This window comes from Leptodactylus fuscus, chromosome 9, assembly GCF_031893055.1.
Source record: "Leptodactylus fuscus isolate aLepFus1 chromosome 9, aLepFus1.hap2, whole genome shotgun sequence".
In the NCBI taxonomy this organism is placed as follows: Eukaryota; Metazoa; Chordata; class Amphibia; order Anura; family Leptodactylidae; genus Leptodactylus; species Leptodactylus fuscus.
The window spans coordinates 63,069,916-63,124,491 of record NC_134273.1 but is presented as its reverse complement, the minus strand read 5'-3'; the positions used below and the strand labels follow the sequence as shown (position 1 = coordinate 63,124,491).

At 43.0% G+C, this 54,576-nt stretch overlaps 1 protein-coding gene across 2 annotated transcripts; it reads right to left on the bottom strand.

Moving 5' to 3' along the window:
• Positions 1-8,413: 8,413 nt before the first annotated feature.
• On the bottom strand, positions 8,414-43,788 carry WDR47 (WD repeat domain 47). Of its 2 annotated transcripts, XM_075286423.1 has the most exons (16): positions 43,602-43,682; positions 37,880-37,953; positions 34,505-34,671; positions 31,389-31,472; positions 30,391-30,475; positions 26,896-27,698; positions 23,782-23,914; positions 22,124-22,302; positions 21,101-21,355; positions 19,927-19,981; positions 17,961-18,124; positions 17,685-17,854; positions 15,431-15,601; positions 14,947-15,078; positions 13,800-14,018; positions 8,414-8,909 (listed from the first exon to the last, which is right to left on the bottom strand). In XM_075286423.1, the coding sequence occupies exons 2-16, from the start codon at positions 37,886-37,888 to the stop codon at positions 8,767-8,769; spliced, it is 2,769 nt and encodes a 922-aa protein (XP_075142524.1). In that variant the 5' UTR covers positions 37,889-37,953; positions 43,602-43,682; the 3' UTR covers positions 8,414-8,766. The 2 variants fall into 2 exon arrangements, with proteins under 2 accessions (XP_075142524.1, XP_075142523.1); XM_075286422.1 differs by lacking the exon at positions 37,880-37,953 and having other exon boundaries at positions 43,602-43,788.
• Between the last annotated feature and the right edge of the window lie 10,788 nt (positions 43,789-54,576).

Sequence of the window (54,576 nt, the reverse complement as noted above, 5' to 3'; positions counted from 1 at the left end):
CTCATAACTATGAGTAAGGAGCCAAACTATGAGTAAGGGGCCAAATATGTCCTCCCCGAAACACGTAAGCTAACTCAGGGTTTTTCTTTTTTTTATTTTGTATCATGGATCCCCCCACCCCTTCCCCAGCATAGGCAGAAGAGCACATTTCCCCACCACGCACACAGAACCTGGACACCCGCTAGTGTAGGTGACGCGACACAGAGGCTGCATACGTATGCTGCCAACATTTGCCCCAGCCCTCCCGACACAGTTTGAACCCCGAAATCCCTCATCATACTCACCGAAGCAGCACACCCAATGCTGTCCGCGTGGCCCAAGACAACGGCTGCATGTTTGCTCTGGCGCCAACTGTCCATTCGACGCCATTTTGTTTAGCTCGCACAGTGCCCAGTTTCAGCCAATATTGCTCCGCCCACACAATAGCGCCATCCAATCCGAGAACGGCTGAAGGACCTGTGATGACGTCACCTCGGGTCCCTTAGCCTAGCCGGAACATATGTTGGATGCTAGCAGTCGTGAAGTCCGGGCATTTAGCAGCATAATAAGTAGCCTATGTTTCAATCCAGGTGACAATCTATGTATGTCAGCCAATTCCGTTCAGCCATTTTGGCGTGATTGAGGACCAAACATCCAAACACACAAACTTTCACATTTATAATATTAAGTAGGATGGCATGCTGGAATTTTTAAAAATGATTTTGCTGTCTATTTGAGCTCCTTAACAGTCCGGAGGATCAGTCCGTGCAACCTTTCAATTGCGTGCTCATTTTCTCTTTATGTTATAACAATACTGGTTTGAGCGGTGATTTTTGTGAACTTTGCTGCAGATAGATAGGTTAGTATCACTTAAATCAAACTGTGCTTTCCTGCTGTGAATCCGTTGTCCAGATACCGCTGCTTTGCCAATATGCAAATCAGATCGTTGGTGCAATAAAGGCCTTGTCATTACCTCTTGGAGCAACAACACCCATATTGCATATTGGTAAACTGTGAGCAACGGAGGTGCAGATTCACACAGAAAAAAAAACACCATTAGTTTCTAAGTGACTCTTAACTCAGCGTTTCTCAACCTTTTCAAACTAAGTGTCCCCAAAAGTGAGTAAAAGTCCCAAGTTCCCCAATGTAGCAATCACTTAGAAATGCTAACAAAATATGTGTTTGTTTGGAGCCTCTATCAAAAGTTATGCAATGACCCGCTCAGTGCCCCCACATGTACTATAATGGTCTGCACACTCAGTAGTATGGACCCCTCATCGCCCCCACTCTCTGTAGAATGTCCACTCGGTGCCTAATATGGAGTAATGTCTAAGGAGCGATTGATGAGCCTCTCGCACACGACCGTGTTAGTTTTGCTGACCACAAATACTGATCTGAGAAAAACAACGTCAGTAAGTCATCTGCAATCACTAACTTGTATAGATCCACTACACTTGTCTGTGCAGCAAATGCAGATAAGATTATGGCCGTGTACATGGGGCCTTCCTCAGCACTCTTCTCCGCTCAGGATTAGTGACGTCAGCATGGAGAGGAAGTGACAGTAGCAGAGAGTCATGAATGCAGCTCATCACTCACTTCCCCATTGTGTATCACAGCTTGCTGCACAGCCACATACAGGGCATTGCTGACCTCTGTCTACCATCTGAGGTGAGTGCACAAATATCAGCACCATACCATGGAACAATATATGGCATAGGAAAAACCGCAAGCCATCAAAATCAGTGGGATACTCTGGATATATACTATGTAATTCTGTATATAATTCTGGGACGCCTTTTGGTTACTTTGAGACATGCCAACTACCTGAACCTTACCGTTGCCACTTCATGGTCTTCTCTAATGTCCGTGGTCTTTTTCAGCAGGATTCTCTGCCCTGCCACACTGCAAAAGATGTTCAGTAATACTTTGAGGGACATGCCAAAGGGATCAAGGTGTTGACTTGGCTCCAGATTTCCATCTAATCCTGCATCTGTGGAATGTGTTAGAAAACACAACAAATCTAAACAGATCCCACCTCAAATCTTCAAGGATCTTTTGCTAACATCTTGGTACCAGATACTAAAGGATACCCGAAGAGGTTTTTTTGGAGTTCATGCCTGTATGGGTCAGAGCTCTTTTGGTATCATGTGTGGGCTTAAATAATATTATTTAGGTGTTTTTAAGGAGAGTCTGTCTCGGGATTTGGAGCAACCAGTGGGTTGGGGGAAGAGTATGTAAAAGAGGAAAAATAAAAACACATACTTACCTGTCACTCCCAGCCTTCTTTCTGTTGCAGGTCTGGGCCACAGCGCTAAAAGTACCGAGTCTCATGTGACTCAGCGGTCATTGGAGAAGGGCCAGTAACATCACCCGTCGCTGCTATCTTAACAGCAACTTCTGAGGCCATGTTGTTTCAGTGACAACATGAGCATCAGGACTTCCTACACAGTGGACCACAGCACACAACAGAGAACAGGACCAACAATCCATAGCGCATTGTAGGAGAAATTATTCTGGGCACCAGCTTACCTTTAGGGTCTTGTTCACATGGCGGAAAACAGAGAAATTCCTCTTCATTTTCATCACGATCTAGCCACGACAGGATGCCCATGCAATTCATCAGCCTTCCATCGCAGCATCCCGCTCCGGATTAGCCCCGGGTGAATGGGCCTAATCAGCAGGGAGTCTCAAGTCACGGCCAACGCGGGTGAATCAGCCAGGGAATCCGCAGCAAGATTGAGCTGGATGCTTTTGGAAACAATGGGAGGCGGATTCCAGGAGGAATCTGCTCTGTATTCGGGGGCAAAATCTGTGTAAATTCCTCTGTGTGAATACATTCTCAGGTAGTCCAAAGACTATGATGAATCATTTCCTTGAAAAAAGCTACTTTTATAAATGTGCAAAATGAGGACAGGCCGGGGCCTCAGGATTACAAATCCGAATACAGAGGTCTTGGAGACAATGGCAGTAACTTCAGCCTAATTTACAAATTTCTAAAAGCATTTTTTTTCTTGCACTATGTAAAGGTATAATGGTGCTCAGAATAGTAATGTGCTCTACAATGGATTGTTATCAAGTTTCTTGTGACAAACTTCCTATGTACTATCTTCCACAGGATAGAATATAACTTGCAGAACAGTGAAGGGGGGGTCCAACTACTGAGACCCTCTCCAATCAGAACTGCCCAGTTTTGTCCCCCATTCTGAATGGTGCAATGGTTGGGCAGTGCATTCAGTGCTCCTGTAATTTCAGTGGGAGTGTACAAGATAGCGGTAGGCACCATATCTGGCAAACCCATTGAAATACTGGTGAACATGCTGCCTGATCTCTGCTTTATGCTGAATGGAGGAAGTAACTCCCTCATTCTCCTGATCAGTTGAGGTCTATGCAGTTGAAACCCCACAAATCTGCAAGTTATTCCCATTCTGCGGACAGGGGATAATTTGACCCCCTTTAACCCCTTCCCGACATTCGCCGTAATAGTACGGCGCTGCAGGGAAGGGCTTCCCGCAAACCGCCGTACTATTACTGCGGATGCATGGTACGCACACAGAAACTGTGTGCGCACCATGCACAGCGGGTGTCAGCCGTAATACACGGCTGATAATGCCCTGTAACACCCGCGGTTGGAACCGGGTCCGATCGCGGGTGTTAACCCCTGAGATGCCGGCGATCAACATGACCACCGGCACCTTCGGGGTTTCGTTACAAAATGTTGCCGATCCCGAAACCGGCGCGGGGGGTGCCGGTGTTCGTAGGGGGCAGCCCGGGGTCTGATCAGTGACCCCGGGTCTGCCCCTTCACTTACCCCATCCTCGCACCTGGCTGATCCTGCCGTAAATGAAGCTGTCAGCCTGTGCGTCTACACAGGCTGACAGCTTCCTATACAATGCAATACACGGGTAACACGTGTATTGCAGTGTATATGTAGTGAAGCGGTGATCAGCCGATCACTGCTTCAATCCCCCATGGGGACAGAAAAAAAAAGTTAGAAAAAAGTAAAAATAAAAAAGTTTAAATAAGTTTAAAATAAAATAGAAATAAATAAAGCCCCAAAAATCCCATTTTCCCCATATAAAATGTTTTATTATGTAAAATAAAGAAAAATAGAAAAAAACATTACATATTTGGTATCGCCGCGTCCGTAATAACCTGAACAATAAAATTAAAACATTATTTAACCCGAACGGCGAACGGTGTAAAAAAAACCCCGTAGAAAACCGCACAAAATAATGATTATTCACCACCTTTCCCTTACAAAATGTTCAATAAAAAGTAATCAAATGGTCAGATGAAAAACAAAATGGTACCAATAAAAAGAAGAGGTGTTCCCGCAAAAAATAAGCCCTCAACCAGCTCTGTCTAGCGAAAAATAAAAATGTTTTGCCTTTCAGAAGATGGCGATGCAAAAATAATGATTTTTTTCCCTAAATTGAATTTTATTCTGCACAAATAGCAAAGCATTAAAAAAGAATATAAATGAGATATCGCCGTAACCGTACCGACCCGCAGAATAAAGGTAACATGTTGCTTATGCTGTACGCTGCACGGGGAAAAAAAATAAATGCTAAAAAGCAATGCCAGAATTGATGTTTCCTTTTACATCCCACCCAGAAAGAGTTAATAAAATGTAGTCAATAAGTTACAGGCCCCAAAATGGTGGCATTGAAAAGTACACCTAATACCGCAAACACCAAGCCCTTATATGGCCACATTGCCAGAAAATAAAAATAAAAATCTAGCTTGTACAATGTGAAGACAAAAACCCCAAAAGTCGCCAAATCATTAGGACATAAGTGGCTGTGACTAGAAGGAAATGTGTAAGCGGTGCGAGTGTTTTCAGGGGACCCCCCATATTTAGAGCTTATGACAGATAATACAGCAGCGCTGATCCCCCAGAATGCCCCTCTTCACCGTCCGTGTCATAGGAGCTAGTGGGAAAATAAAATAGGATTTGGTGTGCCCAATTTACTCCGCACAGCTTACACATTCACTTTGGGGTTACTAATGCTCACTACATCACTTGATAAATTCTTTGAGGGGTGCGGTTTTCAAAATGGGGTCACTTTCTAGAGGTTTCCATTGTTTTGACACCTCAAGGGCTTTGTAAATGCGACATGGCTCCTGAAACTGATCAGAGCCAGATCTGCCCTCTAAAAGTTCCTTGGCGCGCCTTCCCTTCTGCGTCTCGCTGAGCGTCCATATATTAGTTTACACCCACAAGTGGGGTACTATGGTAGTCGGGAGAACTTGCCTAACAAATTGTGGGATGCGTTTTCTCCTTTAACCCCTTGTGAATGTGCAAATTCTAGGGCTAAACGAAAATATTAGTAAAATAAATTCAAATTTGAAAATTTCACCTCCATTTTGTATTAATTCCTGTTAAGCACTTATAGGGTTAAACTACTAGGTATATGTTGTTTTGGCTTATTTAAGGGGTGCAGTTTTGAAAATGGGGTGATTTATGGGGGGCTTTAATACAAGGGTCTTTCAAAACGCCTTCATAACTGGATTAGGCCCTTTAAAAAATGGGTTTTGGAAATTTCTTGAAAATTTTGAATATTGTTGTTTCACTTGTAAATCTTATAATGTCCGTAAAAATTAAAAGGGCGCCTAAAGTTTGATGCCGACATAAAGCAGAGATCTTGGACATGAGATTTATGATATAATTTTGGCGGTCTGACTATCTGTATGTAATGTACATCATTTCAAACTTTATAAAATGCATATTTTTCAAAATTTCCACCAAATTTCCATTTTTTTCATAATTAAACACAAAACATATCAACCAAAATTTACCACTAACATGAAGTACAATGTGTTACGAAAAAACAATCTTAAAATCACTTTGGTAAGTTAAAGCGTTCCAAAGTTATTGCCACATAAAGTGACATGTCAGTTTTGAAAAATTGAGCTTGGTCAGGAAGACAAAAGGTGCCATCGGCGGGAAGGGGTTAATGTTGTACCTGATTGGTATATATTCCATATACACATCCATACAGACAGCAGTTCGTTTTACTAAGGATTGAAGCTGGGTGATAAGTTGTATAATAGTCAATACTGAACGTTAACCGATTAACCAACGTGATCTTGCACACATTCAATATTACAATAGGTTTCGTAACAAATGCCTGCGACAGCAGTAGTTATTTACTGTTGTGGGACATGGGAGCCTACAGGATGCGAGAATTGGGCGTACCTTGCGAGCTTCATCTCCCAAATATTGGTTTGCCCTGGTAGTTTGTAGGGGTGCCCAGATTCACCCTCTTGCCCCGGTAACCACCACGACACAATATTTGCACAACTGAACCAGTATTATCAGCTGAAATGATGAATCTTGGATCTCTTTATTCATATTGCAGCACAGTTACACTTCCATAGTAAACATTGCCACATTAAACAATAGGTAAAAAATAGATACATACAGTGCACAGAAAGTTTAGTATGTTAAAAGAACAAAATAATAATATTTCCACTTCATATCAAATAAATAAAACCTTCCTAAATCTTATTTAGGCTTTTTAATTTAACAAAAATAAAAAATATACAGTATGAACAGAATAATCCAGAAATATTAGCATTTACATTAGTGAATACAACATTGAAGCTAGATTTCTACCAGTAGGATAGAAAAATAGATAACACGACACGCAAGTGCAAGACTCAATATCCAGGTTAGTTGTTGCTCTCATGCTAGTGTGCCATGCAGTCATGTACACAATACTCCCTTTCTGGCACCTAATAGGTTACACGTGAGATCACAAGCTTCACCATTGCCTGTGAGATGTCTTACTGGCCATTGAAGCAGAGGGTGTGCAGGGAAATCTGGTTTATGTTGCATATATTTAGCGTCTATGTAAAAAAAAAGGCTGTAAAACATCAAGATCAACACTGGATAATTCTAGCAGCATTTCACCCACGATAAAATTCAGCATACAGCATTGTATAGTAGTGTTGAGCGCACTGAATGAAGGTGGCGAGTTTACTGACATGCGGACACCTCAAGGACTGCAATACAAGTGACTTCTAAAGGCCCAGACTAGAAGGAAGGGGGCTAGTGAGCTGGAAGCAGCCCTATACAAGAATCCCATCCGTGTCCATATAATGTTGTTAATGTATGAACTTCTCAATGAACGTTATTACATGTAGGGTAAGTTCACATGGTGATTTTTGGTCCGGAACCTGAGGCGGTTCCGGACCAAAAGCTGGGTAGCCGCGACTGAAATCCGGTGCACTGCATCGAGTCGCGCACTCTGCTCTGGATTAGGCTCAATGAATAGGCCTAGTCCGGAGGAGGGAGCGTCTTCAGGCCAAATCGCGAGGCAACTCGGCCTGAAGGATCAACACGTCGCTTCTTTTTTCCAGGAGCCGGAAGAAACGTCTCCCGGAAAAAACTCCTGAGTGGCTCCCATTGATTTCAACGGGAGTCGTCTTTTTGGTCAGGATTTTGAAAAGATTTCCCACTTTTACTGTAGAGATAACTGTACATGGAAGGTACATATAGGTAGATGAAACCCAATCATTCTATAAGGCTAAGTTCACACTGCTGTCATTGAAGTCCACTGTTCTGATCCCAGGATCAGCGCAACAGGCCAACATCCTGACAGAAGGCTGCAGACAGAGCACCATTCATCTCATTCTCTATATACGGTTTACGCTCTGAGAAGAGGCTCCACGTCCGGAACCATGTGATAGGGACATTGTACTGCTGCACAACCTCTTTCGAGCCCCCGTCTATTAAATAATAGTGATAAGAACACTTTATTTTTGTTAGTTTTTAGACAATTTAGTGGCTCTTGACCTATAAGACTCCCTCTGCTCCTTCCTTACATGCCGTGGAGCTACAGGGAATATGTGCTGTTTAACATCACAGCAAACTTTCTGAAGTGTCAGTTCTGGAGAATGACAAATCTTATTGTTTGTTGCTTTCTTACAGAGATATTCCTTTAACAGCACATACCTCTAAGTTAAGAAAAATTGCCAAGTCTGTGGTGTAAATGTGTAAAAGTCTGCGGTGTAAATGTGTCTTTGGTAGCTATAGTGTATTACTCTGAATGAAGGAATTGTATATGATATTGGCACATTGCAGGTATTCCAATCGCTTGGCTCACAGGGGGTAGCCATGTAAATATTAAGGTGCAGTTGTCCACTGAAACCAAACAAAAAAAAAAAAATCTGTTCACAGACTCGTGTTAGATGTGTACATTAGAGATGAGCGAACAGTATTCGTCGAATACCTCGCTCCCATAGGAATGCGTGTAAGCGGCCGAACACCAAGGGGTTGAGTGCAGTGAATATATGATGCGCTTAACCCCTTGGTGTTCGGCCGCTTACACGCATTCCTATGGGAGCGAGGTATTCGATCAAATACTATTCGCTCAACACTAGTGTACATCCTATGAAAGTGCTACTGCTTGTACAACAACGACGCAATTTTGTTCTGATGCGGGCTCTTACGTGTAAAGACATCCTACTCATGTACTGATGATGCAGGAAAAGAAAAAAAAAAAGTTATATACATATATATATATTTTTTAAATGACCTTTACCTAGGACTATCCTGAGGCTAGTGACAGCCTTCTTTCTGTTCTCGTTGCCCCCTTTCATCTGCACTACTACAGCATGATGTATGTATGATTTTATTCTATATTTTTGGTTGCAGGCATTCAGTAACCGACCTCTCTGGCAGCTCAGAGGTTCAGCTGTAAAACCATGATAATGGAGGCCAGATAGGAAAGGCCAATTCAGCCTCCTAGTGAAAGTCAACCTAAATATCGTAGTCTCTTATTAAACGTTATAAGCCCACAATGATACAGTTCTGTCAGCAGAAGACGACAAGAAAGAGAGATCTTGTGTATGCCACCGGCACTGGATCACCTTGTCCTTGTGCTCACCAACTTCAATGATTGGAAGAGGTTTTGTAAGATCACCTGAAGAGAGAGAGATACAGAGTACATGAAATAACTTTCACCAAATGTTGTTCTTATAATCTATTCAATAATAAGCATGTGACCGCTACAGCCATTCACTGGCCTCAAATAGGTCACCGCTGAGACCAGTGAATGGCACAAAGACTGACAGCAGGGACTCCAATAAGTCATAGGTAAATCATTCCATTGCTTTTAGTTAATTCTGAACAAGTCCTTTAAAAGGGAGCCTGTCACCCGGAACTCAATAGCAAATCAGCCACAGAGCATTGTAAGGGGCATTATGTGAATGAGGGTCAAGTGCAAGGGCTCCATATTCAGATTTCAACACCTCAGACTCTGCCATGTTCCTCTGCCTTACAGCTTCATTTGCAGATTTCTAAAAACAGCTTAAGGATGTGGTTCAATTAGACTCCCTTTTTAGCTTTCAATGTGCAACTCTGCTCTTCGTACTGAAGGACTCAATGGATGCCAGCAATATTTTTGTGTGGAGTGCATTACAGTTCCTATTAACTGAACAGTTGATTTTGTAACCCAGCACAACAATCATTCTGTTACGATAAATAAAAAAAAATTGTAATATATATATATATATATATATATATATATATATATATATATATATACACACACACACACATATACACACACACACATACTAGCAGGAGGACCCGGCTTCGTACGGGTATATTACATTTTTTGTTTGTGTAGTGACCCCCATAAGAATTGTCCAATTTTGCACTGGTGTTTTTTTGTATATCGCTTCTGTGTGTGTGTCCATAAGCGTCACGTGATCATGTGTATCTCATTTTGGATATCAGTGAAATACCTGTGAACCTGCAGTAAAGCTGTGTGTATGTGACTTTGTGTAACAGTCTCATACACAGTGCCCTTCTTCTTTAAAGCTGACATACAGCAGTGAAGAAAAATGGCTGGGTTGCTATGGAAACCTGGAGTAAAACTCTAATGTGTGGTACTCTGTGCAGAGCCGTCTATCTAATCCTTCAGCGTATGGTACTGTGTGCAGAGGCACGTATCTAATCCTCCCTGTGTGGTATTGTGTGAACAGGCGCGAATCTAATCCTCCGGTGTGTAGAACTGTGTGCAGATGTGCGTATCTAATACTCTGGCGTGTGGAAATGTGTGCAGAGGCACATACCCAATCCTCTGGCATGTGGTACTCTGTGCAGACGCATTTATCCAATCCCCTGACGTGTGGTACTGTGTGCAGACTCGCGTATCTAATACGACGGCATGTGGTACTGTGTGCAGATGCGTGTATCTAATCCTCCCCCATGTGGTACTGTGTGTAGACTCGCGCATCTAATTCTACGGCGTGTGTAGACGTGCACATCTAAATCTCTGGCTTGTGGTACTGTGTGCAGATGCGCGTATCAAATCCTCCCCCGTGTGGTACTGTGTGCAGACGCACGTATGTAATCCTTCCCTGTGTGCTATTGTGTGAAGAGGCGCGTATCTAATCCTCTGGTGTGTGGTACTGTGTGCAGACGCACGTATCTAATCCTCCCGTGTGGTATTGTGTGAAGAGGCGCGTATCTAATCCTACGGCGTGTGCAGACACGCGTATCTAATCCTCTGGCGTGTGCAACTGTGTGCAGACGCGCCTATCTAATCCTCTGGTGTGTAGAACTGTGTGCAGATACGCGTCTCCAATCCTCTGCTATGTGGTACTGTGTGCAGACGCATGTATCCAATCCCCCGGCGTGTGGTACTGTGTGCAGACGCGTGTATCTAATCCTTCGACATGTGGAACTGGGTGCAGACACACGTATCTAATCCTTCAGTGTGTGGAACTGTGTGCAGATGTGCGTATCTAATCCTCTGGCGTGTGATACTGTGTTCTGAACTGTGTATCTAATCCTCTGATGCGTGTATCTCAGTTTGGATATCAGTGTTGGGTTGTGTATGTGGAGTGACTGTGTGTATTGCAGTTGGAATATGAGTGAAAGACTTGCAGGTTTGTATTGGCTGGGGGGGGGGGGGGACACATTTTGTTTGGAATGCTGTATCTCAGCAACGGTACTTCCGAGCAAGTTAGAGTCTCGTCTTAAACCTTCCTGGATACCTGAAGTATCTCTGTACCAAATTTGGTGAAGATCGGTCCAGTCGTTTGGTCGCGCATAAAGAACAGACAGACAGACAGACAAGAATTCATTTTTATAAGATAGAGAGAGAGAGAGAGAGAGAGAGAGAGAGAGAGAGAGAGAGATAGATAGATAGATAGATAGATAGATAGAGGTTACCAGTCCATGCTAGGTGGAAAGAAACCTCTAAATTACTATGAAATGGAAAAGTGCAGGAAATACTGAAAGTTAGTGGCACTATCCTTACCATATGCAAGGGGGCATTCACACTACATTGGTAATGTCCGATGCTGTCATCATAGGTTGACAGCAACAGACATTAAACTGTCACAGACTGATTCTTACACCATTCCCATTTACACTAATGTAAAACATCATGACAGAAGCTAGCTTCTATCATATTTGTTTACTTTTGTAATGGAAGATAAAGTTGTGCATCTGTTGCAGTCAACCTATGATGGGAGACAGCAATGGACATCATCAATGGTAGTGTGAACACCCCCTAACAGAGTGCTTTAACCACCAGCATGCTCAAACAAAACATGTACCACCACTGCCAACCTTCACCCGTCACCATGTGGTTAGCAATCTCTGTGACATCTACATTTTTGGGTAATTGAGAATTGACTAAACTGTATACATGTTAGGCAAATACAGAAAACACATTTGCCCCTGTTAGAGTCACCACTAATTAAAATTGTAGCATTGAAGTTTAGATGTTACTGTTTTGTACAATGCTGAGGTCACATGATTCACCATTTTTAACAGCCATTGGTGGGAGGATAGGGGGAGAACCATCCTACCCTGGGCGGGGTCTAGTGTCACATGACTTAAACCACCTGTACAATATGTAGAGGAGAGAGGAAATTAGCATATGATGGACAATTCTTGATGTGGGGTAAGATACGTCATAAAGATAATGTTCTGAATGACGACAATATATAAAAGAAAACGCAGTAACAGAACTGCACAGCCTGTACTATTCATTGATGGCACATTGTTGACATGGAAGTTACTATTTAATGAGGACCTTTCTCCACCTTAGCCAACTCCAGCTCTATTCACTGTACAACAGGCTCCCCTCTACCTTTCTGATACACTTGGGATGTTTTCTCTAGCACCATCATCCTGCTCAAGAAATCAATGCAGTTAGTTTGGTGCCTGAAATGCTCACTGTACTCTCTAACGTCAAGTGCGTTGTATCAGGCAAGAGCAGGCAAGGGGTGCGATTAAAAGCTCAGACAGTGGCTGCCTCTTATTGGAGCTCTCAGTGTAACCCCCTTGTCTGTTCTTCCCGGACACCACCCACTTGACATTAGAGTCTGGTTAGCATGTCAGGTATCATAACTAACTGCACTGATTGCCTGGAAATGGTGGGGGCTACAGAAACAGTGTACTTCACTTACTGGAGATATGCAAGGGAAATTTTCAGCTGTGGATAAGGAATAACTGTATTTTTGTGCAAACCCAGTTAGGGAACATGGCAGCTGTTTTTCCACCCTAAACAGACCCAAGTTCTATAGCACCCCTACCAATACCTCTTTTGCTGAAAAGTTATGTTATATCTTTTAAAACCTTAGATGGGCATATGCAGGCAGCATCCTCATCTATTAATGTTCTACCTGCTCAGGAGGATGAGGGCCTTTGGAGTCCAGGGGCCACTTCTTAGGGCCTTTTTCAACTATGAGGTAGCATCAGCCATTTTCTTCGGAGTGGCCTGCTGGGGGAGTATCATATCAGCCAGGGATAGAAATAGACTTGACAGGCTGATGAGAAGGGCCAGCTCTGTCCTGGGGAGCCCCCTGGACCCAGTACAGGTGGTGGGTGATAGGAGGATACTGTCCGTGGTGAGCTCCATACTAGAGAATAACTCCATTCCCATGTATGAGACTGTGATGGCACTGGGCAGTATTGTCAGTAACCAACAGTACTGCCCAGTGCCAAAGTGTGAGAAGGAGTGTTATCGGAGGTCCTTCCTCCCAACTGCGGTCAGGCTGTATAATCAACATCAGGCTAAGTGAAGATCACTCTGCACAGAGAACTAAATGATCCTGAGTCTTTCTTTTTCTTCTTAGTTGCCATGACTCCTAGTATCTTTTTTTTCTATTGGCCATGAGCTTGTATGTGTTCTTTCTTAAAATATATTACTGTATTATCCATGCTGCTGTAATACTGAATGTCCCATGTTTGGATTATTAAAAGATTATCTTATCTTGTCACCTAGGAAGCTGGCTATGGCTAAGTGATTATGACCCAAATCTAAACTAATTTGGCATTTTCTCTCCAATAAGGATTAATGGCGATTATTTAGGCCATGCCCTTCAAACACATCTTCAGGTAGAAAACAGATCTACAACCCCTCTGGTGCAAACAGAGGTGAAGGATGAGGTATGAGTCCAGCTGCTATTGTCAGCGTTTGGTAGAACCAGTTTAATTGAAATGATACTGATGCCCTAAATACTTTGTGTAGTACGTAATTCACCGACTTGGATTCTGAAGTATTGATTTTGTAGAACTTGTATAGGGGCCAGGTTTTTTGTATCAGTATCTGTAAGTAAATGGACTGGAACTGACAGAGAAAGAAGAAATTGAACCTCTTCCATGTTTAAGCTCCACAGTTTTGGCTTACGTATACTTATGCAAAGTACACATTGTGTAAGTTATAACAGGGTTATTCCTATGTGGCAGTATCTGGTTATGTCACTCAGCAGAAATGACATTTATTTAGACAGAGAACAATAGTTTATTAATGCTGTGTAATTAAAGCTAAAAACCCTCTAGAACGTACCTTGCAGATCTGTGACTTTAATCTTCATGTCGTAAGATCCAGTTAGCAGGTAATGCGCCCCTGGGGAGAAGCGGACAGAGCGCACATCACTGCTGTGTGGATGATAGCTCTGAACCATTCGACCTCCTCTGATGTCATACAGCATGCAACTAGAATCCTCCTGTCCCGTAGCAAGCAGCCTCCCGCTTGGATCTACAGCCACAGAGGCCACCGCACTGCCTGATAGAAGGTGAAAAAGCCACAATTCAGATTCAACACAAAAAAGCAGTTTGAGACACTATAAAAATATACATTACCCATTATAAAATTACAGGTACATTTGGAGTTACCTGGATTTTAGTCATGTCATTTGACATCCCCATCCCAGTGTAGCTAGGGACAGTTTCCATGTGATGTGCTGCTTTAGATCCCCCCCGTGCCCCCACAACATGGTACGTTCACATAGTGGAATTGCATTCTACAAAAATATGCAGCACTACTCACAGGTCAGCTATGGACCTCACATTGGATATGCAGGTTTTTTTTTTTTTTTAAATAAAAAATAGCCCATAATTAGGCCTCATGCACACAACCATATGTATTGAGCGTGTGCGAGCCATGTTTTTTACGGCTAGCGTACTGACCCATTCATTTCTTTGTCCCCATACACACAACAGTGTATTATCACAGGGCTATGATTCAGGGGAAAAATTTAAGGACAGTTCTATTCCTGTCCTCTTTTCGCCCAATCTCACTAAGAGCAATGAATGGAGTTACAGATGCATCTATGTGCAATCACAGACCCGTCTCATGCGCTTGGTCGTGTGCATGAGGCTTACATTTACAATCCACTTAATTAGAAGTGAAAACAATGGCGGCTCCAGCCTCAGATTGTGGCCATGTTGTGACTAGGATCATCATATTGCAACACCCTTAACTTTTCGATCATTAAAAGAATTATTCATATAGTGCAAGGAATCTAAAGCAGACAACTCTGTACGCTGTTACTGCAGCTCTGCTCTCATTGACATCTGGGACTGATTGTACCTCTGAACAACTGATCCATGCAAAAGCTTACTGTTATTTTAAAGGCCCATTAAAAAATATGGGACTATAGCTGTAACTATTGGCAACTAGATTTTGAGTCTGCTAGTGTATACAAGATTACCTGTTCCATGGAATGTGGTCCCAATCACTCGAACACAGCTGGGAACCCGGAGATCCCAAAATCGGACAGTCTTATCTTGAGATCCTGATGCAATCATCCAGCCACTCCATGTATAAAGAGCCAGTATATGCCCTGTGACACAAGATCAGAAATATTCTTCTTCACTATGGTATTGAAGAGGAAATCTATGACTGCAAAGCACTTGTGTGAGCTCACAGTTCAACATTAGAAGCCTATTAGGCAACTTAGATGCTTAGAATGAATGATATATATAATATATATATATCTCTATATATCTATAAATACACACACACACACACACACACACATTATATATATATATATATATATATATATATATATATATATATATATATATATATATATATATAAACACTCACGCATATACGTGTGTGTGTGTGTGTGTCATACCACAATTGCAAAGCTATTGGTACACCTGATATTTTCCTGAAGTGATGCTTACCTGTGTGCCCACTTAATGCATGCAGTCCCTGCCCGCGCTGGCAGTCTGTAGTGTAGATATTACAGTCTCCGGCTCCTGCACTGATTAATATTGCACCACCGCTCTCTGGCCCTTCCATAAAAGCCAGGTCTCTAATCGTTCCATCATGCATGCTGAATTCCAAGTCTGGGCCTGAAAAAGGCAAGGTTCTGAATTAGTGTCTGATGCATAGATGGCATACACATATTTCAAATGCAGTTTAAAACACAGACCGACAGGATTCTGGATATTCCAAAATACCATTAAAAGCTACAATGTCAGCAGCTAGTGTATGTAAAGAGAAAGCCACATCAACAGTGTGGAATAATGTAATACTTTTATACACTGGAATGCTGGATCCATTATTGTTTTTAAATCCTCTATTTCTGTACTGGAGAGCCAGGGAAGGAGCTGGGCGATCCAGGGATTACCGGCTAAAGCTATCCAGTGAAGGATCAGGTGAGTGCTCTTTTTACAGTATCCATATTTTGGACATTCTATATACACAAGTTACACACTATAATATCTTGTACTATGGTCTATGTCAAATGATCTTATTATAAGGTATGCTTGACCTCTACATAAAGACCTTTGCAACATCTTTTATGTTGTTTGGTTCATTCCTGAACGCGGCCGTTTTGCTTCTTCCGGTTAAGGCAGTGCCAACAGCGCATGATCGGCGGCCATCTTTATTCTATTTCCACACAAGCATAGTGTGCTCATGAACAGCGCATGTGCAGGTTTTCGATCCCGCTGAAGATAGTGTTGCTGCTTAAGCAGTGATGAGGAGGAGCAGGACATCTCACGGAACGTAATGCAACAGCCCGGAAGGCGGCATTCAAGTTGGGACGAAGCTGTGCTCAGATCACAGGGGGAACGCACCCCAAGCATCATTTAATAGGTGGAAAAAGTGATTTATATAAAAAAAAACAGCAGAGCTCAGGACTGAACCAAACCAGGTGCGAATATTAATTCTGTATGTGACTAGCCCATCACTTCCAAGATACTATAATATACTCTAGGGCAGTTCTCTGTCTTTTGATTCCCATTTAGTCCAGTGGCCAGAAAAGGCACGCACCTTACGCCACTCTACAGACAAGAAAGACATTGTGTGTCTTCAATGTGGCTGCCACCAGGGAAAGTATTTAAATAAAATATATCTATCTATCATTTTATTACTAATAGTAATAATAATAATTACAACAAAAGAATAAACACTATTTCTATTCTACCAAGATAAGTGTCTGAATAGACAGGAATAACTGGTCTCAAATCTCATCCACCTACTTGCAGTAACAGACAAGTAGCGCTCCTCTACGCTGTTCCCATAATGGTAATTTGGAGCTACAATGTTTCCATAGTTAGAGAAACAGCGTAACTAAATAAGGGCGGGTTCACACTTGCGCCTGATCTCCATTTCAGGTTTCCGTCTTCTGCCGACAGACCTGGCAGACAGTGTCCGGCCAGTGAGCGTTTTATGTTCTCCTCGGCAAAACTTTTTTTTTCTTTAACCGGACATAAAGTCCTTCATGTCCGACTTTGTGTCCGGTTAAAAAAAAATGGTTTTGCCGTGGAGAGCACAAAACGCTCACCGGCGCTCACGGCCGGACACTTTCCAAACCCATTCAAATGAATGGGTTTGAAAAATGACTGCAGGTTTCCGTCACCTGCTCAGTTTCGGGCAGGAAACGGAAACCTGCAAAACGGAGACCCAGGGCGCAGATGTGAACGAGCCCTAAGCTATGTGATTTATGTAGCGCCTATTCACCTATAATCCAATTATAGAAATGGAGCAGAGCAGCATCGCTCTTCTGACCCATAAACCCTGTCCTGTGGTCAGGACTTGCCAGTCATTTCTGTCTCAACTCTAACTAATGAAACCATGACTGGATAGAGAACACGTTCCCTCAAGAGCTCTGACATAAATGCAATAGTTAAAATGTTAATAATTAAAATCATGAAACCGTGAAAAAGATTGAATACAGAATTACATGACTATTGTATATAAACACAATACGGTGCATGATTTGACTCTATATACAGCAGTGAGGCAGATAACAGACATGTAGTTACAGGCTATCCCTACCAGTAATAAGGCATTTTATTAAGGAGTAACACCAGCCAATCTAGAATTCACTCAACTATCTCCTTGAACGCTAAAGTTTTATCTCCATAATGTCCTGTTACGGTAGATCTTATAAGGGTGAGGCGCCACACACGGATTAAATGCACTTACCTGTTGCATTGCATGTTTCAGCATTAAAAGGCAGCACCTTCACATACTTGTCATTAGATCCTGTAGCGAGTAGCTGCCCACAGGGGCTCCAGGCCACACAGTAAATGGACCCTTTGTGGTGTTTGTTCCTCTTAAATCGAACCAGCGGCTGTGTGGGGCTGGTAGGGGCACTGAAACAAAAAGCAATAGCTTTGGATAGCTGTACCCCAATGCTGGCCTCTGCCAGCCACCCAGAGTCCTACCACTTACTGTAATGTAGTATTCTATGGTCTTTACCTGGTAGTATCCAAGGCATCAGGGTAAGCGCAAACTCGAAGAGTTTTCGAATTTGATCCGACAGCATAAAGTGAGCCACTGGGGTGAAATGCTACAGCCCGGACTGCCTGTGTATCCTCCAGGGTCGTGAGGCAGATAAATTGCTGTTTTGATTTTCCATCTGGCTGTTAAAGGTAACAAAGTGGCAATTGAAAAACTTGAAAGCAAGAAGGCGACAATATATGTGCAAATCCACCTTGTAGGAGAGATGAAAGCATACACCAGAAATGCTATAACTCCCTTATGCCACCAAGATAGAGGAGAAATAGCTGACTGCACTGAGACCCCACTGATCCTGAGATTGGGGGAGTTCTACACCCATTGTGCATTCAGCCTGACTGAAGCCAAGCCGAATACAGATGTGACAACTGGTGGGCAGGCAAATTTTCCCTCCAATACACTTCAATGGAAGCGTTGTCCAAGTCACACACCTACATTCAACCTGGCTGTGGTCAAGCTGAACGCACAATGGGAAAAGTCTGAGACCCCCACAGCTATTTAAATATTCTCGGTGGTTTAACTCCTTTAATCCACCAATCTTATATGCAAAATTATTAGAGGGTGAACTATGATTAAAATGACTAACAGGGAGAACAGTTTATGTCCGTTAGAGGATGTCTCTGATGAATGACATTTCCTGTGGATGGTAAATATGAGTTGGGATTCCAACCACTGGGACCCCCAACATTCACAAAAATGGGTGTCCCCAAGTACCCAATGGAAATGGAGTGGTGGGTGCACATGCTTGGCCACTGATCCATTAACTTATACAGGACTGTTGGAGATCCTGAGCGTCATAGAAGTGAATAGATATATGGATTAGAGTAATTTATGGGAAAACTCTAAGGGAGCGTTCACACTACCATCAGTGTCCGACAGCTAGTGTCCGCTGCTGATGTCCATGCAAAATCTTGTGCGGACATTAGCAGCGGACACTAGCTGTGTCCGTGACATATTGCATTGATTTAAATTTAACCTACATATCGGGTTTTGCTGTCCACTTGAAAAGTCAGACATCTTTGGGAACGGACAGTTAAGGACAGGCACGGCGTGTAAAAGAACGCACCCGATGTCCATTTAAATCAATGCCAAATGTCACGGACACAGCTAGTATCCGCTGCTAATGTCCGCGCAAGATTTTGCATGGACATTAGCAGCGGACACTAGCTGGTGGACACCGATGGTAGTGTGAACGCCCCCTAACTTCAAAACCAGACTAAACTGTTGCAATAATAAGGATTTTCACAGACCACAGCAAGAAGACATAATATGGATCTACTATACTAAGCTTATAGGCTAAAGCTACCTATAGTATAAACTAAAACAGGAAATAAAATGCATGAGATCTCTGACTGTCCAAATATATTCTCATATTGGAAAATCAACCATAAATACTTCCTACTACAACTTAATTAAAATCTCTTATAATATTATGTAACTTTTGAAATAGCTTGCTTCACTGGTGTACCTATAGTCTTGTGGGCCCCGATGCAATCTTTTGTCCGGACCCCCTACCTCATCCCTACAGCGAATTCTTGATATTGATGGTTACGGGTGATAAGGAGTTTAATCCCCCTTAGTGTGGTTCGGGTAATCTGTGGGTCTCCTTGGCTTATGGGCCAGATGGAAGCTGCAATCTCAATAATGATGCCAATGCTTATGGACCCGCTAAGGCTCTTGGGCCCGATGTGACTGCACCCTCTGCACCCCCTCCAGTTATGCCCCTCGTTTGCTTACTGTATGTTGCACAGATTTGGAAGAAACTAGTAATTTACTTGTTTTTTCTCCGTCTATGCTTTGTACACCACAAACATAAGTTATACAGTTGGAGGGTCCTGTTCATTAGTTTGGCAACCATTGTCTGGGTACACACAGCGTCAATTAAATATAGCCTAAAAACATGCTAATTTATTTTTGGACCCCTCACCTCTGAACTTTTCCTGGTGCCAGCAGTTACAGGCTCTTCAAGGATCGGCCCTGCACTGCAAGGAAAAAATTACACAAAGGGTTACATACGTGATAAATAAATCTACAAAATACATTGGGGCCAGTTCATCAAGATTGGTTTATTCTACGACGGACCTGATGATGCCAGTGACGCCAGATTCATGTCATGAATCAACCAATCCTATGAACAGCCCAAAATTCAATATGGTTTCCGTAACGTGGCTTAGACATTATAAAATCGCTTTCTTAGTGAATCCGCTCCATTATAGCTCTTCTTATAGTAAACCTAAAGATATTCTATTGAAGTACAGAAAACATTTGTGCAATGTCAATGACCTGTGCTCACATCAAGAGACAAAAAAAAAAAAAAAAAAAGTTATATACAGGCTCCACGTTGCAGAATCTCAGGGCATGTCCACACGGTTAAATTTGGAGCGAAATATTAGGCATATTCCGCCAGCTCCAAATTCTGCCTACTATTCATTACAAATGGGAGGCAGATGCTGACTTTTTTTCTACCTGAATAAGTAAGAGTCCTGCTCGATGTTTAGGCAGAATCTGCCCGATGAAGTGAATGGGGGGCAGAAGAATTCTGCCAGGCTGGTGCGGAACTTGGTCAAGCAGAAAAATTCAGTTTCATTTTCCTGAAGTTGAATTTTTCAGCTTATACAAATTCCACCGTGGGAACATAATGTGCCCGAACTGCGGCTAAACCAGCTTGTATGGTCCAGAGTGGATACAATCGCTACAGAACTATCATTCGCCTGTTCGACTGCTAGCAATATCCTTGTGCTATAGTATAGTAAGCATGAAGAACGACACATCCACTCCACAACTGGCTCTGGCATCAGCACAATATATGTACAAGCTTGCAAATTGCTCTCAGCCTACATTTATTTTTAGAAAAACTTCCATAAAAAGTCAGTAAAAGAGTAAAGCAAGAATTACAGCACGGCTCCAGCCAAGCCTGATGTAAATGAATTCCTTATGCTTCATAGTCAAAGATACAGATGTTTTATGTTGTATGTAAGGTCCTCATGCTAAGCTGCATCACCACTGAACATATATGACCACGTTTCCATACTAATAGTTCTCTAAATGTAACGTAAACCGTATCTCATTGCACAGCGTCAATACTGACACTCATAACTAACCCTGTACTTCCAAACACTGGGGACTCTTCCGGGAAAGGTATATGTGTTGCAACTCCTTTTTTCCTAGGGGTGCTTGTATTTATGCTCTGTCCATCAGGCTGCGAATTTCTTGATAGAGATGCTACTGTAGGCGAAGGCCCATTGGTGGCAGATGAGCTGCTGTCTCGTGGCCCATTATGTGGTTGGCCCTTTGTCGGAACCTCTTCACTGAGCGGATCCATGCCAACATTTAACTCACCAAGCTTTCTGATAGACCTGAAAGAGGAATAGAAGGACACAGACATATGTTAAATAGACGAGAAATACAGTAACATGGCAGCTGTAAAGAAGGGTTTTTTGTTTTTTTTTATAATATAGATTTGAATACACTTTGTGAAGACCACTATTACTTCTATGGTGGTGGTTTTTAAGACAATATAATGCGCCCCTCCACCAAAAAAAAAAAAAAGTACCCTTTAGGCCGGTGATAGTAACTTTAAGACTGTGTAATATCAATATCAGAAAAGTCATCACAGCTCACAGGGGACATTAAGGGCTAGTTCATACGGGGCACGGGATGGCGTATTTTGGTCCGGATTTTGACGCGGGAAGCTGTATCAGAACAAGACCAAAACGCGCCTCCCGCGGAGGGTGGTCCGGAGAGTGCTGCCACGAGGCAGACGCCGCGGCTGATTCAGAATTCTGAATCCACCTGAAGATAAGGCAACTCGCTTCTTTTTTCCGTGAGCGGGAACATGCCGCTCACGGAAAAAAGGAAGCTAGCAGTCTACATAGACCTCTATTGTGAGGGGGAGGATTCTGACGTGGATTCAGCACCAAAATCCACCCCCTCTTGCCCCGTGTGAACAGCAATAATAAGAACAAAAAAAAACCAAAACAACCAAACATTGTATTCCACTTCTCAACATCTCACAGGGGTTTTTTTGGGTCTCCATTAGACAACCAAATAATGTGCTATCGAAAAGAGTTGTCAATGAGTGTATAACCAGATATCTCCAGGACTCCCCTATTCGCTAGACCTACCTATTAAGAAACTGTTCTGTGAGGTTTTGGGGATGTTCCGATTCCTCGGTTTGGTTGACTCCCCCCTCAACCAGCATTTGTTGATACAGCTGCCTTTGTTGTTCCTTCTGTTCCAGGTGCTGCTGGTAACGCAACTTCTGGCGGTAATATTCCTCAAACTGTTCTGTAGAGTCCCGCAGCTGAAAAACACGACAACTAGACTATAAAACGTGCTATTATATATCTGTGTTTTTCGTCCCATTACTGCATGACGTTTTTAAAGCCACAGCGTTAGTCATTTTCATTGGTGTAGAAAGAACAGCACAGGTATTACAGGATGTTTAATAGCATAACAATGCATAAAAAAAATAGAGAAACTTATACTTGCAAATAAAAAATTGAAATAATTGCAAAAATATTACAGGTAACATACTTCAAGCGGACGCCTGTTTGACATCTGATATATGTCTGTGCCGACAAGCTAAGCTGTGGTAAGTCTGCAGAACCCACAGAAAATTTGCTGCCAGGTTACTACAGATAACACAACTGACCAATGGTGGTCCAAGAAGTAGGACAACTTTAATTGATCCTTTCATCAAGGGACCGTCGTGACCAGGGCTGTGTAGTCAGTGCGCCAAACCACCAACACCTACTTTTCCACAACCCGATCCAAACGCCTTGATCTGACTCCCTCACAAATGACTGACAGTCACGGTGAGCAAAGATTATCTAATACATCATCAAATATGAAAGCAAAAATACAATACCAATAGGAATATGGCAGAAGACATGATGTAATGTGTGCCAAGGCTATGGAATCAGGGAGAGTTCTGGAAGGAGCCTGAAAACTTACTGACTCCGGATTAAAAAAAATTATAAAACACAATTATTAATATTTGGTCAAATAAAAAACTGGCGCCTCAGAGTATATGTGAAATAACCAATAAATTGCTTGAGGACAGCTGCTGCACTACCCAGGGATCAAACAACCAATGGTTGTTGGTATAGATGTCGACACAAATAACAAAAAGGTAAAAAAATCCGGGAATAAATGATGCGCTGTTTATCGCTTATAATCCTTTATTGATAATGGCAACAAGTTTCGACACCTTGCATGGTTCCTTCGTCAGGTGACACCAGGCAAAGTGTCGAAATGTGCTGCCCATTATCAATAAAGGATTATAAACCATCAGCATCATTTATTCTCTGATGTTTTTTATTTTTTATTATGTGTGTCCTCAGTTATCAATATTGTATAGTTTGTTGAATTTTTACATATTGTCAATCACTCAATTTTGTGAATCAGAGAAACTTTACTGGGTATTTGTCACCGTGACTGTCAACCATTTATGAAGGCGTCAAAGCGGGAGTTGAAGTAAGGCTGTGGGAAAATAGAGGAGTCAGAGTCAGTGCTTTGGTCTACAGACTCCACAGCCCTGGTGTGCGCTAACAATATAAGTGAAATATACACGTAAGACACAAGCACTACTGTGTCTCCAATAAAACTAGAAAAAAAATTTTATTACATGAAATATATTAAACACAGCACACTGATCATGGAAAAAAATGGCACAAAAAAAAAAAAAAAGGCCCATAATTCCTTGCACCAAGTCCCTCCTGACGCTCTCCATGGAAAATTGACTTCAAGCAATGAAATCAGTGCGCGAGGAAAACATTACCTCATTTCTCTCTGGTTTTCTTGGCCCCTCACATGAGGTTTCTGCTGCTGCTTGGAGATCGTTCTCGGGGCTGATGTTTTGGCACAAGGTCTCACTACTGCCTGGGATATCTTTCTCCTGAGGAGTTTCACTTCTGTTAGAACAATAAGGGAGATCGATAACTTGTGCGTCATCGTCCAGCCATTCATTCTGATCATAAAAATGCACAGAGATTTTAGAGGACCTGTCACCAAGTACAAAATACATAATGCCGCACATCATCAGATTCTTGCCGTCCCCCTGAACAATTTGCCTTTTTTGGGGGGGGTTTGCTTTCTTAAGTCTGCTCAAAAGATACAGCCCCTCTAAGATTATACGTAACCAATGTTTGGCATAGAGCATTGTGTACTTGGTGACCGGTGCTCTTTTTTTAACCCCCATGGAGACTTAAAATATCAAATTCTGCACAGTCACCCCTCCACCAAGGATCCATCAGACAGTCCCTGTTCAGAGGTCCCAGGTCCTTGGTGACATTGGCTGACATATTTAAACAATTGGGGTAACCAGTGATGCTGCACTTGAACTCAGCCGCACTCCTCAACCACGGATTGGCTGTAGTTCTCATTGGTAGATCAAAGGTCAGGAATACCGGGGAGTACAATGGAGAGATGGATGGATAGATGGATGGATGGATCCCCTACTGAACAGAGAGGAGAGTATGCAGTTTGTTATTTTAATCCTCTTCAGGAGTTAAAAAAGGAATCAGACCATCCCTTTAAGAGTAGTTTTTATTTATAGTGAATCTGTCAGATCGATTTGGGACATTAAATCTGTGGGTGTTCTATAATCCAGGGGTTTAGTATCCAAAACCCCCTGTTATAAAATAATTTGTGCCCGCAATTACAAAAAAAAAACCAAACAAACAAAAAAAAAAACCACACCCTTTCTACTTACCTAGAGAGGAGTCTAATAAGCCTCATCAGACTCCTCTCTGTTGCTCCTGATGCCTGCGCAGTTCTTCAGTGAAGACGACGAGGTAAACCCCGTCTTCACTGCACAAGTACCGGCGGTATAGGACAGACACACTGAGCCCGAGGTGTACTACTCTGGCTTCAGTGAGGAACTGCGCCAAAGAATACAGCAACAGAGTACGTATAAAGCTTTTTTATTTTTATTGGGGGTACAGATGGCTTTATTACAGGACGGTAAGGACCTGTACATGGTTTAGAGTCCCAAATTGCCCTAACAGATTCCCTTTAAAGGGGCCCGTTCAATATTATATACTTCAACATGACAGTGTGTTTGACAGTGCCAGAGATATCAGTGGCCTTAGTTTCAGCACCAATATATCTCTCCACTGTTAGAAAGGTGGGCCTTACAGTTCAGCATCATCGTTGGGTTGTGAGGACCACTACCCTCCCCCTTCCTGACAGTAATCTTCCATAGCCTTGTACCATCCAGTGATGACGCTGAACTATAAGGCTGCCCTTATGACAATGGAGGGATTTTGGTGCAGAAACTAGTGTCACTGATATCTCTGGCACCGGGGTACAGCATATAAATAATACCGTCAGCGTGAGAGTACATAATAGGTCCTCTTTAACCACTTCCGGACCGCCCATATACTATATATGTCCGGGAAGTGGTTGCCTAGTTCTGACAGGACATACCGGTACGTCCAGTCAGAACACAGCAGCTGCACGGAGATCATGCAGCTGCTTTCAATGGAAGCTGGCTGTAACTTCAGCCGGAGCTCCCAGAGAGAAGACAGGGAAGATTTATTACCTCCCCTGCCTTCTCGATCGCTGTGTATACAGCGCTCAATGAGCGCTGTATACACAGCTATGGACGCTGCCATAATTCAGCCGCCCTCTGACCCGGCGGACACGTGATCCGCCGGGAGCAGAGTCTTACCAGAGCTGCTGCGTCCTACAGGACCCCAAATCAGCTCAGTAAGCTGTATATACAGTGTGCAGGAGGCTGTATTCCTCCTGTATCTGGGGTTAAATGTAGCAGCCCCAGTTATAGGAGAAATCAGCCTCCAGTACAAAAAAAATAAGTGATCAGATGTCCCCAAAGGTCTCTTATCACCTTATGGGGAAACAATCTGGAAAAAAAATAAAATAAAAATATAATAAAAAAGTTTTAAAAAAATGTAAATAAAAAAATAAATAAATAATACGCTAATAAAACGCCATTATTAAAGGTTATAGCCCCACCCCCGACGACACCATACAAAAAAATTACCGTAACGGAGAGGAAAAACTATATTATAAAAGTTTTTCAGTGACACTTTGTGTTATTAAATAAAAAATAATAAATTGAAAACCAGACACAATTTCCCTCCTATTATGTTTATATTTTCCCGGATATAAAAAAAATTAAAACACATTTGAAAATAAAAATAACTGTGACATACGAGAAAAATGTTACAGCCCTCAAAACCGCACATACAAAATAAACCTAAAATGTGTCCGGTCCTAGACCACAAATTGGCCCGTTACTGAAGTGGTTAAAGGGAATCTATCACCTCACTAATCCTATATAGACTAAATTTAGCAGAATGTGATTTTAATTTAGATCATAATCTCCAGCCTTAATAGGAAACACAGTGTCACTTATGTCGGCAGTAAACTTTGTAACGGAGCTGTGACACTAAAGGGTCGTTCACACTATTGTTGGTGAGCGTCAGTAGTGTCCACTGCTAATGTCCATTAGAAGATTTTAACAGCGGACACTAGCAGAACGTTTCCAAACCCATTAAAAATCCTATTGATTTCAATGGAATTTTATCTAGTGTCCCTTAGTGACTGTTAGTGTCAATTTACACCAAATCTATCACATGTCCACTATTTTTTTGTGGACATGGGAACAGTATAAGAACGGACAGTAATGGATGGAAATGTCTCACTCTCAATGATTCACTCTGAGGCTCTAATACACATGCAAAAATCAAGTGACTTCCAGTCCACAGTAAAGAGGCTGTAAGATCCGGATGATAATAGAATAATATAATAATAATAATAAAATAATAATAATAATAATAATAATAATAATAGAATAATTGCTGATAACCGGCTACTGATCCACCAGCCTTCTAGCACAGTCACACAAAATTGCTAATTTGACAAATACCTTTCAGAAGACTCTTCATAGATGCTGTGACAGTCTGAGCTTTCCAGCATTAAACTTCGACTAAGGTTCTGCACTCCAGGGTAATGAAAGTTAGCAAACGAATGAGACATTGGTGAAGTTTTATTTCCAGGCTCAACTGTTCTTTTGTCATGGCCACTAAGTCCACATGTGAGACCATCCAAGGCTGGGTTCAATGAGCGTGACATGTAAGCGTCAGCAGACTGCGGCCTTCTCATAGGAGAGGAAGGATACGGAGACAGTTTGCTGATGAGCGGGGTGAGAAGGTCGGCATAACCAGCTTTACTGGGCTTCATAAGCTTGTCAACATGAATGTTCAGTGTCTTCTGTTCAAAAGCACAAGAAAATACACTAGGCGGCAAATTCTGAAGCCAAGACAGGAGACTTAAATCAAGATCGTCACATCCATTACCACAAAGAAGATCTATTCCAAGCAGGACCTCGCTTTCTGTAATCTCCTCTCCGGTGGCCTTACTCTGGCAGAACTCGACACAACACTCGTATAGAAGGCCCTTCATGATGAGCTGAAACAAGCGGTTATTACTGGCCTTAAAACCCGCCTCGCTTAGTTTCCGATCCGCAGGGATAAACTCCGCCACCATAGCACAGGACTCTTCAAAGCAGTGCACACGAGCTGTACTTGGGTTCCAGTCCTTAAACTCTGCATGGTTTGTGAGCCTTGGCAGGGTCAGCAAAAGACACAACTTGCTATAATCTTCCTTCGAGGAGCAATACTCTTCTAAGGCGTGGAGACACTTTACCGCTTCTTGCATTGTAAATTCCAGCTGCAGTAATAAAACATTTATGTGAAATAGAAAAAAAACAGCTTATATTATATAAATTATTCACAATTATTACAACTCAATGAAAATGGCTCCTTTCATCCAACTATCACTGTACAGAACAAATAACATATTTACTTTATTATAAGGGTTCTTGCAATGTGACACCAAGTATTTTTTAAATTTAAATTTTGAATTAAAACTGAATTGGAAGAGAATTTTTTTTTTTTTTTTTAAATATTTCTTTTAATAGCACTATCGGACTTGAACACTAGGGGTGCAATCATCGGTATAATACACTGCTATACTTCAGCGGATCAACCCAGGCAGTCTTAAGCCACATTCAGAAGGAAGAAAGTAATTATCATACGCGGTCCATGATCACTTTGGACTGCACATTGAAATGATCAATTGTGATCCAGGAAAACAGACCATAATAGGACACTCATGGTTGGCCCCATTGAAATGATCAATTGTGATCCAGGAAAACAGATCATAATAGGACACTCATGGTCGGCCCCATTAAGTTCAATGAGCTAAGGTGCAGTCGGACAGGAGACTTTGTCATCTGAATGTTCCCTAGGGCTAACAAACATTCTAAGCCTCTGCCAGAACCAAATGGTTACACAAAGATGGCAGACATGGAGCCCTTTAGCCTCTCCCCACCCCATAGCATCTATGGAGTTAAACACCCAGGATCGGCGGTCTCTCTGATACCAGCATTGCAGCAGAATGCAATAGTACAGACTTTTTCTGGGGAAGGAGCATCTGCCCAAAAAGTAATAGTATGTAAGGAGTTAATGCAAGCGGCTATAACAAGTTTCAGCAAAATGGAAAAAAAAAATCTGCAATCTGGCTTGCTTTACTAAACTTCAGCACATTTAAAAGACCCCAGAGTAACAAAAAAAAAAAAAAAGTGCATGAGTAAGTGATGCAGCAGACGGGTAACTAAAGGAAGAAACCTGATCACTGAAAACAATGAGAAATCTGGAAACTTTTCTCCCTGTTGATGCCATTACTATATTTCATGTAGTAGCCACTCAAGCCTAAAGCTTGCCATTGAAATGAATACTTTGGCCTATTTAGTGTTCTGATATTTTTCAATTGATTCTTCATGGAAAAAAAATAAATAAAAAAGAAAAAAAATCAATCATTCATTCTCCGTGTTGTCTATTATATTGCCAGACATCTGGATAAAGCCTACAGTTCTAGAGTAAGGTTTAGTAACTCCGTCACAGTAAGTGAAAGTTCACACAGCAGAAAATGAAGCATTTTCCTGTGCATTTTCCGCTGCTGGTTTCTGTCCGATGCAGGGCGTCATCATACCATCGCGGCTTTCCGCTGTGGATTAGACCCAGATGAATGGCAGGATCAGCATGGAGTCGAGTCTTTTTCAGCGTCCTGCTGTGATCTCAGCCTCTTATTGAAAACAATGGGAGACAGAATCTGGGTGGAATCTGCCACGGATTCAGTAGCGGAATCCATCCGCCAACTCTGTGGCAAATTCACCCTAATGTTGTTTATCCGTAAGTTATTGCAACTACATGTTTCACTGTGGGGCAGAAAGCTGCGGCGCACTGGAACCATTGCAATGTCACCTGGCTTTGTCACCCATATGAAAACAATGATGTTGTAATAAGCCACAAATTCACTACAACTAAAAGTAGCTGTAAAGACCCAGGCTAAGCAGTAGAACTCTAGTACTAACCACTTGTATTCATCTCATCGGATCAAAGTATTAGCCCCATAGTCACAAGATTGTCAAAAAATAAAGATGGGGGTCTAGGAAACCAGGCAAATCTGCAGCATATGCACTGAGACCTGTTAGTTTCCTGGCTTATTCAACGATCTATTATTTTTGTCTCTGGGTTTCCGGCTTTAAATCCTAAACTCACCTGGAGGTAGCAAGCATGAATACATCTATATCATGCATACAGTATAATCTTATGGGATCTTAAAAAGGACCTGTCACCTCTCCTGACCAGTAGGACCCGTCACCTCTCCTGACCAGTAGGACCCGTCACCTCTCCTGACCAGTAGGACCCGTCACCTCTCCTGACCAGTAGGACCCGTCACCTCTCCTGACCAGTAGGACCCGTCACCTCTCCTGACCAGTAGGACCTGTCACCTCTCCTGACCAGTAGGACCCGTCACCTCTCCTGACCAGTAGGACCCGTCACCTCTCCTGACCAGTAGGACCCGTCACCTCTCCTGACCAGTAGGACCCGTCACCTCTCCTGACCAGTAGGATCTGTCACCTCTCCTGACCAGTAGGATCTGTCACCTCTCCTGACCAGTAGGACCTGTCACCTCTCCTGACCAGTGCATCCCAGCAAATACCATTTCCAGAGCATCTTTTCTTATTACACTGGATTGTGCCATTCCTCTACTCTTCCTTCCAAACATGTTGGGCATTACCACTCAACTTGGCAGATTTAAAAAAAACAAACAAACAAACAAAAAAAAAAACGAACAAGAAAAGCAAAAACCTCCTCAAATAAGCTTACCTAAATTAGCACAAATATTTTATTCATCGGCTTTTGAAGAAAACAGGGATATTTTTTTACACTGTATAATTAATTACTTTTCCATGGCATAAAAGAAGGGTGAGCGCAAGAGATAAAGAAAGGGAAGCAGATGTCTCCCAAGGGCAGCTCTAGGATAAACCTACATTCTGAATTCATTTATATCTTACATGCTGCGGCTCCTCTTCTGCTGACATTGCATTGTTCACACACAGCGCTTCCAAAAACTTCTGCTTTAGAATTATGTACCGGAACCTGAAGAGATGAAAACAGGTACAGGAATACACGAAACAGACCAAATCATTACATAGTACTACTGCTATGCGTGACATATACCGTATATGCTCCAGTATAAGCCAACCCGAATATAAGCCGAGGCCCATAATTTTACCACAAAAAAACTGGCAAAACTTATTGACTCGAGTATAAGCCGAGGGGGGGAAATGCAGCAGCTACTGGAAAATTTCAAAAATTCAAATGGTCGGAGTTTCTGGGTGCAGTAGTTGCTGGGGAAGGGGAGGGGGTGTTTTGGTTGTCTGTCTGCCCCTTCCCTAGGCTTGAGGTTTTTTTTCCCCCACTTGGAATTCAGTCTGGCTGTATATAGGGTATCTGCAGTGCTCCTATTAACCCCTTCCCGACGGAACAGGAGCCCTGCAGATCCCCTATATTCAGTAGACCGGGCACTTTCAGACACAGGGATACCTAATGTGTATGTGCTTCACAGTCATTTTCTACCTTCATATGTATTCTAGGGAAAGGAGGGATTTACAACTTTTATTTACTTTATTTTTTTATTATTTAATTTTTTTAAAGCTTTTTTTCTTCTTCACTATTTTATGGAAGATTCTATACTTTAATAGTGCGGCTGGTCATAGACCCCCCCTCCCAAAAAAAAAAAAAAAAAATAAAATAATTATTAATAATTATTAATAATTATTATAATTATAATAAAATAATTATTTTATTTTATAATTTTTTTTTTTTTTTCTTGACTCGAGTATAAGCCGAGGGGGGCTTTTTCAGCACAAAAACTGTGCTGAAAAATTTGGCTCATACTCGAATATATACGGTATATCTAGAGATATATATTCCTTTTTTTTATACATATACACACTCCCACATATGTAAATACACACACTCAACCATTCATTTAGCTTAGAAAAATTACCTTTTTCTGTCAAATTTGTCCATGCACTCAAGTGGTTGGATAAATTGGAGGACTTCATCCCACTGACCATCAAGGATCAATTGCCTGTGAGTTATGACAGGAAAAAAAAATTGGCATCAGACAAATGGGTTGATATTAAATGGATGAACTTTTCTTTTTTCTTTTGCAAAAACACAGCAGTATTCTGCACAGAAGCAGCGACGTGTGAAGAGAAGCTTACTATGGCCATAAAAAAAAAAAAAGTACGATTGTGAGGGACCCAACTAGCGAATATTCAACCGTATGAACACAGCTCTCCTCTCAGATTATAGGATTTATAGAAACCCTTCATGTTTATTAAATCTGTAATGTCGGATTTTACAATGGACTGCAACATCCAATCCGAATCCAATCGGTATACAGAATATTCTTTTGGGGAAATACATTGCAATTTGTTTTAAGGTGTTCACTGTAAGGGATAAATAGCGTTATTTGTACGATTTGCATGCACATGGGGATACCTGACATGTTTGTTTATTTTTTACAGTGGGTTTATATTATTTTCCTTTTTAAGTTGCAGGGGTTTTTTTTAAATCAACTTTTTATTCGTTATGCATATTTTTTTTACTTTTTTACTGACCCACAAGAGAACTTGAACCTGGGATCACTTGCGTATTGCAGTACATTGCCCATAGACTCCCTGTGTGTTATAGAGAAAGACAATGACTGGCCTCTTGGCTACCATGGCTATCTCTCAGATCAGTTCCCTCACTGTGATGGAAACCAAGGAACTGAGGTCATCACATCCGTCACCTGAAGGGTTAAGCTGCCATACAGTTCAGTGCCGTACTATTATGGCCCGGAGCGTTAAAACAGCGCTAATTTCTTAAAGAGGACCTTTCACCATATCTGGGCACATGCAGTGTTATATACTGCCAGAAAGCTGACAGTGCGCTGAATTCAGCGCACTGTCGGCTTTCCCGATCCGTGCCCGGTGTAAAGCGCTATCGGTTCCCGGTACCGTAGCGCTTTACAGTCAGAAAGGCGTTTCTGACCATTAGCCAGGAACGTCCTTCTGCCTCGCGGCGCCAATCGCGCTGTGCTGTGGTGCCGGGAGGAACGCCCCCTCCCTCTCCTGATAATGCTAGTCTACGGACAAGCTGTGTGAGCAGAGGGAGGGTGGAGTTCCTCCCGGCTCCACAGCACAGCGCGATTGGCGCCGCGAGGCAGAAGGACGTTCCTGGCTAATGGTCAGAAACGCCCTTCTGACCATAGAAGAGCTACGGTACCGGGCCGTAAGCTCTTCACACCGGGCACAGATCGGGAAAGCCGACAGTGCGCTGAATTCAGCGCACTGTCAGCTTTCTGGCAGTATATAACACTGCCTGTGCCCAAAAGTGGTGAAAGGTCCTCTTTAAAGGAATTATAGAGACAAATTTGTAAAGTTCTGTGAAAATATGGTGAAGAATTTCAATTATTTGCTATACTATACCTGATAGGAGATGTGAGAGCTTATCGTTACATCTTCTCCAATGTAATAACATACTAAACATCAGCACTTTCTTCCAGGATGTGATGAAGGCCACAAGGCATGGAAAGCATAGAAACCCAAGGCTGATAATACTGAATGCAATGTGTAATCCCATATTAACATTCTCTTATGTAACAGCTGATATCTAATCCAATTCTCTATAATCTTTAATTGACTCCAAGGTCATGTCATTCTTTAAAGGGAACCTGACAGGTCTGCTTTAAGCACTACAAAGTGCACAGATCTTTATGGACTGGTAGTTTACTATCCCAAATAGCTCTATTGGAACCATGTCTGTGCCTACAATATAAAGAAAATCCTTAATACTTACCTAGTTCCTGTACCCTGACACCAGAGCAAGTCTACCCTGAAGCCGGAGCAGTACACGCTGACTTCAGTGCCAATGTGCCATACCAGTGGGCAGGTGGTGGGAACACCACAGAGGAGTGAGATAAGACTCAATGGACTCATCTCTAGGACAAGTACAGACAGGGTCACAACTGGGGTATTTCGCACACAAAACCACCAGTCCATAGGGTATGTTCGTACGATTGAAATTGCAGCTGATTTTGAGGCGGATTCCTACAAATTCTGTCTGGAATGTGCCCCCTATTGTTTTCAATCTGAGGAAGTTGACAGACTTCTAGTTTTTGCCACGGATTCCGCAGACTTTTCTCTGTCGGTTTCAGCAAAAAAAAAACTGGCAGAAACCAAATGAACACTAAGGGCTAGTTCACATGTGAACAAAGGGGCGGATTTTGACAGCGGATTTCACTTCAAAATCCACCCCTTTACAATGGTGGTCTATGTAGACCACCAGGCTTTTTTTTCCCGCTAGCGGCGGGCTGCCGCTAGCGGAGAAAAGAAAGGACATGCCCTTTCTTCAGGCGGAAGCTGCGCAGGCTCAGCCGCGCGGCTTCCGCCCCCGGCAGCTCCCTCCTATGTCGGCTCATTCATTTGAGCCGACAGCAGAGGGTTAAGCCGCGACAGCGATGGTCGCGGCAGGCGGGTTTTGACAAGAGAGAGACGCGGCTCACCGCGTCTCTCTCCGTGTCAAAACCCACGCGGGCAGTTCACGTGTGAACTGACCCTAATATAGTCTATGGAGTGTGCCCAGGTAACCGCTTTTTTAGCAGACCCGCTCTCCGCCTTTCGGGTACCCATGCAAAACCGAACAACAGAGAGCCAAATACTAGTGTGAACCTAGCGTCAGCCGCAGAACCTCTGGTGCAAGGCTCAGCCTCATTAGCCACATTGTGTCTGGGGCGAATCAAGGAACTAAGCCAGGCTTCAAATTCCTGCTCCCCTTCCACAGTGTGAACTTAGCCTTAGGTTAGCTTACATGCTACCAAACGAGTGTGCATGCACAGTTGGTTCAGATTTTTTAGCGGACTGCACTTGGGGGACATCTGAGAGTTATCCGAGTGACTTCCATCCCTAATTGAATTCAATTAGTCGGTTCTTTCAGACATCACGGATTAGGATAGGACGTGTTCTATAGTCATAAGAATGGAGCACTGGACTCCTCAATCGTAAGCGCATCGTCCTAAACAGACATGACAGATTCCCTTTAAAGATAAAAAAATATATATATATTTTTACATACCTAAGAAAAAGCATATCATCAGAATAGAGCCCATTGATCACCCCACTCTCCTTCTCCAGGGCCAGCATACTGATGTGCAGCTTCTTGGCATTGAGGAAATCTAATATCAACTTTGTGATCTCTACTTCTTTGACGTTTACAGTTTCTTCAGCCGTCATTGTGATGGGCTGAAAAAAAAAGCAAAAAAAAGGAATCAATTATGTTCTATGTATTTTAATGGTCTACATAAAATAAAGAAAAAACTAAACAAAACAAAAACTCCGCTTAAAGGAGGCATTCACAGTGCGGTTAGGATCACATTTGCCTTGTAAATCCTTGTATAATGCATCCACTGACTTATTTTATCCATCTTTTATGCCTTCAGCCCTCAATGTAAAAAGACCAGAAACACTAAGGCCCAGGGAGAGGAGAAAATCACAGCATGTGTCTGTATTCTCTCCTGCTACAGTCATGGAAATACGATCCCGCATTTCTCATTAGTTCATATAGGACAGAGCTGAAGTTTAGAACAAACCATATATTCCATAAAGCCACTGAAACGGCCTATTCTGTTCTTGCGCCAACCTTAGCAGTATCTAAACATCACCGGTTATTAAAGGAATCCTATCATTAAAGGGATATTCCCATAACCCTTGTTCACCAACCTGCAGGCTCTGTGCTCTGTTCACTTCCTGGTTTTCTCGGCACATTGGTGGGCGGGGTTTCACTTGCTCTGCTATCTGCTAGGTTTGCAGTCAGTAATGAGGGATTGGTTGTAAATGCATAACCACAGTATGAAGCTGGTGTAGAGGCTGATGCAGCAGAGCTGGGTTTGAGTCCGGTTGCATTACATACAGAAGTAATAGACTCATTATCTCAGCCAAATTCAATTAAACTGACTGATAAGTGGAAGAGCTGAAGATAGACAGCACAGTAATCCCAGAGCTCTCACCTCCCCCCTCTCCTATCTGAGGAGCTCCCTTACTTGTCAGACATAAACAGCTCAGAGCTGCCCCGTGGTCATAGAAATTGAGTGCAAACAATGAAGTGAATAAATTAAGATAGCAGCCAAACAAAGCAGTTTTGATAAAGCAATGCATTTAGGAAAAGTCTTAAATCCATATAAATCCTTGTTATGAGACAACCCCTTTAAAACTCAATTTTTTCTGCCTACCACATAGGAATAGTCTTAAGAAAGGATATTCTTCTCCTACCTTTAGATATTTTCTCCGCAACGCTGTTCCATATAAATCCCAGTTTTCGCCTGTATGTAAATGAGTTTCCTTGCAGCTCTGGGGGCGGGCCTAAGCGCTCAAAGAGCACTGGGGGCGTCCCCAATGCTGCGAGAGAAATCTCTAGCACCGCCTCCATCTTCTTCAGGAACGGGCTCTTCACGCATCTTCTTCCAGGGGTTGGCTTCAAACTTCTAGGCCTCGGGCAAAGCCGACTGCACATGCCCGCCGGCCACAAGAAAATGGCCGCTTACACTACTGTGTAAGTGGCCATTTTCTTGTGGCCAGCGGGCATGCGCAGTCGGCTTTGCCCGAGGCCTAGAAGTTTGGAGCCACCGCCGGAAAAAGACGTGAAGAAAACCCGTTCCTGAAGAAGATGGAGGCGGCGCTGGAGAGTTCTCTTGCAGCATTGGGGACGTCCTCAATGTTGTTTGAGCGTTGGGGACCGCCCCCTGTGCTGCGAGAGAACTCATTTGCATACTGACGAAAACCAGATTATATACCGAACGGTGGCACGGAGAAGACATCTACAGGTAGGAGAAGAATACCCTTTCTTAAAGAGGACCTTTCATGGTCCGGGGCACAGGCAGTTCTATATACTGCTGGAAAGCCGACAGTGCGCTGAATTCAGCGCACTGTCGGCGTTCCCGATCTGTGCCCCGGGTAAAGAGCTATCGGTCTCGGTACCGTAGCTCTTTACAGTCAGAAAGGCGTTCCTGACAGTCAGTCAGGTACATCCTTCTTCACAGCAGCGCCTATCACCTCCCTTCCCTCCTGAGAATACTCGTCTATGAACGAGCACTGTGAGCAGAGGGAGGGGGCGTTCCTCCCCGCTCACACTGTACAGCATGATAGGCGCTGCTGGGCAGAAGGACGTACATGACTGACTGTCAGGAACACCCTTCTGACTGTAAAGAGCTACAGTACTGGGACCGATAGCACTTTACCCGGGGCACAGATCGGGAAAGCCGACAGTGCGCTGAATTCAGTGCACTGTCAGCTTTCAAGCAGTATATAACACTGCCTGTGCACCGGACCATGAAAGGTCCTCTTTAAGGCTATTCCTACATGGTAGGCAGAAAAAATTGAGTTTTATTGATAGGATCCCTTTAAAGCTTTAGAAATAAAACATAAGATTCCTTCTAATCTCTGTCCACTAAATGGTTAAATGAGGCATCCTGTACTATACGATTATGCTTGTATATACAGCGCAGGCACGCCAGCCATAAATGACAAGATGTAAAGCTATGGTCTGACAGCCACGCACACCCTGCCGCCGCTACCTCTCACAATACATTTATGTAGCGTCTTTATCTGGGTGTGAACTTAGTGAGAACAACCCCATGTACGGCACATTTGTGGTTTTATCACAGCCCAACCTTCTACGTGAAGATGGGAAAGAAGGATTAACTGGTTAACTGCCAAACAACTTGTCGCAGTAAGACAGGCTACATGCGGCTTATACCAGAACAGCAGAAGTCTAAGAGACTCTTTATAGAGAGTTAGATCGTTCATATCACTACGGACCCCAATACATATACCCGATTCACATCTGCATTTGGTTCAGGGAGTCTGCTTGGAGACCCCCCAAATGGAAACCTATACGCATTAAAAAGCGGTTAGCTAAGAAACCACACGGACACCATTATAGTCTATGGGGTCCGTGTGGTTTCTTAGCTAACTGCTTTTTAATGCATATAGGTTTCCGTTCGGGGGGTCTCCAAGCGGATTCACCGAACGGAATACCGAACGCAGATGTGAAGCGGGTCTAACTATGTAACTATATTATACAATTATTCATATTGTAGAATAATTAAATGTACAACTTGTTGCATATATACTTTAATAGGAATATGATCACTGGCTTTTGTCCTGAGATTTCCTGCCTGACCATAGCTGATACCATTTATGAAGTAGATGATTCAGAGACAGGCCACGTCTGCTACCGAAAATCAGTGGAGGAAAAAGTCTTGCGGTGGGCTTTTTCCTTCGCTGTTTTGAGTTTAAAAACCAAAGACAGTGGACGGATCCCACTATAGGGAATAGGGTCCGTCAGACTCCATGTATAACTGCTGTCTTAGTGGTCCGACTCCCCCAATGGACTCGAACAATGGAAATGCCATTCTAGTGTGAACCTAGTATTAGGGTCAGTGGTTTGACCTACCAACTCCATAGTCCTGCCTGTTCCTGCCAGCAGTGGTGGTCGGACCCTCAGTGGTCATACATCTATCACCTATCCTGTGGATATATCAGAAAGGTTTGTTATGGCAAACAATAATGCAGAATGCATGTGTAGACTCCATTACTGCCCAAATTTGCAGAATCCCTTTGCACGTGTTATAATGCCCTGGCACGGAGCCGGTACCACTTCAGTAGCTCAAACTACAGGGATCTTCAGATGCAGCAGATTTGTTGCAAATATTTCCATATGAAATTATTACTGCAGAATGTATACGTTACATGAGTTTCTGCAAGCCCCGTTCAGTAGCCTGGGTCAGTCGCAATATTCTGCAATAAACCTGCATATTTATAACACAAAGATCTCTTACCTTTAGAAATCTATCCTAAGACAGTACGCCTTACAGTTATGCAGAAGAAAACTTCATGTGGATGTTCGTGAACTTCCAAGGTGATATGCTGGACGGATGCATAGTGAGTCTATAGTCAGCAAATGCAAAATCTAGCTTGTCTGTATAGTGACCTCATCGGGTAATCTGACTGCTTTGTTGTTCATGTGTCAACAGGCATAAAGTAGTCATATGGTAATGAGCCTGCCTATTTACACAAGAAATAACCAGAATAAACAGACTATTGTAAGATTTACCAGTAGCAGGTAAGCTGCTTGTTGATGGTTTCCTGGTCACAATTTTTGACATCAATTTCACAATACTGATGAAAATTAAACTTATGTTTCTTTAACCCCTTCCCGCCGATGGCATTTTTTGATTTTCGTTTTTGACTCCCCTCCTTCTAAACCCCATAACTTTTTTATTTCTCCGCTCCCAGCGTCATATGAGGTCTTAATTTTTGCGGTACAATTTTTTCTTCATGATGCCACCATTAATTATTCTATATGATGTACTGGGAAGCAGGAAAAAAATTCAGAATGGGGTGGATTTGAAGAAAAAATGCATTTCTGCGACTTTCTTACGGGCTTTGGTTTTACGGCGTTCACTGTGCAGCCAAAATAATATGTCCCCTATATTCTGTGTTTCGGTACGGTTCCAGGGATACCAAATTTATATGGTTTTATTTACATGTTGACCCCTAAAAAAAATTCCAAAACGGTGTTAAAATTTTTTTTTTCTAAAAGTCGCCATATTCCGACGGCCGTAACTTTTTTATACATAGGTGTACGGGGATGCATAGGGCGTCTTTTTTTGCGGGGCCGGGTGTACTTTTTAGTTCTACCATTTTCGGGAAATGTTATTGCTTTGATCACTTTTTATTCAAATTTTTATCAGAATTAAAACAGTGAAAAAACGGCGGTTTGGCACTTTTGACTATTTTTCCTGCTACGGCGTTTACCGAACAGGAAAAATATTTTTATAGATTTGTAGAGCGGGCGATTTCGGACACGGGGATACCTAACATGTATATGTTTCACAGTTTTTAACTACTTTTATATGTGTTCTAGGGAAAGGGGGGTGATTTGAACTTTTAATACTTTTTATATTTTTTTATATTTTTTTTTACTTTTTTTTTTTTTTTTTTTTTGCATTTATTAGACCCCCTAGGGGTGTTGAACCCCAGGGGGTCTGATCACTAATGCAATGCATTACAATGCTAATGCATTGCAAAAAATCATCATCTCTTTTGCAGGCTGTATACACCAGCCTGCAAAAGAGAGAATTTGCAGACTGGCTGGGAGCCCTTAACAAGGCTCCCGGCTGTCATGGCAACGGGGGGTCGGCCCTGGAGCATGCTCCAGGAGCCGGCGATCCTTGCCAAAATGGCGGCGCCCATGCGCCGCAGGGAAGATGGCGCCTCCGGCGCCTTTGACAGCAGCGCCGGAGGGGTTAATGCCTCCGATCGGTCCGGGGACCGATCGGAGGCATTAGAGCCGGTTGTCTACTGCTTAAAGCAATAGACACCCGGCGGCTATGACGGCCGCCCGGCTCCCGGGCGGTCGCCATAGTTACAGACCCGACACGCGCCGTACTATTACGGCGCATGTCGGGAAGGGGTTAAATAGTGAGTTGGGAGCTGTTCACATCACGTTTTGATGATCAGTTTAATACGTACAAAAAAAATCTGATGCTACAAATGGATGAGGACTGATGACCTTTCATTACAGTCCATATTAAATAAAAATCAGTTTTTATTTAAGGCTACGTTCACATCCATTGGAGACGTCACACTGAAAATTGGCAGGCGAAAAAGTCCTGCATACGCAGCTTTTTCGTTCGCTGGTTTCCGTTTTAAAACACTGGACACCCGATGGACCCCATTATAGTCAATAGGGTCCACCAGGCTCCATGTGTAACTGCTATTACAGCGTATGTATTCCGTCCGGTTGGAGTCCACATGGAGACCCCCTAGACGGAACACAATCGCAATTGCAAACGCTGCTCTGTAAAAGCACACGGACCCCATAGACTATAATGTCTATGTTTTTATTCCTATGCTAATTAGCCTCCTCCGTGCACAGGAAGTTCTCAGCCAGCTCTCCTCTCCCTGCTGTGCGCTGTGTGAGAGAGCAGGGAGGAGGAGTCAGCAGCAGCAGCCTGTGCTGTATACAACAGCAAACAGTGCACAAAGACACTTCCAGTGCATGGAGAAGGCTAATTAGCATAGGAATAAAAACAGTCTCATTCAAAAACTACTGAGGCAATTTACATACAAAAGGTATGTGCGGAATAGCCTCTCTAAAGGTTATGCAAGTATGTGATTAGCTAAAAATGACTTCTTCCCATGACAGAGCCCCTTTAAGCCACTAAGGGTGTATGTGCATTAATAACCAAGGAGAAATACACCCATGGAGTCAGAAACAGAGTTAGGCCCGGTTCACATCTGCACATGTGTTTCCGTTTGGGAATCCACTTGGGGACCCCCTGAACAGAAACCTAATCTGCATAAAATTTTTTTTAAAAAAAGTGGTTACCTAAGGAAACCCGTGGACTCCATAGACTATAATGGGGTTCGTGTGGTTTCCGCACAACAAAAAGGCAGAGAGAAAAGTGCTGCTCGCAGAACGTTTCTCCCCACGTTTTTCATGCAGAGAGGGGAACAGAATGGGTTCTGCTAGCTTTTTTTTCCACTACTGGGAAAAAAAAGCTAGCAGAACCTATTGAAATCAATGGGAGGCTTTTTTTTTTCCCATGTGGAAAATTCCACACCAAATTCCTCACCATTTTCCTCCATGTGAACGTAGCCTTAGAGTCAGGCTGTGAAAAAGCAGAGACGTCTGTGGTTTGGCCTTCCAACTCCACAGCCCTGGAAGAAACAGATTTACTTCCTTACTATTACCCTACATAAGCACACAGATACATTGTGTCTTGGTCGAGTGTAAGAGCTATGCACGTTGCTATGTGATATATTGTGACATAAGTGACAGCTATTCAGCTTAGTGCAATGTTGCACAGCTATCCATGCAACTGGGACACAGTAACCAAGAAGCACAAAGGAAACTGGAAACCAAACTAGCCCTGTTGTGGCCCTGCTTATAAAGGAAAACATGAGCTCTACTACAGGAGACTGGCCCTGCAAATAACAAGGGGTAAACCACCAGACTGTATGTCACTACTCTCCAAAAAAATTATATTATATATATATTTATAAAGAATGGCTAGCACTCGAGGTATATGTGTTTTATTCCCTACACTGTGAGGTTTTGGTCCTAATGGCAGGAGACCTTTCTCAGCTTGAGAAATCCGGCTATCAGTGTTTGCTCTGTGCACTGAGCTATGCCTATCACTTACCATATTATTATGCCAACACCCGTTATTCTGTAATAACTGCTGCCACCTGAGACTGGTGCGAGGCTGCTCTTTGCTTTCATTGCCCAGGGCATGTATCTGAGACACAGCACTGCCACCCATTCACTGGCACAGGGGGGCTAATTTGCACATTGCACCATGAATAATTGAACAGACTGGCTCTCCCATCTGGATAGGAGGCTCCATCCCAATCCTATTCTGGGTGCGGAATAATAAGAAAGCAATCCTGAAATCTACAACCACATGCAACAAAGGAAATGACATTCTGTCTGTATCCTTTTCCCAGCCGGAGAAGACATAAGGGGTGGGTGGGATAGCTCTCTCAGCTGCCGCTCCCCCATCACTCCCACGGTGAAGGCGTGCTCACTATCTAGCAGACAGGCCCCTCACCAGACTGCTTGCATAAACAACAACAGCTCACTATTTGACAGCTGGGTCACTCCCTTGATTCAAAAGGGAAACCGAGTCGTTCAATGTAACGGAAGCTGCATAAAGAAGCCAAGATGTAAATCTGATATTACTAGGACCAGCAAGCTTTCTATACGGCATACAAGACCCTATTAAAATCTAGCAATATTCCAGGTGTAACGGGGCATCAGGCATGTAGTCATCCAATCTGACTAATGAGTGGCCAAAGCAATTGCCAAATAAAGCATCGCTTATATTTATATATATATATATATATATATATATATATACACATACACACAGAATTTACAGATGGTGGGGGGGGGGAGCAGTAAAGATCTTCACAGTATTATTACTGGACCCATTCACATTTGTACAAGGTGCAATACTAAGAACATTATAGGAAACTGCTTAGAATACAATCTCTCACTACAGGAAACGGCAATAAACAGGTGACCTGTGAAATGTTATATATAAGGAGAAGGACTACAAGTCCCAGAACATGAGCCTGCTTATAAGTGCGGAGCACATACAGATCACAAGGGGGATCTTAGTAAGTGTGATACGTCAAAGCTCCAGGTATGCAGGTGTCACCTATGAACGGTTTCCAAAATGGACAAGCTATAGTGTCCCCCTAAACCCTTTGGTACGGCTCAGACTTCTGATCTAACATTCCAGGTAACTCTCCAGTGATAGGAATGGCCATTTGCTTAGAAAACTGTATCGGGTAATAACTCCAAGGGCAGTGTTAAAGGAGAATAAAGTGGTACTCCAAGAAAAGTGAAAAAAATTAACTCTTTTGTAACAATAGTGCTTGATCGGTCACACGACTGGTAGCCATGACACTTAATGGACCACACGGACTTACTGCCTGACTTTAAGAACGGGAAGTCTATTGGGATTTGGTCCTGGTGTCCGTCATTTACACCAGGCTATCCTTCCCGACAAACCCAACAGAACGGACAGGAGACTTATTCCTCCAGTCCTACACTTTTTTCTTGCCTATAACACTCATCCTTTGTATACCTGATAGAGGAGAAGTGGCTGGTGGCTGGTAACCCCCCCCCCCAACACACAGACCCTGCTCCATTTCTATGGGACACAGCACTGTACTCAGCAATTTCCATCAGTCCCAGTGAAGTGTATGGAGCAGCGACCCTGCATGTGGTGCTACCACCCCAATCATACAGGATACTTGGAGGGATCTGCTCTTAAGCGGCGCTAGCTGCGAGTCCCCTACGATTCCACACTGTGAATAGGTCATAAAGGCTGATGATGGGAAATCCCTATGTCAGTGGATGATGGAGATCACAGACATCATGAAGGCATCTTCTCATCTATCTATAAGAGGGCCATGCGGACTGGATCTCCTCTTTAAGTTGGATCAGGAGGATCTGAGAGCAGGATCCCCATGGCAGGCAGATCCCCCATGGCAGGCACATCCCGCGCACCCTGCAGTGTCCACCCCAGATGGAGACCTGTATTGATGGCTCAGTCAATGCCCTATTCAGACCTGTCATATACGCAGCCTCCTGGTACCTGGTTTCCTGTCTCCCGGTCCGGTGTCCCAGAATCCCGGCCGGCTTTGTTGTCTCCTGGTGCCGGTGCAGACAGCGCTCCTCCCAGCATACACCCGGTGCACGGGCCGCACCACCCTGTCTCTGCGTCTCTTTTCTCTCAGGTTGCGGTTGTCAAGCGGATCCGCCGGTAACCAATCACAATCCGCTGTGTGAGGCCCCCGGGCAGAGCTGGCTGCAGATCTGCCTGAGAGGGCGCGGTACACATGATGGGGATGTGAGGGAAGGAGAGCACGTCACGTGACCGGAGAGCCGGAGGATGCTGAGCGCAGCACACACTGAGCGGATGGCAGCCTGCACGTCTTTCTATATGCTCTTGAAAGCAAGTTGTTGTTCTCTGATATCAGCCACAGAAGGATGGCTAGAGAGGGGCTATTAACTGGAATTGTTGAATGGAGATGTTTTTTTTCTCATAATCACATACTGTATAAGGATAGGAAACAATGATGTCACAGTACACAGATAGTACACACAGTACAGAGATAGTACAAACTATGACGTCACAGCAGAGGGATAGCAAACAGGATGATGTCACAGTACAGAGCTAGCATAAACTATGACATCACAGGAGAGGGATAGTAAACAGAATGATGTCACAATACAGAGCTAGTACAAACTATGATGTCACAGAAGAGGGATAGTAAACAGAATGATGTCACAGTACAGAGATAGTACAAACTATGATGTCACAGCAGAAGGATAGTAAACAGGATGATGTCACAGTACAGAGATAGTACAAACTATGATGTCACAGCAGAGGGATAGTAAACGGAATGAGACTGTATAGTGCAAACTGTAATATCATTGTTAGTGTGAACCTAGTGTATGGTAAACAGTGATGTCACAGTACAAGAACTAGTAAAAAGTGATAATAATAAACACAGTGATGCCAAAATAAAGTGATATTAACAGCTGAAACCATTAGAAAAGCACCTAATGTTTTCTGTACAAGGATACTAAAGAGTGATGTCACAGAACAGAGGTAGCAAACATAATGATGTCACAATACAGGGATAGTGCAAACACAGTGATATCACAGTACAATGGTAATACAAACACAAGCATACTAAACAGTGATATTGCAATATAGGGATAACAGGGACATTAATCAGAGTACAGGGACAAGAAACACTGTGATGTCACAATAAAGAGATAAGAAACAGCTTCTTCCACCCCGTTTTGGTGCAGAATCCACGTCATAATCCGCCCCCTCACAATGGTGGTCTATGGAGTCTGCTAGCGTTCTTTTTTCCGATAGCGGCATGTTGTCGCTAGCGGAAAAAAGAAGTGATCTGCCCTTTCTTCAGGCGGAATCCACAGAATCTACCAATTCGCAGCATTACGCTCCGGACTTGGCCCATTCATTTGGGCCTAATCCGGAGTGGAAAGCCGCGACGGGATACCGGTAAGGTGCACGGCATCCGCGACAGAATATGCACACGCGGAACTGCGTGTGAACTAAGCCTTAGACTCCCTTTTTTCAGTACTACCAGGCTATTCTTCCCCTACTTTTACAATTTTTCTCTGCACTGCCGTTCCGCTGATATTCCCAGTTTTCTCCATATGTAAATGAGTCTTCAGACAGCACAGAGGGCGGTCCCCTGTGCTGCCTGCAGACTCTCCAGTGACGCCCTTTTTCTGTGTACTCCTGTTGTCTTCTTCCAGTGAGACTGCGTTCACCCATGTAGCAGCCACAGAAAAATGTTCGACTGTGCATGTCTTGTCGGCCATTTTTCTGTGGCCACTACATGAGCATACTGCACATGCGTAGTACAATCATGTAGTTCTATGGAGTACAAAGCATACTGAGCATGTTCTGTACTCTGTAGAATTACATGAGCATACTGCGTATGTAAAGTATAATCACGTAGCGACCACAGAGAAATGGCTGACAAGATATACAATCTGCAATCGGGCAGAGCCAACTGCGCATGTCTTGTTGGCCATTTTTCTGTGGCCACTACAGGAGCAAATGCAGTCTCACCGGAAGAAGACATGAGGACGCGGTGCAGAGGCGCTGCTGTAGAAGAGGAAGGGTGTCACTGAAGTGTCTTCAGGCAGCACAGGGGACCTGTGAACCCATGTGAAAGGTTCATTCCATTCTCCAGAGTGTTAAATAGGGTCATGCTCTTGTACTCATAAATCCGTCTCTTTTTCCTTGATTTAAAATTCCCTCTTAAAATCAAAATTTTCATGTCATTGGTGATATTATGATCTTCATTGCAGAAATGTTTTGACACGGGAAGGTCCAGTCTTTGTTCTCTAATCGTATGGCGATGTGCGTTCATTCTCATTCTGAGCTTCTGACCAGTCTCTCCAACATACAGATTATCAGTGGAACATTTGGTGCATATTATTAAATACACTACATTAGGTGTGTTACAGGTGAACGTACCTGGGATTTTATATTTCCTGTTAGAGTTTGGTCTATTTTGTCAGTGGTCAGCATGTGAGGGCAGGTTTTGCATCTTTTCTGTCCGTATGGAAATGTTAACACTCTGGAGAATGGAATGAACCTTTCACATGGGTTCATGTAATCTTAAAGAAATCACTGAACTTAGACAGCCATAAAGATAAGAACATGGGAACTGTTTACATGTAAATACCAATAAGCCTCTTCCCCCTTCCCTCCTAAAATTCTATCCCTATGTGTCCTGTTGTATATAAATATGCAGCCTTCAGAAATTGTTTTTAGTTATATCTGAAGAAGAAGCCGAGAGCTTCGAAACATTATAATCTGTCATTATAAGTTAGCCATTAAAAAAGGTATCATCTACTGAAGACTCTCAAGTTTGTTTTTGTTTTTTTTCTATTTCCTACCCACTGGCTAACACGGTATAAAAACAACATTTTCTTGTTACAGTTTGTGAAAGATATGTGTGTATGTTATTTGACAATACAATTTTATGAGACTCTTGTTCTTCTGTATTGTAAATTTTAATAAAATTAACCCCTTCCCGACATGCGCCGTAATAGTACGGCGCATGTCGGGTCTGTAACTATGGCGACCGCCCGGGAGCCGGGCGGCCGCCATAGCCGCCGGGTGTCTACTGCTTTAAGCAGTAGACAACCGGCTCTAATGCCTCCGATCGGTCCCCGGACCGATCGGAGGCATTAGCCCCTCCGGTGCCGCGGGCAAAGGCGCCGGAGGCACCATTTTCCCGGCGGCGCATGGGTGCCGCCATTTTGGCCGGGATCGCCGGCTCCTGGAGCATGCTCCAGGGCTGACGTCCCGTTGCCATGACAGCCGGGAGCTTTGTACAGGCTCCCAGGCTTGTCTGCAAAGCCTCTCTTTTGCAGGCTGGTCTATGCAGCCTGCAAAAGAAAGGATGCTTTTTTGCAATGCATTAGCATTGTAATGCATTGCATTAGTGGTCAGACCCCCTGGGGTTCAACACCCCTAGGGGGTCTAATAAATGCAAAAAAAAAGTTTAAAAAAATATAAAAAGAATTAAAAGTTCAAATCACCCCCCTTTCCCTAGAACAGATATAAAAGTAGTTAAAAACTGTGAAACATATACATGTTAGGTATCCCCGCGTCCGAAATCGCCCGCTCTACAAATCTATAAAAATATTTTTCCTGTTCGGTAAACGCCGTATCGGGAAAAATAGTCGAAAGTGCCAAACCGCCATTTTTTCACTGTTTTGATTCTGATAAAAATTTGAATAAAAAGTGATCAAAGCAATAACATTTCCCGAAAATGGTAGAACTAAAAAGTACACCCGACCCCGCAAAAAAAGACGCCCTATGCATCCCCGTACACTTACGTATAAAAAAAGTTACGGCCGTCGGAATATGGCGACTTTTAGAAAAAAATTTTTTTAACACCGTTTTGGAATTTTTTTTAGGGGTCAAAATGTAAATAAAACCATATAAATTTGGTATCCCTGGAACCGTACTGAAACACAGAATATAGGGGACATGTCATTTTGGCTGCACAGTGAACGCCGTAAAACCAAAGTCGCAGAAATGCATTTTTTCTTCAAATCCACTCCATTCTGAATTTTTTTCCTGCTTCCCAGTACATTATATAGAATAATTAATGGTAGCATCATGAAGAAAAATTTGTCCCGCAAAAATTAAGACCTCATATGGCTCTGGGAGCGGAGAAATAAAAAAGTTATGGGGTTTAGAAGGAGGGGAGTCAAAAACGAAAATCAAAAAATGCCATCGGCGGGAAGGGGTTAATAAAAACTGAAAATTTACAAAAAAAATAAAAAATTGCAGGCAACTTCCAGAATAATAACCCATGTGCGTGAGTCTTACTTTACATCAACATTTTTAGCTAAAATATTGCAAATTGCTGCATGCTAAGTAACACCTCTTCTCAACAAGTCACACCAATTGTGGACAGGCAAAAAAAGGTGTCTAAAATACATAATAAATGTAGTGAACAGGATTTGTAAATTAAGGCTAGGGTCACATCTGCACTGGAGTCTCCACCACAGACTCTATCTAAAATTGGTGGAGTGAAAAATCCTGCATAGAGGACCTGACGGACACTCAATGTACCCTATTATAATCTACTAGTAGGAGGACCCGACTTCACATGGGTATATATGTAATTTTTGTATAGTGGGCCTATAAGAATTGCCCAGTTTTGCACTTGTGTATTTTGTATGTCATATGTGTGTGTGTCTCTCTGCCCACGACTTCTTCTGCGTGTTGTTGGCGTCGATGAGCCGCCTATATTCAGCAAATTGCTGACCTCTATGGTTTGCCTGGTGTTTCGCCAGCTCTTAAGCTGGCCTGCCGCTGAATTCATTCCTCCACTGTGCCCGTGATTGTTCCAGCATCTCAGCAGCTCGCTGGGAAGCCATATAATTAGCGTGTTGTTGGAGTTGATAATCCGCCTGCGCCGGCGTTTTGGCAGCTGTCAAGCTGGCATGCCGCTAAACTCCTTCCTTGCGCTGTGCCCGTGATTGTTCCAGCATCTCAGCAGAGCGTGTTGTTAGTATTGATGATCCCCGTCAGCTCCACTTGAGGATAACTCTGTGACTTCTGGCTACGTTCATAGCTGTCCCTTTCGGAAACCCGAGCACAGATGTGAACCTAGCCTGAGACTGAGAAATACAAACAAACAAATATATTATTTATTAGGGTGACCACATTTAAAAATTAAAAAAAATCTATTTGTAGAAGTGGTTTATTGGTCACCATGTTACCAAAAAAATAGAATACAAAGTGATTAAAAAGTTGTATTTAACCCCAGAATTATACCAATTGAAAGTCCAACTCGTTCTGTGTAATTTTTTTGGTTCTCAGATCATGTAGACACAAAGCGATGGCTTAAAAAAAAAAAAAAAAAAGTGTTTAATGCTGTAATCATAACGATATGTAGAATTCATATATTTTATTTATACTGTACTATGAATTGGACAAAATTTATAATGTCAAAAAGCAATGCTGAACTTGGTGACTTTTTCCTCCCTCCCAATAAGAGTTAAAGGGATTCTATCATTAGAATTCCTTTTTTTAACTAAGTACACGTAGGAATACCCATATGAAAGTCTATTCTTCTCTTACCTTTATTATTCTGATCTACGCCGCCGTTCCTGAGAAATGTCTCCCATTCGGCCACAGGAAAATGGCTGACTGCGCCAGCTGCACATGTCTTACAATCATATTCCTGTGGTCTCTCCCGTTTGGCCGACAGACATGCGCACTCAGCCCCTTTGGATAAAGACAAGAAGGTGATGCGGGAGAAGAGGCGGAGAGTTTTCAGACAGTACAGGGGAGGCCCCCATTGCTGTCTCAAAACTCATTTACATATGGAAGAAAGAAGAAATTTCTCAGGAACAGTGGCTGGATCAGAATAATAAAGGTTAGAGAAGAATAACCTTTCTTAAGGCTATTCCCACGTGTACTTAGTTAAAAAAGGAAATTCTATTGATAGAATTCCTTTAATAAAATTTAGGTCAGGGAATGTAACCAAATAGCGAAATACATAGAATCCTCTCCAGAAGACCACCTCTTTGAGACGACCGCCTCCTTACCTAGACCACATTTTATGTGATGAATTGTTAGTTTTCTATATTAAAGGGATCCCATCATTAAAACTCAGTTTTTTGTGACTAACACATAGGAATAGCCTTAAGAAAGTCTATTCTTCTCCTACCTTTAGATGTCTTCTCTGGGCCGCCGTTCGGTAGAAATCCTGTTTTTTGTTGGTATGGGACGTCCCCAATGCTACAAGAGAACTCTCCAGCGACACCTCCATCTTTTTCAGGAACGGCCTCTCTTCACGTCTTCTTCCGGCGCTGGCTTCAAACTCCTAGGTGTCTGTAATGCTGTACTGTGATAGGGGGTATTGTTTACTGCCCAGAGATGACGCTGAACAGTTAGGAACGCCCCCCCTCCCCCAGTACTCGTCTTCTCATTGCTGGGCGGTAAGGAATGCCCCTCTCACAGTACAGCACTATAAATGCTGCTGTGAGAAAGGGCGTTCCTGACTGACTGTCAGAAACACCCTTCTGACAGTGAAGAGCTTCGGTAGCGGCACCAATAGCTCTTCACCCAGGGCACAGAACGTGAAAGCCGACAATGCGCTGAATTCAGTGTACTGTCAGCTTTCTAGTGGTGTATTACACCGCATGTGCCCCAGGTGAAGAGAGGTCCTCTTTAAGTAACTGCTTTTTTCTGCAGATAGGTTTACGTTCGGTGGGGCCCCCGAGAAGACTCCCCGAACTCAGATCTGAATAGGGCCTAATATAGGGAGTCTGAATACACTTAGCCACACCTATTTACAGAAGCCCCCCATCCAAAGGCCACTCCCATTTTTGCCCCAAACCCATTAATCAAACATCACCCCGTAAAGGGCTCTCCCAGTCTGCCATCTCTGCACAAGCTGTAAGAAGATCAGCCAAATGGAAGTGATTATGCAAAACATTAATATTTCATCCAACCACTGGCTGGACATCTGAGCATGGTCAATCTTCTGTTGGCAGACTAAAACCCTGTGGTCATTCGGTCACAAAGAAACATATTTAGCATTCATGTAGCTTATAGTCGGCTGAAATCTAATGTGTATGGACAACTTTAGGCTCAATTCATGCATTACAATTTTGCTGCATTTTTTAGGTGTTTTCCCCTTACATTAAAACACAGTGAGATGAGATGTTCAATTCTATAGTGAACAGTAAACCTAGAAAGTAACAATGTCAAACTTTTTACGGCCACATGGTTATGCAGGTTTTGGGTTAGTGACTGGGGGTAGAGCATTCCATTCTTATATATTTCCATATAAATCCCTATAGCCCTTTTCCCATAAATTCTTGGATTTGTTCAAAAATGTACAAATAAAATTACCACTAAAACACTTTTTGAAAACTGCTTATAATACATGGTGTTTTTCACAAGCATTCAAAGGGAATCTGTTATATGGAAAATACTGTTCAGGGCTCGTTCACATCTGCGGCCCGGCACTCCGTACTTAGGTTTCCGTTTCCTGCCTAAAACACAGGCAGGATACGGAAACCTGCAGGAGTCTCTCTCACCCATTCATTTGAATGGGTGAGAGAGATGTCCGGCCGTGCGCGGCGGTGAGCGTTTTAGGCTCTCCGCCGCGAAACCGGGTTTTATAATCCGGACACAGAGTCGGACATGCAGTACTCTGTGTCCGGATAAAAAAAAATCCGGTTTCGCGGCGGAGAGCCTAAAACGCTCACCGCCGCGCACGACCGGACCCGGTCTATGGTTTCCGTCTTCTGGCATGCAGAAGACGGAAACCATAGAACAGAGACCCCAAACGCAGGTGTGAACCCAGCGTCAGTCTGCAGAGTGCATGTTATAGAGCAGGAGGAGCTGAGCAGATTAATGTATAGCGTTTCATTTATCCACTGAAATCTCTGTACTGTGTTAAAAAGCCAAGGAGGCGGTCCTACTACCGTAGTGATTGACAGATATCTCAGGAGGCGGTCCTACTAGTGATCGCCAGCTATCTCAGGAGGCGGTCCTACTAGTGATCGCCAGCTATCTCAGGAGGCAGTCCTACTAGTGATCGACAGCTATCTCTGGAGGCGGTCCTACTAGTGATCGACAGCTATCTCAGGAGGCGGTCCTACTAGTGACTAACAGCTCTCTCAGGAGGCGGTCCTACTAGTGATTGACAGCTCTCAGGAGGCGGTCCTACTAGTGATCGACAGCTATCTCAGGAGGCGGTCCTACTAGTGACTAACAGCTCTCAGGAGGCGGTCCTACTAGTGATTGACAGCTCTCAGGAGGCGGTCCTACTAGTGATCGACAGCTATCTCTGGAGGCGGTCCTACTAGTGATCGACAGCTATCTCAGGAGGCGGTCCTACTAGTGATCAACAGCTATCTCAGGAGGCACTCCTACTAGTGATTGACAGCTATTTGTGTATTGCACAGTCATAGAGGGGAGGTGGTGAATCACTTATAGGACCGCCTTCTTGACTTCGCAACACAGCAAGTTGGACTACATTTTACACGTGATAGGTTCATAACCCAAAGCTCACCAAGTTATTGTGTACAAATGTGAATTTTATTTTTTTGTTTGTTTTATCAAGATGTCCTAGGTATCAGGAGTAATCCATTTCCCCTACCACTACTATAGCGATCAAGCACCACAAGTTATTGCCACTTATATTTACCTTTACTAACACTAGACAACTTCTGTGGCTATACTATGTGAGGTCTTAAAAAATCCATCGCCCTGCCAGGCGATTTGCCAGTGTTCTGACATAAAAGGCATAAAATATAACAAATGTGGCTTTTTCAGGTCTGTGCCGCCCTAGTCACTTTTCTGGCAGAGCGTTCACCTGGTCATAAATGAAGTGCATTCTCCACCAACTTACATGGTATGAAGCCTTCAGAAATCTGCCCCATGTATCTTAAAGGGATCCTATCATTAAAACTCAATTTTTTGTGACTAACACGTCAGAATAGCCTTAAGAAAGGCTATTCTTCTACTACCTTTAGAAGTCTTCTCTGCATCGCCGTTCGGTAGAAATCCCGGTTTTCGTCGGTATGCAAATGAGTTCTCTCGCAGCACTGGGGGCGGGCCTCAGCACTCAAACAGCACTGGGGGCGTCTCCAATGCTGCGAGAGAACTCTCCAGCGCCGCCTCCATCTTCTTCAGGAACGGGCTCTTCACACGTCTTCTTCCGGCACAGGCTTCAAACTTCTAGGCCTAGGGCAAAGCCGACTGCGCATGCCCGCTGGCCACAAGAAAATGGCCGCTTACAATACTGTGTAAGCGGCTACTTTCTTGTGGCCGGCAGGCATGCACACTCGGCAACAAAATTCTAGGGATCACAAGGGTCCCCAGAAGTTATAATCCTACCGATGACTAAGTTTAGGTATATTGTAGCCAAATCTAACAATCTATCTAGGTATACAAATAACAATAGTTACAACCATAGGATGCTACATTTTATTTCATGATGCGGTATTTCATACGGCGTCCCGTCCGGTAAAATAACCAGCACAAAGCAAAACAATGCAGTGAAGAGATCTTTTATTTTCCATTGCTTGCAGTGATGACGTTGCAAGCTAAAATGTGCAGGTTTCCTTTTACCTATCACATATATGTACACACACACCAATATACATAGTATCTACACAATTGTTTAGATCTCATTTACATGCAAACAATATGACACAGATTCATATTAATGAGACACGTCCTTGTGAACATTCATACAAAACGTCAGTCATGTAAAGGTTCTGGATGCCTTTGAAGATGTCGAAACATCGGTCATATAGTCTGTGTTACTCCATGAAAAGACACATGATTATCATACTGAATACAGTACTCTCTTTAAGCAAATGTGCAGGTTTCTACTGTTGGAGCACTATGGCAAACTAAAATGGATACCCAAAACGGTATATGTAGCGTATGACAGACGAATGATAAAAGATCATATAAAACAAATGATCTAAAAACACTGCAGAAAGATAACTGGGTTAAAAGGGAAAAATGATTAAAAAAATGATAATACTGCATAAATAGCTCCGACAGTGAAAATACAAGAAGTAATAATACTAATAAAATCAAGAAAAACATGGAAAATAAAAGAAGACAACTTAGATTTTTAATACATCTAGACTGTTAATACTTAGAATATAAAATGGATTTTAGGACAGTATAAATTAATTCATTTTAGAAGGGAATCCAAAATACCACAAGAGGTTCTGTACTATAATGTAGATATGAGCGAACACTGTTCGGATCAGCCGATCCGAACAGCACGCTCCCATAGAAATGAATGGAAGCACCTGTGACGCTGACTTTGCCGGCATCCGGCGTCACAGGTGCTTCCATTCATTTCTATGGGTGCGTGCTGTTCGGATCGGCTGATCCGAACAGTGTTCGCTCATCTCTAAGTCGCTAATTCACAGTATCTCTCAGCCCAGCGCCTGATATTTCGGAGGTCATTGTGTAGAGAAGTCTTAGTCTTATTCACACATTAACCACCGCCATATGCTGTCTGTGTTCTCAATGGACAGAACACAGCGGATCAACTGAGATATGGCCATGATCAGTTCTGAATCGATGGGTCTATGGGTCGATGAAAATCATAGATGGCATCTGTTTTTCATGGACCTAATATACTAAAAAGTATAGCAAAATTTCGATTTTTAAAAAAGGTTGCCATTTTTCACAGGGCTGTGGAGTCAGAGACCAATTTTGGATGGAGTTTGAGTCGGAAAAAGTTAACTTTTGATTAATTATTTTTAATTTTACATTATTCAATTATTAATCTTGTATAATTCATTAGGTATTTAGTGTGTTACATATTTTTTTTCATAAGAATTTAGGTGACTAGCTTTTTAGGATCTTTAGGCCGGGGCCCCACTGGGCGTAAACGCCGCAATTTGCCCGTGGTGGAAACGCGACGTTTTACAGTGCAAGCAAAGAGGATGGGATTCATGCGAATCCCATGCCAACTTTGTGGAAAAAAACGCAGTGCGGA

Excerpts from the sequence above, each read along its gene's own strand:
- WDR47 (XM_075286422.1), bottom strand. The coding sequence starts at position 43,691 with ATGCTGGGAGGAGCGCTGTCTGCACCGGCACCAGGAGACAACAAAGCC. Across the intron at positions 21,356-22,123 it reads ACAGAACAGTTTCTTAATAG|GTCTATCAGAAAGCTTGGTG; the intron begins GTAGGTCTAGCG and ends TTCCTCTTTCAG. Across the intron at positions 8,910-13,799 it reads TAAAGTCACAGATCTGCAAG|GTGATCTTACAAAACCTCTT; the intron begins GTACGTTCTAGA and ends CTCTCTCTTCAG.